The 54815-nt window shown below is 54.3% G+C and overlaps 1 protein-coding gene across 1 annotated transcript; it reads left to right on the top strand.

The window, feature by feature from the left end:
- The first annotated feature begins 337 nt into the window (after nt 1–337).
- Nucleotides 338–31115, top strand: UBE2G2 (ubiquitin conjugating enzyme E2 G2). Its single transcript, XM_045852484.1, has 6 exons — nt 338–465; nt 14093–14128; nt 14221–14266; nt 22955–23073; nt 26620–26760; nt 29356–31115. Exons 1-6 carry the CDS (start codon nt 423–425, stop codon nt 29466–29468), a joined length of 498 nt encoding a protein of 165 aa, XP_045708440.1. The 5' UTR covers nt 338–422; the 3' UTR covers nt 29469–31115.
- The last annotated feature ends 23700 nt before the right edge of the window (nt 31116–54815 follow it).

Below are 54815 nucleotides of genomic sequence, written 5' to 3' on the forward strand. Positions count from 1 at the left end.
TTCATCTGACCATCGTGCGGCCGCTATGACGGAACAAGGGGTTACCACGCACTCAACCCGGGAACCTGCTACGCAGAATCTTCGGGAAGATCGGGTCCTACAGGAACTGGGGTTGCTGGAAGCGACTTTAACCCCACAAAGCGGCGGAAGGGCCTAGCTACTCGCGGACTAGGAACCAGAGCCGTTCCAACCCCATCCCAGCCGTGCTCAGGTCCCCCGCCCCTTCCCCGCCCCTTCCCCGCCCCGGCCCGGTCCACGCTCCGCCCCATTCTCAACATTCTCCCTCCGGTCTTGCCACTGCGCACGCGCGCCTCGCACAGCCCGGATGGGCTTCTGCTCCCCAGCGGCGACCCGGAAGCAACCGCGACGTCGGGCGGGAGGATACGAGCTCTTAGGCCCGACGGCACTGCTTAGCCGAGACGATGGCAGGGACGGCGCTCAAAAGGCTTATGGCAGAGTACAAACGTGAGTCCCGGGCCCATCCGCCGCCAACTCTCACACCCTCCTCCCTCCTCCCGCCCGGGTCCCCGCGCCCTCGGCCCCGCCCTGGGCCCCCGTTGGGCCGCTGCTCCTTGAGGCCTGGGTGGAGTGGGGGCTAGGAAAGCCGCCTGCGGAGCCCAGACTCCTCTCACCCACGGTGCCTCCCGGTTTGTTCGCAATTAGCAGCGAGTGAGCCGCAGTGGTCTCCAGTCGCCCTGCTCCGCTGTGCCTCCTCCTCCTCCTCGATGTGTCCGTAAGCTTGTACGGAGGATGCATTAAAGGGCAAAAGTGAACGTTACTGCTGCGCTGGTTCAGAAATATTTACAGTTACATTCAGCCATCAGCTTGCTGTTGGTGTTCGTCTTTGGCCCTTTTAGTCACTTGGACAATTCCCTAGTTCCAGCTTCGTCCACGTGCAGTGAGAGGAGGGGAGGAAAGCCTCAATTGCCTACCGAGAAGTTAAAAAAACTATTTTAAGAGAAAAAACGCACTGCGATGAGTCTGAGGTGACAGTTTAACTTTCGGTTTTCTCTTTAATAAGGGCATGGCGGTCTTCAACAGTGCCACCACCTGTTACTCTTCCTAGGTGGTGTTCACAAAACCTCGGTGCTTTCTTAGCCAGTAGATTTTTCTAATATTTGTGGGGAGCAAAGGAAGGAACGGGAACCTAGGAACGTTCCATATTCTACGATTTCATAGCAGTGTGCTCCCTTGGGAGGATCGCCTGTGATAAGTCCTGGCATGCCGTCGCATCGCACAGCTGGTGAGGCAAGGTGGCAGCCCCCTCGTGGTTAGGGACAGAAGGGCCTCTGGAGCTTCCACTTGTTAGCACTCTGACCTTGGCCTCGGCCCTTAACCCCTGCATTTTCCTTCCTTGGGAAGACGTGCTTCGCAGGGTACCTGATACGTAGCTCTCGATAATGTTAGCAGTTGTTGTTATAATTAGATGGACAGTGCCTTCAGAAGAGAGTTGACAGTAAACTGACATAATGAAGTCATACAAATAATGGGTAGATATGTGTGCAGCTCCACTTCCTGAGCCGTATCAGTGGCACTGTGCAGGGAGGGTCCCGTTTGGCGGGAGCAAATCAGAGTGTTACAGGTGCAGGGTCATTAACATAAACGCGTAAACAGTGCTCACCACCTAGTGTCCCCCATAGTAGGAACATGTATTTAAGAGAGAAATGGGAGCGGACCACACGGAGAGATGGTTCACTCTGAACAGAGGTTGGGGGAGAGGCTGGTGCCCTTGTCTCCATATGGGAAAGGTGCTGGCTTGTGGGGGGGTGTCAATGTGTAGGAACATTTAGCATTTCCTGTCACCCTGGTCTCTGTTTCTGGGTCTGTATTAGTTTGTTTTGCCCAGTCTCTAGACTTCAAGCAGGAATTACTTTCTCATTTCTGTAGAGAAGGAAGTATCTTAAGTTTAGGCTGCTGCTTCAATCCAGTCTTTGCATTATTCGGCTTTGCTGGAGAATAGCCCTAGAACTACAGAAAGTTAGTGGTGGTAGGACCTCAAATATGATTCTGTTTAGGCTTCTGATTTTACAGGAAATTGAATGAACAGAAGCAACATGATTTGCCTAAGTTCTTAAAAGCAGAAAAAAGAGAGAGCTGGGAAAAACCCCCAGATGTTTTCAGCTGGTATCTTTTCTTGAGGTTTTGTCTTCGTACATCAGTCTAGCTTTTCCTAGGGATAGCAGAGGTAGACTTGGGTATGAGTTTCTTGGGGTGGCCGAAATAAAGGAGCACAAGGTGGCTGGGTGGCTTAATGCCACAGAAATTTATTCTTTCACAGTTTTGATGGCCAGAAAGCCCAGATCAAGGTGTCAGAAAGGCCACGCTCCCTTCCAGGGCTCTGGGGAAGAGTCCCTTCTTGCCTGTTCCAGCTTCTGGTGGCCGCTGCAATCCTTCGTGCTCCTTGGCCTTTTCGTAGTGTAACTGCAGTCTCTGCTTCTGTCTTCACGTGGATGGCTGTCTCCCCCTCCTCTATACTTTGCTGGTCATCAGTTTAGGCCCCACCCCAGACTAGTATGACCTCATTCTACTGAGTGCATCTGCAAGGCCCCCATTTCCAGATAAGGTCATTTTCACGTATTTTGAGGGACATTATTCTACCCAGCACAGTATCTAATGGGAACCCCAGACTCACAGGTGTAAAACTGAGTCCCTGTTCTTGCATCATTGTTGCACCCCAACCCCATCTCAAGTGTTGGCAGCTTCTTTCTTCCTGTTTTGGAGGCTCAAAACATTGTGTCCATCCCGACTCTCACTTTCTTTTATATCCATCCGCAAGTAAATTGATGCCCTACTTCAGACTTCATCCGGAGTCCCGTGCGGGACCAAGCCAGTCCCCAGGCCTGGATGACCTCAGTCTTTACGGGTTTTCTACTTCTGCTCTTGCCTCACTTGGTTCTAGTTTTAAAACAGCAGAAAGTCAGATCATGTCACTGCCTAGCACCCTCGGCTGTAGTAAGAACCCAAGTCCTTGTCGTGACCTTTCAGGCTCGACATGCCCAGGCCCTCCTCTTGCCTCTCTGACCTCATCTACTCCTCTGCCCTGGCACCTTGCTCTCCAGCCCCGTCGGCCTGGCTGTCGGCACAGTCCTGTCTGGGCGCCAGCACTTGCTTTTCCTGGGTATCTTCATTGCTTGTGCCTGCTGCCCTGGAGAAGCTGTCCCTGAACCCCCAGCCTCAGCCCGTCCTTCCTGAACTGTCGTCTCTTCCTGTCATTAACCCTTCTTAGCTTTTCACAACATTTCGTGTTGTGAAATGTATTGTATGTGCAGAAGTATGTAAAATGTGTATGTTCATATGAAGAGTAAAATGAACGCTTGTAGCCAAGACAGCGAGCTTAAGAAATAGAAGGCTAGAGTGACTTAGGAATCTTTGTGCACCTTCTACCACCATGAGAAGTTACTGCCACTGAATTTTGTGTAAATTATTCTTTTTCTTCAGTTTTACCACTCAATGTACCTATAAACAACATATCACCTACCTTAGTCTGTTTGTGCTTAATAGAAACATAATTTTACCGTACATGTTCTACAGATCGAATATTTTGAAGCACGTAGCTGGAGTTCATTTTCACTGCCAAGTAGTGTTTTGTTTGACAGTGAGCCAAAGTTCATTACATCATTGCTGGGCATTTAGGTTATTTCCAGCATTTCATGATTACGTAGGTGGTGCTTCCAGGAACGTTTTGGTGCGGGCTGCAGGGCATGACGTGTTCCTGGAGCGCTCGTGTGAGCAGCTCGACGGGTTCTCGGCGTGTTGTTCCCATGTGCGGCGCATCACACGCTCGCTAACAGCTCGAAGCTGTGCAGCTGGCCTCTGTTTTCGTCGGCCGATGGGTGTGCTGGGATTTGTTGATCGTGATCATGAGCGAAGGTGAACATCCTGTCGGGTTTGGAGGCCGTTGTGTTTTTCTTCTGTGAAATGTTCATCCTGTCTTTTACCAGATTTCCGTAGGCTGGTTTGCCTTTTTCTTACGGATTTGTGGGAGTTCTTTATACGTTTCCTGTCCTTGGGTATATCTCCAGTCCTTTCTTGTTTATCTGTGTTACAGTCGTCTTATCCCTGTTTGTGATTCGTCCTTTCAGCCTTTGTGGTGGTGTTTCTTACAGCCACACTTGTTTCTAAAGCCCTTCATTGAAGTGTAATGGGCTTACATTAGGCTGGTGCATTTGGAGTGTACGTGCAGTGGATTCGGAGGTACGCACACCTGTGGAGCTGTCGCCACAATCAGGATGAGGAGCGTGACGACTGCCCTCTGAAGTCCCTCCCGCCTCTTCATAACCCAGCTCTCCCTTCCCCTCCTGGCCTCCAGGTCCCAGGCAGCATCTGGTCTGTTCTCCGTCACTGTAGATTGTTTTTGCCAGGCTCCTTTCGTTCCGCGTAATTATGTCGTGATCCATCCAAGTTGTCAGGCTGTAGTTGTTCATAGTGTGGTGTCTTATGTTCCTTTGTATTTCTGTGGTAGCAATTGTGACATCTTTTATTTCCAATTTTACTTACTGAAGTCCTCTTTTTTTTTTCTTGGTGAGTGTGGCTAAACGTTTGTCAATTTTACGTTTTCAAAGACCCAGTTCTTAGTTTTACTGATATTTTCTATTGTCTTTTTAGTTTCTTTCATTTATTTCTCCTCTAATCTTTGTTATTTCCTTCCTTCTGCTAATTTTGGGCTTCGTTTGGTTCTTTTTCTAATTCCTTGAGATGTTGATAAATGCTAGTTGTTTAGCTGAGGTTTTTCTTGTTTCTTAAAGTAGGCATTTTATTGCTACAAAATTTCCTCTTAGAACTGTTTATGTTGCATCCCACAAATTTTGGTATGTTCATTTCCATTTTCATTTGTCTCAGGGTATGTTTTGATCTCTCTTTTTATTTCTTCTTTGACCGATTGGTTGTTCACATGTTGTTTAATCTCCACATATTTGTGAATTTTCCGGTTTTCTTCATGTAATCAATATTTAGTTTTATACCCTGTGGGTGGAAAAGATGCCTGCTAAGATTTAAATTCTCTTGTTTTGTGGCCTAACACCTGATCTGTCTTAGGAAATACTCTATGGCACTTAAGAAGAATGTGTATCCTTTTGCTTTTGGGTGGGATGTTACGTAGATACTGGCTAAGTTCATCTATTTAATGCTGATGTTTCCTTATTTTCTTTCTGGATAATCTATCCATTGATGTAAGTGGGGTATTGAAGTCCTCTACTGTTACTGTATTGTGATGTCTCCCTTTAGGTCTGTGGATACTCCTTTTATGTATTTAGGTTTTCCTCTGTTGGATGCGTATGATTTCCACATGTGTCTTCTTGTTGGCTTGAACTCTATCATCATCTAACGCCCCCCTTTGTCTCTTATTACAGCCTTTTTTCCTATTTTTAAAAAGTCTGTTTTGTCTGATACAAGCAGAGCTTCTCCAGCTTTCTTTTGCTGACTGTTTGCAGGGAACATCTTTTCCTAGCCCTTCACGTCCAACCCGTGTGTGTCCTCACGTTAAGTCGAGTCTGTTGTAGGCAGCAGGTCCACCTGGACCTGGGTTTTCTTATCCATTTGGCCTCTCCCTGTCTTTTGATTAGATAATTTAGTCCATACACATTTAAAGTAATTACTGAGAGCCACATGCTTATTGACACTTTATTCATTGTTCTCTGGCTGTTTTTGTGCTGTAGTCTTCTCTGTTCCTTCTCTTGTTCTCTCTCTTTGTGGTCTGATGACTGTCTTCAGTGGTATGCTTAGATTCCTTTCTCTTTGCTTTTGGCAGGTCTCTCACAGGTTTGCTTTATGGTTGCCACAAGGCTTATATATAACAGCCTATATTTATAACAGTATGTTTTATGTTGATAATTAAGTTTTATCACATTTTAAAGCTCAACATTAGTTCTCTCCTCACTGCCACATTTTGTTTTTGATGTCACATTTTACATCTTTTATCTTGTGTATCATTTAACTAGTTATTCTTATAGTTTTTTCACTGCTTTTGTTGTTTAACCTTTATACTAGCTTTGTAAGTGATTATTACGATACCTTTATTATGTATTTACTTTTCCAATGAGTTATTCTTTTATATGTGTTATTGTTGCTAACACCTTTTCTTTTTCAGTTTGAAGAAGTTCTTTTATTTCTTAGAACATCTGATTTGGTGGTGATGAATTTCTTCAGCTTTTGCTTGTCTCAGTACTGTTTCTCCTTTACTGATGAATGGTAACTTTGCTGGGTAGATTATTCTTGGTTTTCAGGTTTTTTCCCTTTCAGCCTTTTGAATATATCATGCCACTCCCTTCTGGTGGGCAAAGTTTCTGCTGAAAAGTCTGCTGTTAGTCTCATGGGGGGGGGCCCTGTATGCAAACAGTTTTCTCTTGCTACTTTTAATAGTCTTCTTGATTTAACTTATAACACTTTAATTATAATGTGTCTTGGTGCGTTTCTTTGGGTTTCTCTTATTTGGAACTATCTGGGCTTCCAGGATCGGGGTGTCTATTTTCTTTTCAGGGTTAGAGGAGTTTTTACTTCTTTTTATTTTCTTCTTCTTTATTTTTATTTTCGACACTATTACAGATGTCCCCATTACTCCCCCCTCCCCTGTTTGCCCGCCTCCATGTCCCCCACCACCGTTATCTCTTCAAATAAGGTTTCTTCCCCTTTCTCTCTTCTTCTGGGAGCCCAAGGATGCGAATGTTAATCCATTTGATCTTGTCTCATAATTCCCTTAAACTTCACTTCTTTCCTGCTTTTCGCTGTTCTGATTGGGTGTTTCACTACCTTGTCTTGGAGCTGACTTATCTTTTCTTCTGCTCCATCTAGTCTGCTGTTGAGCCCTTCCAGCGTATTTTTTGAGGGCAGTTATTGTGTGTGCGTGCGTGCGTGCATGCATGTGCGCGTTTAGCTCTGTGACTTCTGTTTGGTATTTTCTGTTTCTCTTCTCTTTGTTGAAGTTCGTTCTTTGTTCATCCATTTTCCTCCCCAGTTTGGCGAGATCTTTATGACTGTTACTTTGAACTCATTATCAGGTAGATTACTTACCTCTGTTTAATTAAGGCTTTTTCTGAAGTTTATCTTGTTCTTTCATTTGCAGAATATTTCTCTGTTTTTCATTTTGCTTGACTCTGTGTTTGGTTTCAATACAGTAGATGAAACAGTCACCTCTCCCATCCTGAAGGGGAGTGGCCTCACGGAGAAGATGAACGTTGGCATTCAGCCCTGCCTCGGCTCTTGGTTGTCTCTCAGATCTTTGTGCTTGTGCAAGCCGCAGTAGGGGGTGTGCCAAGACCTGTCGGCGTCCCAGAGGGGAAGATCTCACCCCTGGATCTGGGTTGATTGTAAGCCAGACCCTCAGGCAGCAGCTTTTAGAAGTATGCAGATGTATAAAGTCCTGTGGGACGGCACGGATCAGCCTCGCCGGCCACCAGAGCCAGGCAGTCTGGAGGTGTCCCTTGGCTGGAAGTCTTAGAGACTGTGGCTCCGGGCGAGTGTATCTGGGTGTAACTGGAGCTGGAGCAAGGCAGAGGGAGAGTGCCAAGATGGCATCCACAGCCCAGGTTCCTTGAGAGCAGCTACCGTATTTTGCCATGTATAATGCGCACCCGTGTTTTAGTATTAATTCCCATGTATAATTGGAATTAGTACTACCCATGTATAATGCACATCCTTATTTTTCCCTCAAAAATTTGGGCAAGACATGTACATTATACACGGGAAAGTATAGTAAGGAGGCCACTAACTGTGTGCAGACCTGAAGGCTGCCCCTCAGGCCGCAGCTCCAGGACAAGCAGAGAAGCCCCCTTCATGGCTGGGGTGTGCCTCAGTCCAGGTCTCTGCAATGCCCTGGGGCACCTGGGGGTTATACGAATCATAAAGGAGTAGGGTAGCCTGCCTAGGATCATCTCTTTGATTGCCAGTCTTGTGGGACCCAAGAATGCAACTCCTGCCACCACAGCAAAGTGACCAAGGGGCAGGCCTTTGCAGCCACAAGAACCAGAGCATGCTTAAAGCTCCCCTCCAAGCGACGCTGGCACTCTGGAGCTCAGCGGAGGGTGAGTGTGATGCTAGCACCTGCCTTCTGTGGTCTCCCGTCTGGGTCTCCGGAGAGGAGTGCAGTTCAGTTAGAAGCCTGCCTCACAGGCTGCAGCCGTGATGACTTGCTAATAGTCCTTCACAGGAACACCAAGTTCTTGGGTCTGTTGCCTCTTGCTGTGATCGGGGGTGGCAGCTGTTCGAGAGCTCTTTCCCTGTTGTTACACTCTGAGGGACCCAGGAGTGTAAGCCCCACTGGCCACCAGAGCTAGGTGATACAGAGGTATTGCCTGGCAGCATTTGCAAAAATTGGGGTGCCAGATTAGGGTATGACCTCTTTTCTGGGTGACTCCGATTATTATAGTCCCATGTGACCAGGAACACAAGGTCCCCTGGCTTCCAGAGCCAGACAGGCAAGAGGCACCCCCTGTGCGGCAGCTGCAAAAACTGGGGCACCAGGCATGTGGTGAGGCTCCCTTCCAGGAGATGCTGGTGTTCCGGAGCAGGGCCGTTTTTCTCTGTGTGCCTGGTGTGTAGTCACCACTCAGCCAGCCTTTAGGGTTTTTTTTTTTCCTAAAGAGGAAATTGTTTCATATGTGTTAAGTGTGTGTCTGTTCAGGGTAGTGAGCTGAAGATCTTTCTAAGTCACCATCCTCTTATTGTGGTTTTAATTTGCTTTTTCGTAGTGACCAGTGACACTGAGTATCATTTCATGTGTTTATATGCCATCCATAACATCTTTTTGAAGATGTGTCCTGAGTGTTTTGCTCATGTTTCAGTTTGTTTTATTAAGTTGTAAGAACTCTTTGTATAATCTCCTGGGGCCTGATCTTCTCTTAAGGACACCCGTCGGGTCGCATTAGAGTCCCTCCAGTCACCTCAGTTGTTGACCTGAGTCCGCGTTACACGCTTCCCCCCGCTTCGCTTTTTCATTGGACACGTCCTGTGCTGGTGCACAGAGGGTTCGTCCTTCCGTTTTACCGCTGCTGCAGGTGTCCTCTCGGCGGGCAGAACATAATTTGACAGGTCCCCTATGGATGGTCTTTGGGTTGTTTCCAGTTTTTGCTGTTACACGTGGTCCTGAAATGAACAGCCTTATGCGTGTTTCTTTCCTTACGTTTACCAGTGTTTCTGTGGGATAGATTCTGAGACATGGGATTGCTGGGTCAGGGGGTAGATTTGTATTTCACTTCTTGTGGCAGCTATTTTTCAAGGTACTTTTAAAAAATGCTGTTAACAACCGAACATTGTCAAGGGACCAGTGGCATGGTGTTTTCAAATTCCTCTGACATTGTTAAGATTTGTTTCTCTTTTTGAAGTTGTTTTTAATCTGTAAACATGACCCTGTATAGTTGTGTGCAGTCTAGCGCACGCCCTCCACTGGAGCATTGGGTGGCTGCAGTCCTGCACCCACCAGCAGATGCCACTGTTGAATAAGAGTGCCGGTGGGAAGGCTGCTGGACGCGGGATGCAGTTTAGACAGCCCTGTGCCTCTCCCCAAAGGGAGGGCAGCACGGAGGGAAGTTCCAAGGGGAAACTCCACAAATGAAGAAGAAAGCCAGCTCCTTTTGGTGTGCGATCCCATTAAAATCATTGGTGTAATTATTCCTCTGTGTTGCTCTCAGGCACTCGACTCCCACTCCCATCCACATTGCCCCCGCCTGCCTCTCTGGCTCCCCTACGCCCGCTGCTCTTAGCAAGTTATAACCATCTGCCTTAGCCTGTTGTTTGCTTTTTGTTCTTCCAGAAAGGCTATTTGACTTAGAGAAATCAGGTGAGATTTGGGATGACTAGGGCTATAAAGCCTGGTGAGTTGGGTCCTGGGGTTACTTCCCCCATTCTGCTTCTGTGAAGAGATACAGACAGTGGCTGGCAGAGTCTGTCTTGCCAAATCCAAGGGTCTTGGCCCTGCTGGTAATTGACCTCATTTGCCCTTGGTTTTTCCCTCCTTGAAATACTTAATGCACTTGGCATTTGGGAGCAGCACTTGCTAGTGTTACTCCACTGGCCTCCCCTAACATCGGCTGTCTCTTCCTCTTCCCCTTCTTGGTGCTGGCGCACTCTGGGTAACAGACCTGTCTCTCTTCTGTCCCTTTACCTGTCTACTGGATCCACGTTTTCCCACAGGTGTTACTAGTATTTTGAGTATAATTTTTCCTTGTATGGGACTTGTTTGTGGCAGAATGTTAAGTATTCCTGGCCCTTTTCCTACCAAGTGGCAGCAGTGTCCCCGAGTCACTGTGCAGCCCAGAAGCGGCCCCCTGTGGAAACACTGCGCTGGAGAGCCCCTTCAGGCCCCGGTCTCCGCACGCCGTAGCTCCTCACTTTCCTTCTCCGACTTCCACCCTCCCTGGAGCTTCAGAACCACCTCTGCTTGTCTGCTTACTGTTGTCTCAGCGCGAGAACTTCCCTGTTCCAGCCCAGTGCGGGCGCCACGACTCACTCAGTCCAGTGAGGGTGGCACCACTCACTCAGTGGTGTGGACCCCTCGTTTATCCTCACGTGGCACATCGGCTTCATCAGCAAGCCCTGTCACCTCTGCCTGTGGACGAGACCCCAGCCTTCTCATTCATTACCACTTTCACAGTTGACCTGTGGCGTCATCTTCCCTGCTGGGACTGTTGCGGGAACAGCTTTTAAACTATTTAGTAGCTTGAAATATAACCAACAAAGAAAAGTACAAGGAACGACACATTCCGCTCAGGGATTCTCAGAGTGAGCACCAGCAGCCGGGGGACAGCCCTCTAGAGCCCCACGGTGTGGGCCCCCGCCCCCAGGCAGCTCTTCTTTGTAAGAGGGTCTCCTCGTTGTTTGGCTTTGCGTTTCCACCAAAGCGTGCATCCTTAATCGCTGTAGATCAGCTTTGCCTGCTTATTAACACATGTAATCTATCTGTAAACGTACTTGTGTATTCTGTGTTGTGTGTATATTCTATGTTGTGTATGTGTATACATACACAGTGTTCTATATAGTATTTAGGTCTGTGTACTTGTGCACAAAGTAATGTGTGTAGCTGTGTGTCATTTTTGTTTGTTTTTTTTTTCCGATGCTTTTAGAGAGAGAGGGAGGGAGAGAGAAACATCAATGTGAGAGAGAAGCGTCAATTGGTTGCCTTCTGTACTTGCTTGGACCAAGGCTTGAACCCACAATTTGGGTATGTGTCCTGGTCAGGAATTGAACCTGCAACCATTTGGTTATAGGATGCTGCTCCAACCAACTGAGCCACACTGGCTAAGGCCCTTCTACGATTGAGAAGATATTTGGGTTTGTTTTTCGGCCATTATAAATAATGCTGCTGTAAATATGCAGTATATATTCAATGGAATATTATTGAGCCATAAAAAGAAGGAAATCTTACTCTTTGCTCCAACATGAATGGAGCTTGAGGAGCATTCTGCTAAGTGAAATAAATCAGAGAAAGACAAATACTATATAATCTCATTTATATGTGGAACCTTAAGAAAACCCAAAAGTGAACTCCTAGATACAGAGAACAGATTGGTGGTTGTATAGGTGGGGGGTGTAGGGTGGGTGAAATGGGTGAAGGAGGGTCAAAAGGTACAAATTTGCAGTTATAAAATAAGTTCTCGGGTTAATGTACTGCATTACATGTAATGACCTTAGTTAATAATACTGTACTGCATCTTTGAAAGTTGCTGAGGGAGTAGATTTAAAAAAAAAAATTGTAACTATGTGTGTTGATGGATGTTTACTGGAGTTATTTCATTTATCACTTTCCAATATATATATATGTAAATATTGACTCACTCTTGTACACCTGACACTAATGACCCTGTTACATCTTTTGCATCTCAGTTTAAAAAAAAGAACAAGAGAGACAACTCATCTCCAGTATCATTTCCCCAGCAAGGCCTGCCTTGGCTACCTCGGTGTATCTGTCACTTACTCTGCCACATTCTTCACTACACTCACTAATATCTGAAACTCGTCTGATTTATGTTTCCTTGTTCATTACCTGTCTTTGTTCACTAGAACAAAAGCTCATTTAAGGGGGGGGGGACCTTGTCTGTATCTTTCACCACTACATCTCCACTGCCTAGGATACTGCTTGGCAGAGAAAAAGTGTACTGGTAATCGATAATATGTTGATTGATATTTGATAAGTGGTTGGCCAGTTCTAGTCATACTGGCCAAGGAGCTCTTCATGGCTTGTGTAGCTCCTCAGAGCTTCAGCTGTGACCAAAATGCAAATGTAAAGAGAAGAAATGTCACCTGGAGTTGAGTGCTTTTGTGATTAGAATGGTTAATTGTGTACTTTCCAGTACATAAAATTATATAGCAAGATAGAGGCATACGCAATCTTCTAAACCAGTTAGAGCACTATTTCCAGGGCAGCAGAGGAATATTTAAATTGTTCTTTTTCTGTAAGATTTAGGGCCATTGAATGCTCACTTGCTTAAACTAGTAAGTATCCCGGTCCACATATACTCTGCTCTTCAAGGAGTATGCCAAAATGTTACATCTCAAACCCTGTAATTATTCCAGGGACACTTTACCTGTTATTTCCTCATATTTTTCAGAGGTGTATTCATAGGAGGTTGTTACAATTTGCTGTAAGTTGCTCTGCACAGAAGCATGTTGTTTGCTACTGAGAATCTGAAGCTCTTCTGAGTGATGACATCAGCAAGCGAAGGAAAAGGTTATTAGACATGTCTCTTGGTGCACATATGCTTACATATGTGTTTGTGCTCCTGAGAGGAGTTGCTGGGTCATAGTAGGTGACAGCACCCTCATTTCCAAACTAGCAATCTGCCGTCCTCCCAGCAGGAGTCCGGGTAGTAAGTGTCCATGGCTCTCTGTCCGCATGGACACTTCTTACTGTCGGTTTTCTAAACAGTGGTGGCTGGGTCATTCTGGTGGGACGGCACTGCCTCGCCGTGATTCCGTGATTTTAGTTTGCGTTTCCCTGTAGTTAATGAGGTGGACGCCTTCTCAGGTTTATTGACTGTGTGTGTGTGTGTGTGTGTGTGTGTGTGTGTGAGAGAGAGAGAGAGAGAGAAGTGCTCGTTCAGTTCTTGTGCGTGACTCTTCTCGTGGATTGTTTTGTATTTTTATTGATTTGTAAGGTGTTCTTTAAAAGTTCAGGTGTTTGCCCTTTGTTGCTTATATCTGTTGCAAATATCATCTTCCTCTGGGGCTTACCTTTTTGCTCTCTTAAATATGCCTTACAAGTTAAAATGACATATCTTAGTGGCAGTTCCTACGTGACAGAGCTGGGCCTCAGGTTTTTCATCGACTGCTAATCTCAAGTCGCTGAGCGGCGCCGCTGCTGTGGACTTGTTTCGCCCTGGGTCTGCTGTCAGTGCTGAAGCCGGATGTTCTGCGGAGCCTCGTCTCCATGGGGCTCGTAGATGCGCAGTGATGACCGCGCCTGGCAGGTGGGCCGTACGGTGCTCGATGCCCTTGCTTCGGAGTCAGGCTTTTGAAGCCTCAGCCCTGGTCACATCTCTAGTTTGTCTCCGAGTGACAGGAGATACCTTTCAGTTGGAAAATAATATACTGTGTTTGAGTTATGGGCTTTAATCAGAATAACCAGCAACCCTGACTGGCATGGCTCCGTCGGCTGCACGTTGTCCTACAAAACAAAAGGTTGCTGGTTCAGTTCCTGGTCAGGGCGCATGCCTGGGTTGCAGGCCAGTCCTTAGTTGGGGCGCGTGCAAGAGGCAGTTGATTGATACATCTCTCACACACTGATGTTTCTCTCCCTCTCTTTCCCCCACTCTTCCCTCTCTCTGAAAAGAAATAAATAAAATCTTTAAAAAATATATCTGGAAAAAAAAATAACCAGCAGGAGTACTTTGGGAAGACGGTTAAATCTTTTTGTGTGTTTCTTCATTTCTCAAATGAAGGGGTGTCTAGCACTAAAATCCTGCTTTTTTGCTGGTATAAAGAACTGGTCACATAGTCTTTATCAGAAATGTAACTGGAGCAGGAATCCACTTTGTACAAAGAATTTTGATCTGCTAATATGTATACTATATAATTTACAATTTGTATACTTTTTACAGTTGTTTTGTTAAAATGCCAATATAATATTCATTCTGTTTCATAATGGTTTTACTTTTTAATTTTATAGAATTAACACTGAATCCTCCGGAAGGAATTGTGGCAGGTGAGGTACTAAAGTTAATCTTTTTCTAATTTACTTCTAATAGCTAAAGTTGCCTTCAGAGTAACAATGTGGATATTTTTCTTTTCCTGCAGGCCCCATGAATGAAGAAAACTTTTTTGAATGGGAGGCATTGATCATGTAAGTTAATCATACATGTTGTTAGTCGTAAGACTCTACTGGAAATCCGATCTGTCCATCATATTTGGCAGAGCGGCTGTGCTCAGAGGTATTGACTAGAAAAAGGGCTAGGCGTGTCTCTGAAATGTAGCTCTTCCCTGGTCCACTATTCTAAGGGCCACAGATAACACAAATGTTTATCCAGAAGAAATGAAAGTGTTTCCTTAGCACCAGTAAAAGGTTTAGTGAGCATAATGTGTTTGCACAGCTTTGAAATAGCAAATGTGCAATGTTCTGTGCTGTGCTGAGTTAGCTTTGACTAGCATGCGTGGCCTCTGCTCCAAGAAGTCCTGAGAGCTGCAGCTTTGAGGTGGGACAGGCTCCTTCCTGGGGGGTCACCACCCTGCCTATGCACCAGGACTGGAACCCCTCTGGCCCCTACCCCCTACCCCTCATCGCCTCTCCTTCCTCTGTGTGTCTGGTCTGGCCTTCCATTGTCCCTGACCAGGAAACATGCTCTGTTCCTCTGGGCTGACTAGCGCTGCTCCTCCTACCCCGTTCTAGAAAGATTGTGACCGGATTGCATGGTGTTTCCCGTCCAGTGATGTTGCTTAAAAAACGACAGATAGGCCTCTGATTCTAGAGTCTTCTATGGTGCTGTGACCCAGGCTCACTGCTTGTCTTCTTTTTACCTGCGATGTGCAATTTTCAGCTATTCTTGGACTTAGTGTATTTCAAGAAAATGTGGTCAGGTAACATTTAGGGAGTTGAGATTTATAATCAGCCCCTCAGTTTTCTCATTAGTGAGATGAGGTCCCATTGGATGCAGTGCCCCATGGGGAGGGACCGGCAGAGGCGTGAAGTTACTGCCACAAGTGTGAACCCTGGTTTCGGGATATAGTTCTCACCATCATCAGACTTGCTGGATTTGCCCGGTGCTTGTACGCCACTAATTCCTAGTACTTACCTGTCAGTCTGAGAGAAGTTGCTGCCAGCTGCTGCCTGTGAGGTGAGATTAATGTGTGAAAGTTGATGTGAAGGTGAGTTTGAAAAGCAAAGTACTGCCCTGGCTGGCGTAGCTCAGTGGCTTGAGCACAGGCTGCGAACCAAAGCATCGCAGGTTCGATTCCCAGTCAGGGCACATCCCTGGGTTGCAGGCCACGGCCCCAAGCAACCGCACATTGATGTTTCTCTCTCTCCCCCTCCCTTCCCTGTCTAAAAATAAATAAATAAAATTTAAAACAAAGAAAAGCAAAATACTTTAAAAGTCAGTAAACAGTCTCCAGAGACAGCATAGCATGCTGATGTTTTCCTGATCGTTCGTGATGCCGTCATGGCTTGGGTCCGTGATACCCACAGTTTCCTGGGTCTCGGTGTTTCTGGCATGCGGGTGTCTTCCAGCCTGTGTCTGCGTCCACGCGGCACTGAGTCTTTCCCTCCCGCCGCAGCGAGGAGTGGGTCAAGGGCTTCCGGTCAGAGGTGACCTGCGTGCAGTGGGCCGCAGCGCTGTGCACTCCTGTTAGCCTAGCTTTTTAAGTTTTTAAAAATATTTTATTTATTTATCTTTAGAGAGAGGGGAAGGAAAGGAGAGAGAGAAACATCAGTGTGTGGTTGCCTCTCATGCGTGACCCCCACTGGGGGCCTGGCCTGCAACCCAGGCATGAGCCCTGACTGGGAATCGAACCAGTGACCCTTTGGTTTGCAGGCCGGCACACAATCCACTGAGCTACGCCAGCCGGGGCTGTGTTTTCGAAGAAACAGGAGATCACGCTGTAGGAACTTGCTGTGTACCCTGCTTTTCTCATTCACTCTTCCACCCGCTCTCCTCGGTGCTCACACGGACACACACGCCTGCCACCAAGCAGCAGGCTGGGTTGCGGGGGCAGGTTTTTGGGAGGCCTCTCTGAGTGCGGAGGTCCCCGGGCACCTGATCGGCCCTTTGTCTCTACAAGACAATGGCTACGCACAGGCACGAGACTATTTAAAAGCCCTTAAAGGGACACATGAGCCTTTCACTTTGGTTTTTTTCATAGTATTTATTGTTAAAAATCTGTTAGGGTAACTATTACTAATTTTAGATAAACAATATAAAATTAAATCAATATTTTGAGAACCTGTCTTAAAAAGTAATTAGAACTATTTTTTAGGTAGAGCACTTTTGTGTTTGAATAAGGCTTTTGCTTTAGTGTGGAATTCCCCGGCTGCAGGATCTGGTGAGTTTGTGGGTTTTGGTCCCGTTCCAGACCCTTTCACAAACAAGAGGCCGTTCACCAGTGTGCTGAAAACATCTATTAAGGAATTAACTGTCCTCTCGCTGGTTCGGCTCGCCCTCTTGTCTTGGCAGACAGCTGGCTGAGTTTCCCTCCTTAGCGATGGGCTCTCTTTTCTTCCTTTTTATTCTTTGACCATTCCCAGGGTTTCTTCCATCCTCTCGTGTTCATAAAAGCCACACTTGTCTCATTTTCTAGAGTCCGCAGCTTCCCTAGGGGGCCTCCACTTAGCTGTGCCAGGAAGAAAACATCATTTCACACGTTCCAGACACAAATACCGAGCGCCTGTCACTCGGGCCCTTGTCGCTGATACAGGCCTGTCAGGGGCGACCCCAGGTCTCCACCCTGAAAGGACAAGAGTGAGGGCCTGGGGTGGGAGCGCAACACACTGACAAACAGGGAAGAGTTGAATAACAGACGCGCCACAGCCTTTCCTCTAAATCACTCTCAGGGCTCTCTGTTGAGCCCGTGTTGGTGTTGGGGCCTACCACTCAGTGGGAAGGGCGGGGCTTCCTGGTGGCCCCAGGGAGGTGGGCAGCAAGGCCGTGTGGCTGCCATGGCTTTACGGTCTTGAGCCAGTCACTGCCTCTCTGACCGCCACTTACCTGGGTCAAAACAAAGAGGTCCGGCATCCTTGGAGACCTGCAGCCTGATGTTTCAGTCTCTGGCTTCATGAGCTCGCTGGCCCCGGCCGTGGTGTGGGGCGCTGTCTGAGCCCTCTACTGTGGGGGGCGAACATGCTCTTTCAGAACCCTTTGGCGGGACAGAGAGCTCTGTGGTGCAGGCCAGCCATTTGTCCTCAGTGGCTGGAAAAAGCATGAAGTACCTTGGAATTTTGCCACCCTGTTTCTGTCTAGCCCCAGCATTCTCAGAGCAGCTGGTGACCTCCTTGCCCGGTCTGTGGCCTAGCTGCTGTTCCCTGTCCAGACCAGGGGGATCTGTCCACTGTGGTAGAATGACAAGGTCTTCCCCTTCGAGAATGGTTGGCCACCTCAGCTGACTCGCCCCCGTGTTACTGTGGCAGGTTCAGGGCTGAGCTGCGTTACAATCGTGGGTGTGAGGATTCCAGGCTGTCGTTTCCCTAGGGCCATGCCTGGCTCACACCAGGTGTGAGCATCATGGTCACAGCTGCCGCCCTCAGGCTTTCTCGTGTCCAGAGCACTGTCACAGAGCGTCTCTCGTGGGTGTTGTGCCCACTGAAATAAACCCAAGACGCTAAAGTAGATGCTTACAGTGTGTATTGTGTGCTCTCTGACCCAGCAGTCCCGACCCCGGGCACTTCTTCCTCAGAAGTGCTGTGCGGGTCTCGTGTGAGGACGTTCCCTGCAGCATGGCCGCAGTGATGCGGGCGCGTCATGGTTCGGTGCGATTCACGGTCACCCGTGTACCGGGATGCCACGTGGCTCGGCAGAGGTTCAGGCAGAGTCACATAGTGGCCTAGAGAGGGGTCCCGGTGGTTATGGAGCAGAAGCAGCAAACTAGGGAACAACAGGCCTAGGCCAGTGTTGTTCCCCGGGTTGTTTTTCCCCGTGGGACATGTGGCAGTGTCCGGGGACACTGTTGGTTTTCACAGCTGAGGGTAGGGGCCTCCACTGCTGGCATCTGGTGGGACACTGCTGGGCGCCCCGCAGCGTGCACGGTGGCTCCTACACTCGGCGTGGGGTGTCTGGCCCAAGACGCTGCTGTGCCGAGGTCGAGGTGCCCTGGTATGGCATGTGGCCTTGTCCCCCAGGGTCAGGTTTTCCACAGCTTTGTTGATATGTAATTTACACGCTGTAAATTGCCCTGTATTAAGTGTGCAAGTCAGTGAATTCAGTGAGTACATGAGCTCTGTGACCACCCCCACAGTCCAGTTGTAGAGCACTTCCAAGAAGGCCCTCACGCCCACGTGCAGGCAGCCCCCACCGAAGCCACAGCCGCAGGCAGCTCTGCTCTGCTTTCGGACTTAATAGACCTGCCTTTTCTGGACTTCTGCTGCTGCACTGCAAAGGGAATCACAAACTATCTAGCCCTCTGTGTCTGACTTCTGGGACTCAGAGTACTGCGTGGATTGAGTTCTTCCTCCGTGCTGCAGAGTGTTAGTGGTTCTTCTCTTTTTGTTGCCGAGTGTGTCCCGCTTTGTGACGGGCCACATCTGGCATGTCCACTCACCAGCTGACGGACACTTGGGTGTCACTGTGTTTGGGCTGCAGTGCTGCCGTGAACTGTCTGTGTGGACACGCATTTCTATTTCTCTTGGCCAGGTACGCAGGAGTGGAGTTGCTGGAGGGTAGAGTACATCTGTGTTGGATGTTTTAAGATAAAACAGTGAAACTGTTTTCCACGGTAGCTTACCCCATTTTACGTTTCCACCAGCAGCACGAGGGTTTTCTTTTCTCTGCTTTCCCTGGACTTGGTGTCGTCTGGTTCCAGCTGCCCCGCTGGCTGTGACGTGGGGCCTCACTGTGGATTTGATCTGCTGTTCCTTGGGGGATGAATGTGTTGACTCTGCTGTGACGCTGGCATCCTCACGGCCTGCCAGGCTCTGTTGGGGACCCTTCTGGAAGCGGAGAGAGTTTATGAAGCGGAGTGCTTTTCTTTGTTGTGCCCGAGGTGGTTGTAGAGCATAACTCCCTTAGCGATCCAGTTCAAGTTTAAGTATTAATGAATGGGTTTGCAATCTCTGTTATTTAAACCCTTGTCATGTGTATGAGGCATTTTGTTCGTGCACTGTGACAGACCTGAAAAGGGGAATCGAAAAGACAGTTTTTTCACCACCTGCCGCAGCTGGAGAGTCATGTGGGCCGCGGTGCTGGGACACGCCTGAGCGCAGGTGGCTCACACCAGGTGTGCCGAGCTCCGACGGTGATCAGTTGTCACGGATGGCGCGGAATTGGGGTGCCGGGGCTCTGGGCAGTGGCAGCAGGCAGCTGTCCCCCACACGGAGCGGGCACTGTGAACGGTGGTTAGGGTTAGACCTTGGTGTTGCTCTTAGTTTCTGCTCCTTGGCATCCGACTCGCCTGAGCAGTCCTCAGTGGGGGCGATTTGGAACAGGTTCCTTTACAGAGTGGAGCGCAGGGATTGTTTTAATACCTGTCTCAACAAATAGATACGTACTTGTCTCAGAGCTCTGACATGATTCAGACCATTATTTTAATCAGGAAGATGGAAAATAATTTTCAGGCTTTGAAGAGTATATATTTGTCTCAGATAAATGTTTTGTTACCTTTTTCTTGTACATTTTTTTTCCCTGAAGATTTTGACATGAGGTCTTCAGTGAAGGAGAAGTGAGGCTATTGCCTCTTTGTTACTTGGAGGATGGCACTAACACTTGTCCAAAAATAACACTAATTATGTCTCCCTCTCTCGGTTCAGGAATGCACTCGCTAGTGCTTCCGTCAGTCAGCTGGCATGCCGCTGCCCACATGGGCCCAGCTGCAGGCTCGTCCCAGGCACCAGGGCCTCTGGAGGAGACAGGAAGCCTGGTTTTAAACCAGTAGCGAACCAGAGCATTGGAAAATGGCTTTGATATTTAAGATGTGGGAGCACTTTAGGAAATGTTTGATCATGTTTATGAGGCTGCAGACGACCCAGGGGATTTTTTTTTTTTTAATTTTAAAGAAAGCACTATTATGAGAAACAAAGAACTGTTATCAAAGTATTGAGCAAGTACCATTTGGCTCATTCCAGAAACATTACCCAGACATACTTTTCTCTACGGAATCAGAGGTGCCAGAAAGATTGAAGCACTGGCACACATTCCTGACATAGTAACACTGTTGCTTTTAAAGATAGCATCTCTGCTCAGCCTCTGGGTTAGCAGTGTGGACTGTGTTCTCCTAACTCCCGGACTGAACTGATTTCGGACCCGGGCCAGTCACTGTATCCCAGCTTTGCTTAAGTGAAAGCAGCGCTTCCTTACACCTTTCATCCGAAGGACATGTGGAGTAAGGATGGAAAGGCACTTACCATCTGCTTTGGGTTCTCCTGCTGGAGAAGAAGCGTGGGCTGTTTGGAAATCGCACGCATGTGCGTGGGCCATGCTGACCCTGTGTGCAGAAAGAAGGGCTTCCAGGGCATTGTTGGGGAAGAGCACCGCAGGGCTGGAGCTGCCCGGCGGTGGCCTGCACCCTGTCCCAGGCTGGACGCCCTTCCCTGCGGTGCAGCTGGGCCACCTCTCTTCCAAGAGCCCCACCCCCCACACCCGCCTCTTCATGTGGCTTTCCTGTCCTGGTTTCAGGCCAAGGCTCTGGGCGCTGTTGTGCTGCGACACCTTCTGAAACAAAGTAGCTATTCACTGTGGCTTCTCCCAAAGTAGCAAAGACACAGTTTTCAGAACCAAGATTTGTCTCTTAAATTGAAAATACTTAGCGCCACTGAGCATTTCTTGCCTCATTCCCATTTTACTACAGCCCAGCCTCCCGGGCTGGTGACTCGGCCTGGCTCTGCTGTGGCTCATCGAGAGCGCAAGTGTCAACACCAAATGAACATAGAGCTCTGTTTAGTTTCTTTTTGAAATTGTTCTCATTTTCCTTTAATTGTGGAAATAAATATTGTTTCTACTATTTGCAAATTTATATAAATTTTTAAAATTTCACTGAATCAAAATAATTTTACAAAGACAAAATAAACTTGTACTTTTAAAAAACAATTTTAAAAATGTAGGTAGATTGTTTTAGAATTAATATATTTTAATTCGTTCCTGTGCCATGTCTTGTCTTTATTTATTTATTGCATGAGCCAAAAAGTCCGTTTAGTTTTTTTTCCTTAAAATGAAAGATACATTTTTCATTTTCACCAGTAACTCTATTGACTTGGATATTTCGAGCATATCCGCCGTCTCCCACATGGTATGTGATGTTGATTGTTCTCAGTTACCGTCTCAGTGTGGTGGCTGCCAGCCTCAGCTGGCCTTCCTGACAGTGGAGCATCGTCGTCCGGCGAGACGTCTCCAGCGTGAAACCTCACAAACCACTCGACTCGTTCGGTCAGTCACAGCACCTTCTCCGTACACTGCACAGATCTTTCTTGTGTGTTTCAGTTGCATTTTTATCTTTCTTGAAACAATAAAGCATAATATGCCGACAGTGTTGTGTATTGTCTTCCATCTTCAATATTAATTTGGCTACACAAAAGTTCACCAGTTTTGGTGTTGCTTTCTTATAAATGCATGCTGGTATGACAGCTGTCACAATACTAACAACACTGTTTTGAATGAAGTTAAAGACAACTAAACCATCCTGCAGAAAAAACCGAACCACCTCTTTGGCCAGCCGAGTGTTTTGAGAGGCAGCAGGCCTGGGCGGCCGAGGCCGTGGGCCCTGCGGCAGGCCTCACCGTGTGCGGAGTTGGTGTGCTGGGCCGTGGCGTGGACAGAGACGGGCAGTCCTGAGGCGCTTCCTCTCGGTTCACAGGAGCGGTGTGGGATTTCTTCTCTTACTGAATTGAGGGGCCACAGCCAGCGTAGTTGCTGCTCTTGTAGGGTCTGTAGCTGTCGTTCCTCGGCTCTGTTTTCTGTCCAAGTTTACGCGGGAAAGATGGTCTGAGATGGGTTCATGACCTCAGGGCGGATTTTGTAGACGTCCTTCGTGTGGGGTGGAGGAGCTCATCTCTGTCAGGGTGTGAGCTGGTGGCTCTCACTCCCCCTCTCCTGCGGGCCAGTGTGCTGTGCATGGAGCAAGAGGGTGCTCATTTGTGCAGGTCGAGTTCTGAAATGTGGCGGGACTTTGAGACGTGGCTTAGTCCGTTTCTGCCACTTTCCCCACGAGGAGGTAGTAAGCCCAGGCAGACGAGGTGTGCACGTGCCGAGCGACAGTGAGTGCTCCGGCGGCCGGGCAGGTGCCGGGTGTGGCCCCGAGCCCAGGCCCGCAGGGCGGGGCCTGCTTGCCGCACTGCTGCACGCGTGCACATCCCGGCTTCTGCGGGGAACCCGGCAGGGACCACGCGTGTGCTCCTTACCTGCTTCTGGAAGCTGACAGAAATTCTGCCGAGGCGCATTTAAAAATAAGAAATAGCTTTTGGACAACAACTCTCAACCCTTTGTTTATTTGCGACAATAGAATCTTGCTGTAATGTGCGCCATAATTTATACCCTTCTCCGAAAATGTAATTGTACCGCATACACAGAAAGGCAGAGTCCTTGGGGGCCCTGCAGCGCTGGCCTTAGCCTTTCCTCTGATCCCGTGAGGGTGGAGGTTCTGCTGCTCCCCTGCGACCTCTGTCGATGTAAAACCACCTGTGACTAACTGTGTCTCGTGCTCGTACCTGAGATGTAAACCAGATTGGAACAGGACAGGGACACATTATTTTCCATTCAGAAAAAAGTAGCTATTCGTCATTGGTATTTAGATATAATCTTTTCATGTGCAACAATGCAGTAAAAATTCCCGAACTCATTTCTAAGCGTGGTGGACATGGGGAAAGCCTGCCTTCAAGTCCTGCGTATTTTACATCTTCCAGGGGCCCCGAAGACACTTGCTTTGAGTTTGGAGTGTTTCCTGCCATCCTGAGTTTCCCGCTCGATTACCCGCTGAGTCCCCCGAAGATGAGATTCACCTGCGAGATGTTCCACCCCAACAGTAAGTGCTTTCGGGAGTCGTCCTGAGGGTGCCAGTAGGGGCCCAGAGATAGCGTGACCACGTGAGAGGTGGTGTCCGTGGGTGACCCAGACCGCAGGAAATGGTTTTGTGTTCTGGATTGTAGCCAATGAATCATGGTGGTGTTGGTCGGTGGTTTCAGTTTAGGGGGACAGTTCAACGTGGATGAAAGAGAATGTGGCCCTCCAGCGAGATGCCGTTCGCGCCGGGCGCCCTGCTGGCCGTGCGGCCGTGGGGAGTGTGCGCAGAGAGGGCTCCCCGTCCTCGCCACAGCGTTGTGCTTAACGTGGGGAAGTTGGCAGCAGCCTAGGTTTTCAGCAACAGAGCATGAGCTAGGTTGTACTGATTCATATGCTAGAGTACTACATAGGTACTTAAATGATTTGGGAAATGTTTAATGATATGGGGTGGTATTTGTGCTAATTGAATGAGAATAGCAGGTTATCATGTTAGTTTGTTATCATTTACCTAGAAATGTAGCCCAAGAATGTAAAAAATGATTGTTTTTTAGTGGTAGGATGAGTTGTTCTTTTTGTAAATTCTTTTCCTAAAATATGTATTTTAAAAAGAGGAAAAAATAAGGTCATTTACATAAACTTACTGTACTTTAGTTGAAAAAGTGTCTAGTAGCAGGGATCAGAATTCCTGAATGGCTGCAGTTTTTATGTCTTCCTTGTACAGGTAGGGATTATAGTTAAGAGAGTTAATAAGGAAATACGTTGTTTTCAGTGATCATGTTTAAAATAACGTTCCTTTTTATAAATGATTATTATTGCCATTAATCATGTTCTTAATAGTTGTGGCAACAACAAAATGTTTCTTTTTGTAGCAATGAAATATTTACCTATTTGAAACCAGTTTCTTTTCCTGTACTTTTTTACATATCATGAGAGAATTTAGAGGATGGTCTCAGCTTTTGACTTCCCTCTCGGTTTGCAAATGAACTCCTGTGACACACCACCTACGCCCCACCCCCACCCCCACCCCACTCGGAAGCCCTGCCCGGACTCTCCGCTCTCCCGATGGGCCCGGGATGGCCCACCTGGTGGGCACGCTCTCTCCTGTGGGACTTGCTGCTCACACCCCCGTTAGGGATTTGTTGTTCACCGCCGATGCCAGTGGCCAGTCTGGACCTTTCCTTAGCTCGGCGTCAGTTCGGGACACTGTGTGGGGGGAGCTCAGAAGCCTTCAGTCTGCGGGGAAGGCCGGCCGCAGGCTGCTGGTCGCGGCAGTTGAATGAGGTGTGCCCACACATTCATCATGCCGCCGCCACCTTGGTGTTTGAGTAACACAGAGCGGTGGGGTTTTTCAGTTTCCAGATAATTGTACCAGTAGTGAGTCACATTTTGCTTAGAGATCTAACAGGCATTTTTCAAAGATCCAGCCGTAAGGAAGGGGGGAGACGTAGGTGAAGGGAGACCTCCAGGAGGCTCAGAGATAACTTGCCCAACAGTTTAAAAATATATTATGGTTGATGGAATGGATTGAAGGATCAACAATTTCAAGTTGATTAATGGCAAAATGCAACTATAAAGAGGACTGTGGGTAATTAAAAATTAAGATTTTACAGAAGATAAGTGGTCTTTAGAACACTGCTTATAACATAGTGTTAGAAACAAATGTGGCCGATAAACTGATTAAAGTGTTAAACTGTGTGAATGTATGGTAGGAATAGTCTGATAATACTGTTTTAATGTTCAGATAATTAATAAAAATAGCTTTTTTAAAAGATTTTATTTACTTTTAGAGAAAGGGTAAGTGAGGGAGAAAGAGGGAAACATCTCTGTGATATTTCACATGTTTCATGGGATCACATGAAACATCTATGTGATCAGTTAGTTGCCTCTCACACACCCCCAACTGGGGACCTGGCCTGCAATCCAGGCAGGTGCCCTGACTGGGAATCGAGCTGGTGACCTTTCAGTTTGCAGGCCAGCACTCAGTCCACAGAGCCACACCAGCCAGGGCACAAATAGCTTTTAAATTTGGCCTTATTGTAAGTGGATGTGTGCTGTTTTTATTTTATAAAAATTATTTTTGAGAAGAGCTATTAGATAGGTCTCACTATAATGAAAACTGATCAGTCCATAAATGCTTTAAAAAATAGTTGAGCACATTTACTGAGTTGCTAGGATACAGTGGTGAACACGATAATAAAAAGTGGGGGGCTGGACCGTCAGTGAGGTGGGGGCGTGTCCTGCAGAGGTGGTGGCCAAGCTCAGCCTGCAGGGGAAGAGCAGTGGGAGTTCCTGGGCATCCATCAGGCAGGGCGGGGGGGGTGGACCGAGCAGAGGAAGGAGTGAGGGGACAGGGGAGTAGGGGCCAAAGCAGTTGAGGCCTTTGAGCAATGATTCCGATCTGGGTGTTTATTTAAGGAGCGTGGCTGACTGCTGGGGGATGCGTATGCGGGCTGGCGTGATCAGTGTGGCCTTAGAGGAGCCACCCTGGTGTGGGGTCGAGTCCAGTTGGACGGCCTGGCCGGGATGCAGCTGTGGTGGGCCAGGGGAGAGGACTGTGGACGTGGAGGTTCAGGGGAGGTTTAGGAGATGAAACTGATGAAACCCCGTGAGGAGGCGGCGGCAAGGGACACAGTTGCTTCTGGGTGTACTGGGTCACTGTGTAATGCTGTCACCTTGAAGAAGTGACTCTTGAGTTGAAAACTCCTTGACACCTACTCTGCTTTTATGGCAGAGAGAGTTGTTCAAAGCGTTCTGGGTGCTCAGGTCCTGTGGGCGGGGCCTGTGGGGGGATGTCCTGGTGCACACAACCACAGTTGTGCAGTTTCCTGAGCCTGGTCCTTCGGCGGGAGTTGGTGGTGCGGTGCTTGGGTAGCCGGAGAGCTGGAAGCACTGGAACACCCGTTGGGTGGGAAAAGTGAGGGGCTAGTGTGAAAGGAAGGCTATTTAGAACTACTCTCAATTCTGAATTCTCATGAAGGTGATTTAGATGCATTTTCATTTTAAATTAAACTTAACAGTCTTGCAAGTTTACAATTGAGTCTCTCCAGATGGATTCTTGGGTAATTTGAGCGTATGCCAAAGCCTCTGAAAATCTCTCCAAGTATGTATAACGGGAAAAAAAAACCAGATGGCTTTAACTTTGTTAGTAGGATGATTACATACTGTGAGGTGGGAGGTGGCAGGGGGGAAATGGAGACAACTTTACTTGAACAACAATTTTAAAAAGTCAAATACACTGGCCCCAGGAAGGGGGCGGGGGCTATTTAAATGTAATCAATGGATGAAGAGAAATTGATACTCTTAATATTTAAAAAAAAACATATGAAGGTGAGTTTTCCCATGATGACTAGAACTGGACAGGTCAGCCCAGAGCCCCGTCAGGGTGAGCAGTGCCCTGAGGGGCCTGCATGGGCTCCCCAGGACCCTGTGGGCGGGGCCTCAGGCTGTGCCCCAGCTGTGTGGACGGTTTGCTGTGTTGGCACCTCCTGCTCCCTTCCTCCCTGGGCCCTGACCACCTGCCGTGTCACTGGCCCAGTATTGCTCACCTGATGTGTTCTGGCCCCTGCAGTCTACCCCGATGGCAGAGTCTGCATTTCCATCCTCCACGCGCCAGGCGACGACCCCATGGGCTATGAGAGCAGCGCCGAGAGGTGGAGCCCCGTGCAGAGCGTGGAGAAGATCCTCCTGTCGGTGGTGAGCATGCTGGCGGGTGAGTAGGGCCTTGGTTGTCTCGGTTGGCTTGCCACTAGTTGTAGGAGCCAGACAGCTCATTTCATCCTTGCCTGCGTAACTCACTTTCACCATTTGTGATGCTTTCCATAATTTTGAACTTCAAGGACGGCCTCGCGTCATGCATGCCGTGTTGTGTAGACCAGCAGTGTGTGTGCGTCACGGTGCAGACCGGGGTAGCCTTGCTGTGACTGTGGGCATCTCCTTTATTTCAGTCATCCATCAGGGGGCCTGCTGTGTTGGGGCAGACACTGTACCAGGGGTGTGGAGCCCAGTGTGACATGTAGACCCCAGCTTTAAGGCCCCACTTTCTCAGGAAATGTTCCAAATTCAGCAGCAGTTGCAGGCCACCCTGATAAATCCTGTGGGCATGACACACCCGGGGCTCCCAGGTCAGGTCCCAAGCTGGGACCGTGTGGCATCAGTTTAGGACACTTGGGAGTTATGAGGTAAGGGAGAGGGAGAGGCCACTGACTCTGGCAGGGCACTGCCAGGACTCCTTATGGCCAGAGCCCAGCTGGGGCAGGGAGCCCTGCGGCGGTGTGCTCCCTCGGAGCCGGGCCCCCATGGGTGTCCGGTCATGCGTGCTGAGCCTTAGGAAGATGCTCCTGTGACCATGGCGCCGACTTGGAGGCGAGGCGGTCAAGTGTGGCCATGGTTACGGCAGGGCAGGACTTTCTGGGGCCTAGGGCCAGGGCATGGGAGACACCGGCTGTGGAACTCGAGTAACTAGGGGGCGGGTAACCCAAGTGCCTGGGCAAAAGGGCGCTGGTTTGGGGACAGGTATCCAAAGGGAGCGGGGTTTGGGGAAGGGAACACTTTGGGGTGTGACTGTCCACCACCCTCCAGGGCCTGCCTGGAAGCCACTCAGCTGAAGGGGGGGTGGTGGAAGTGAGGGTGTGGGGTCATCTGTGGGTAAGACAGTGGGTGACCGGTAGTACAGAGGGGATGATAGGGAAAGGGCATGTGGACGGAGAGGGGTCCTCAGAGGAGTGTGGGTGGAGTGGCCTGGAAAATCCAGAGGAGATGGAGGGTTGCCACAAGGAGAACGTGGACAGTGCTGCGGAATGGAAGGCCCCCCTGGGCGGGGCAGGGGGCGCCCAGCTGGAGGCCAGCCCGAGCGACCCTGGGTTTGGGCCATGGATGTCCTCAGCTGGCTGCTTGGGATGCGGTGAGGTCCGGGATTTCGGTGCGTGCATGGTTTGAGCTGGAAGCACTCCCCATTCGTCCACTGAGCGGTTGGAAGCAGGAGAAAGGGTCTGAAGATGGGGGGGAGGCAGTGGTTTGGCTGTCTTCCTATGTCAGCTATACATTCTTCTTTTAAAGGTTTTAATGTAGTCCTTACACACTCCTCTCGGAATACCAGTCCCCTACGCTGAGCAGCTTTTCCAGCGCCGTCCGCATGCTCAGGCCGGCCGGGCCCCTCCCCCGTGCGTTCGTGTGTGCCCTCCGTCCCGGGGCTGCCCTAGGGCCGCTGCGTGCCCTTGGGCCCTGGGGTTCCCTCAGTCAGAGGCTCTGCCCGTGCTTGGGTGTTCCCGCAGCCCGGCCCGGTCAGGAGTCCTTTGAGTGCCGCACCCTCCAGGAGGCCAGCAGTCATTCTGCCTGCTGCTGTCCCGTCCTCCCCTCTGTAGCACTTAGTTTGAAATGCGGCCTTTGTGGGCCCGCTAGGTGGTGCCTCTCTGAGGGCCCAGGTAGTGAGGTTGGCTGCATAGCCGGTGCCCAGAATGAGGCCTTGCACTTGTGACCTGGTGAGGAGGGGGTTGTGAGTGCGTGGAAGGAGGGGAGACACTCTTTGTCAGTCGGGTTGACGCAGCTTAGGGAAGGAGGGCTGGAGTGGGAGGGAGCGGGCCTGGCTGGACCCGGGGCTGATCTCAGGGCTGTGCTCGCCGCCCTCTTGGCCTCCAGGCAGCCTTCTCTGTTCTGATCTAGCCACTTCTCAGTTCTGGCCACCAGCACTGGGCTCACTGCCTGTATGTATGTGACTGCCTGTTCTCCTGTCCTGTTCCCCCAGGCCCCGGCTGCCTCTCGGTGTGTCTCCGGATTCCACCCTGGAGCCACTGCTGGCCCTGTCTGGCCAGTTCAGGGACTAGCTACCCTGGGGTCAGGTGTCCACGTGGGCCCAGCACCCACGTGCGGCCACATCAGCGTGGCCGTGCACTCCTGTAGGAGCGAGGAGGCAGCTGCACTGACGGGCTCTGAGACAGACGCAGTCTGCACAGGGCGCTCCGGGGGCAGGCCCGTGGCTCGTCTGGCCTGCTCTCTGGGGTGCCCAGAGTGAGGTAGATGACTTCCGCGGGCACATTTAGACCCTCAGAAGGAAGGAGTCATGAGAGTGGATTTCACCCCAAGATGCGTCTCTCCACTGAGCTCACACTGCTGCTCCGGAGCGGGGCTCTCGTTTGCTTCTTCAAGAGCAGACTCCCCCCAGCATTTCAGTGGTCAGCATCTCTTGCTTATTTCTGGGACGCATCTCTGGGGAGACCCAGCAGTGTTTCTGAGTGAAGTGGAGATCTTGCCAGTCGAGACCTCCCTTTGACAGCCCCTTTCAAGTGGCAATGTCTGCCTTCTCTTTCAGAGCCCAATGACGAAAGTGGAGCGAACGTGGATGCCTCCAAAATGTGGCGGGATGACCGGGAGCAGTTCTACAAGATCGCCAAGCAGATCGTGCAGAAGTCTCTGGGGCTCTGAGCCCCGCCCGTGTGTGTGTGTGCACCTGCCACCAAGCGGTCTCCAGTGTTTCTCCTCCAGGACACTTAGTGACAGTGACACTCTGTGCTGGCACCAAAAAGGCAAGCTTGCAGAATTGCAGCTCTGGTCTTCTTTGCCACCTCTCCCACCCTAAACAGGCTTCTATTCTGAAATTACAACTTACGTAGAATAATGACCATTGAATGCAGCTTTAGAGTGTTCCGGCAAGGTGGTCCAGGTAGATTGGCAAGCCGTCTCCACTACCTCTCCCAGCTGAACGGCTTCCCACCCCTCCCGGGGTTGGGGAGGGTGTGCGCTGGCCTTCCCGGGACTGGAACCGGTGATGCTCTCTCCAAAGGGCGGGGGCCTGACGCTGAGGCAGAGGCCAGGCGGACGCCTCTGCGGGTCCCTCCGGCTCCCTGCGTGCCCCAGGAGCGGTGTGCCGCTGCTGCAGTGTGTTCTCTCTCACCAGCAGGTGTTTTCTTTCTGCCCCGGTCCCACCTTCTCCACTTGTTCCGCACCACAGCCTCCCACACTTAGAAAAACTTCCAGGAAATAAATGCTGTTCAGATGCGGACCGATGAACAGTGGGCGCGTGCAGAAGCTCGCTGCCGACCGCACAGACCAGCGGTCGTTCCGGGTCCCGCTGATCAGAGAATACGGCCCTGTCTCAGTTACCAGCGCGGGAAAAAGGGGAGACTGGAAGGTTCAGTCACAGTTTCTTCTGGAACTGCGGGAGTTTGTCTTTTCCGTTCTCGAAGCCGGGGAGTTCTAGGCTTTTGGGCATGCTTGGTCGCAGCAGGAACTTGTAGCAGCTGCTAGGGCAAAATTGTGATTTGTGACTCGGGGTTGGAAGGGATCCACTGTTAGTGCAGCGCAGAGGCGTGCCTTACCTGCGAACTTGACCGGCGCTCGTGGAAATGTGGCACGCGGGGCCCGGGCCCTGTGGGCGCAGATCACGTGCTGTGGCTTGTGGTTTTGACGCGGCCGGGCTCCGATGCGGGCGGCTCCACAGCACGCTGCCGGGGTCCACTGTGAGCAATAACAACAGACTTGCTGCATGCAGAACCACACATCCGGCCTGTTTCGGACAGGTTACACTTAAATAGGAATTTCTATTTTTGAAATAAGGGACGGCCTCCAAGACACAGAATAGGTTTTACTGTAATTTCTCCTTCCCTTCCCTTTCACCATGCGTCTGGCGGACAGGCGTGGCTTCTGCTGTGCTGCCGCCTCGTGTAGTTTCTTGGGTCAGTGAGTTCTGACTGAAGGGCTCCGTGTTGGGCCCCATGGAAACCAGGGTCTCTCCTTCGCAGAGGGCATGTTTTAAGATCGGGAATTCAGTACGGGGCTTGCATTTGGAAGGGGAGGAAAGGAGACATACTCACCTGAGTTGTGTGTGCAGGCCCATTCGTAGGAGGCAGAGCCCTCTCCGCGGAGAGGAGAGGCACGTGGGGGTGTGGTGTGTGGACACGGCTGGAGCGTGGGCATTGCGGCCACATCAACAGTGGCCACGGGGGCTTCCGTGAAATCTGGAGGAAGAAGAGAGGCAGTCTCTTTGCAAAACAAAGTATTTTTATTAGTTTGTATTTATTAAATGGAAAAGAGAATCCCCTGGTTAAAAATAAAGTTATATATTTTTCCCCACTCTGCATTGTGTTTCTCTTTGTCGCGCTATTCTATAAGCACACGGAGACCCACGTGGAGTGCGCCAGCGGCCCCTCCGTGGGGCTGCCCTCCTGCGCGCAGTGCGCATGGGCACCGGGACCCCGCTCCCAGCACTGTCCGGGGTCACTTTATCCTGAAGGCCTGTGTGAGTGTTGCAGGGTTCATTCTCTTTAGTTCCTCTTCTCCACTCTCCATGTCTTCCTTCTGGAATTCTCGGGTTTCCAAGCTGGGGTCTGCGACAGCACTCAGGGCAGTGAACCCGGGCGGAGGGGATGTCCGTGTTTCCCAGCCTCTCACTGTGGACGCGGGCAGCAAAGAGCAGTCGCTCGAGTGGGAAGCAGCGGGAAGCCAAGGCCACACCTGGATTCTCCCCTGGGCTCGGAGTCACGGTCCCAGACCCGCCCCCGGAGCTGCTTCCTTAGTGTGTGGAGACGCAAAGAGGCGCGGGCGCCGGCCCCGCTGGCCCGCAGAGCTGTCGTTGATGGTCGTCACGGTTGGCCTTTCCCTGTCGTCCCCAGGCCTCCCTGGAGCCACAGCTGGCCCTCCGTTCCCGCCCCGGGCCCCGCGCCACCTTCTCTTGAGGGGCGTTCTCTCGTTCGTCCGTGTAATGGCTGAGGTCTCTGACAGGATTTGAATTGGGGTGCCCAAAACCACCACCCCAGGTTTGGTGATTTGCTGAGCTCAGCTGTGATCCAGGGCGGTGAAAGGGTTCGGTGCACAGTCAGCGCGGGGAAAAGCCACGTGGGCAGGAGTCGGGGACACCAGGCGTGGCCAGCGCTCAGAGCCCGTCCTTGCGGATCGTGCAGGACGCGCTTACCTGCTCAGGCAGGAGCGTGAGATGTCCACCAGGGAGCTCGTCAGAGCCCAGAGTCCAGGGCTCTTATCGGGGCTGGTCATGTGGCACCCCTGCCCAGCACGTGCCCCAGACTCCAGACCCCCAGAGGGAGAGCAGGTGTCAGCACAGCCACTGTGTCTGCGCAGATGGTTTGGGCCCAGTGCGGCACTCGCATCAGGCGTGCTGAGAGCCCCCCCGGAGTCCCCGTTCCCGGCGCCGGCCCAGGGCCAGCCTTGGGCGGGCAGAAGAGGCTGGCTGGCAGATCCTGCCAAGCACTCAGCCAGGGGTCAGGTGCCTTGGGCACGTCCCGGGAGGTCTGATTGCAGAGGAGGCACCCACATGGACCCTACACCACACACCCCCTTCAACTCAGGGAATGGTGCTATGGGCTGAGCTGCGGTCAGGGGCCTGGTGTTTATTACAGCCCCCCAAATATGTTCAGGCCAAGCTCCCCCACTTCCATTTCTGGGAACAGCACTCCCTCAGAGGCCAGTCTCGCCATGGACGCAGGACCCCGGCCCAGCAGCACCTTCCAGATCCCCTGCCACCCAGGCCCCTATGGCAGCGGGCCCCAGGTCCTACGTGAGAACTGCCCCGCGCCCACCGCCTCCCCACTCAACCGAACCCCAGCTCTGGCGGATGCTGGCCTCAGCCCAGTCACATGGAAGCTGCTTCTCTGTACTTCACATCGTGGGGTGTGCCACCCGCCCCTTGAGGCCGTCTGCCTCGACTACCCACACCTGTTACCTGAGCCTCAGGGACCTCGGTTTTAGGGGTGGCTTGGACATTTGCCCAGGCTTCCACTCCACTTGGCACCTGCGCAGGCTGCTCTGGGTGCACAGATGCCTGCAGGTGCTCACAGGTGTCCTGACCAGGAAAGCTGGGCATGGCGCTGCAGGTGCGCCCGTGGCAGCGTGGGGCTGGCAGCCACTCAGCCGTGTGGGGTTCCTGGCCCTGCCTGGCCCTGCCTGGCCGGAGTGCTGTTCGCTGTTGAGTGGCTCGGGTGCTGGTCAGGGGGTCGTGCTCTGGGTCCAGAAGCCCCCTGACGGCCCCACAGGCAAGAACCAAGGCTCTGGTCTCGGGGGTGAGAGATGTGGGCTCTGGCCTTCACATGCCTGCCTGTGCACCGACCGCCTCATCATGGGGGGGGCCTCTGCCCGGCTGCCCAAGGCCTGTCCTGTACAGCTGGGGCCCAGGTTCCTTTCTGCCCAGGGACCTGCCTGGCAGCTTTTGGCCTCTTCACCTCCTGTTTCTGCCACTGGCCCTCAGTGACACCCTCACCCTTCCACCAGTCACCAGCTACCGTGAGACTTGCCAGCACCCCCTACTGCTGGCAAAGCTGGGGACAGGGGCAGGGGTGGGCCCTGCGGAAGCAGGACCAGAGCTCAGATCCTGTGGGGTGCCGGTGGCGGGTGCTCAGAGCCCGCCTCTGTGGCCCCCGAGGCACAGACCCAGCTAGCCTGTGTGACTACCAAGGGCACTGACCTCATGTATCTGCCACAGTCCTCCCGACTCCAGGGAAACGGTGGTGACAAGGTTCCTTTCAAGTTGTGTGTGCACACGTGTGTGCGTGTACCTGCGCGTGCGGGTTTACCTATCTGGCAGAGGACCTGACGTTGGCTCAGATGCAGGGGAAACCAGGGACTGAGGGATTGTCTCGCTAATGGCTCTTTGAAATCCTGGATAATACACTAAATGAGTTGGAACCACATGAAACAGTTGCAGCTTCAGGGCAGAGCAGGCTGGGGGTTCTCACGGGTTTCTCCCTCTTGGACCAGTTCCCACCCACTGGAGCGGCGAGGCTGGGACGAGGCAGCAGCGAGGTCCCACCCACCAGACCTCCAGGCGCCACCTCGCCCAGCATGGCCCCGCCTTCCTGAAGACCTGTGCCCTCATTCACACGTGTACACGTGCACTCCTGCGCACAGAGCTCATACATGCATACGTGCATTACACACACACCACCACACAGGGCAAGAAGCCCCGTGGCTTTGGAGCTGGCCCGGGCCTGGCCACCTGATTGCTGCTTGACCCCCATTTTCCCAGCAGTGCAGTCCCAGGAGGCTGTGGGCACCTGCCCTGTGGTGGGGATGGGGCTTGGCTTCCCACCGCTCACGGCTGCAAATCCCTGGGCACCGCCAGGGGCTCTGCTAGGCTAGCAAGTCCTGGAAGGGACAGATGGATGTTCAACGGGGTGCTTGGAGTTTGTGGGCAGAGGGTGGGCAGGTTTTGGGGGACCTGGGCTGCAGGGACGAGGGTGGCAGAGTGCCCCAGACCTGCTGACCTGGAGCTGAGAGGGGGGCTCCTGTCGGGTAACAGGCAATGGCTGCAGGGAGGGACCAGCCCCCGACAACTAGAGCCCAGCCATCGGGGGTTGTGGGGGTGAGCTCAGTGTCCACCCTCCTCTCCGGACCCAGGAGGGCAGGGCCTGGTGCAGCCGGCGGCGTGAGCCCGTGGGGCCCGCAGGGACGCAGCAGGGCGGCCTTCAGGGCTCAGGCCCGTGGACAGCGGAGGGGGAGGCCCCAGGGTCCCTGGGCTCTCTTCAAACAACCTCCAGCAAGTGCAGACTTCTCTGTCCTTCTCTGTAGACCCCCCTCCTCCTCCCCACAACGCTTCATCTGTCTGGCCCTCGGTCCTGAGTGCTGCGGAGGTGGTTGGGGGGGATGGGCCGAATGGCTCCCCTGGCCTGTCCGGTGAGCTCCCGGCTCAGTTACTGGTTACCGTTTGTGGATGTAGAGACAGTTGGTCCAGGCGCCCCACCAGTTGACCTCTCTCCGAGGACCCCAGACCAGCACAGCCCGGTGGCCTGCCGCTGGAACTTGTTCCTGTCTTCTGCAGCAGGCTGCCAGGCTGTGAGTGGGGAGAGAGAACTTGACCACTGGAGCCAGTGGGGGCAGGGGGCCGCAGCACCGGTGTCTCAGCAGGTCCCTGTGGGCCTACAGAGTTATGTTCTGGGCCTTGCAGTGCATGTGGGCATGGGAGTAATGGCTCTGCCTCCTGTGCAGCCCAAGCCTCGCTCTGCCCTCCTGAGAGCCCGGCCCCTGTGGGGCCCTGCAGGTCTTCCCTGGAGCCTGCGGAGCTCTGCTGCGGGAGGCCCTCTGAAGGCCTGCGCTGCCCGCCCCCACGCCCCGCCTGCCTGCGGCCGGGACGCCCCTCCCCTGTCATCTGTCAAAGTGAGTTATGATTCTGGATTTCCTGCCTTTAAACCCTCCCTGTGTTTGCGGGTCATCTGGTTTGACTGTGGTGTATTCTTCCTGAAGTCACTCAGCTCGGTTCGACTTGCTGGTGTCCGGTGAGGGTTTGTGTCCATGTTCAGGAGTGACTGGGGCGCTGGCTTGCCCTCTGCTCATGTCTGTTGGGACTGCACATCAGTTATCCGGGCCGCAGGGAAGGGCTTGGAGTCTTTTTTCTTTTTCTTATAGGATGGCCTGTTCTTGAAAGTCTGGTACAACTTACCTGTTACACTGCCTGGGCCTGCTGGTCTCTTTAGGGGAGAACTTTCTGTTTGTTAACATTTAGCCCATCTACATTAAGATTTTATTTACTTATTTTTAGAAAGGGGGAAGGAAAGGAGAAAGAAAGGGAAGCGCCAGTGTGTGGTTGCCTCTTGCACGCCCCCTACTGGGGACCTGGCCTGCAACCCAGGCACTTGCCCTGACTGGGAATTGAGCCGGCGACTCTTTGGTTCGCAGGCGGGCACTCAGTCCACTGAGCCACACCAGCCAGGGCTACAGCGTTGTCTTTACAGCGGGTTTCGTCACTGAGACCTTTGGATCGGGGTCCGAGGTTCCACTGCTGGCTTTCTATTGTCCCTCCGGTTCTCATTACTTCGTTCCCATTCTCGTGCCTTCTTTTGGGTTATTTGAATATGGTTTAGTATTCCATTTACTTTATTAGCCTTTAAAATACATTTCTTTGTATTGATTCTTTAGGGACCGCTCTAGGGGTTTTAGTAAGTAGGCCTAACGTCCACATTCTACGTACAGTTAGCATTTTATTTCCTCTGTGGTGTCTTTGTAGTTCTGAAGTTAGGTCTTGCTAAGGCTTTCTGTGTCTCTGCTGAGAGCGGTTTCCACTCAGTTCAGATGCGACCACCTCCCCTCGTGGAGGGCGCTGGCAGAAACCACGTGTGATTTCATCTGTTGGTTGTCTTTTTCCCCTGGGAATTCTTCTTCTTCTTCTTTCTTTAATGTATGTTGGGTAATTTTTTAAAATTTTATTCTTTGGGGCATTTCGATGTTCCAGCAGGCCACTGAGTCTGTTTATTTCTCTTTAAGCTTCTCTTTTCCTCCAGTTCGTTAATTTCTGTGAATGTTTCCTTCTAGTTAGTCCTATTTGGTGGATTATTCCCTTTGGATATTCCAGACCCGAGAAGTATGATTTGCATGTGTTACAGTGTCTGTCTGTCTGCTGAGACTCCTGCCCCTTCGGTCCTCCGCTTTCCCTCACTCTGTTCCCTTGAGCCCGATAGCCACACCTGCCCTGCGGTCTCTGCCGAGTCCCCGGTCCCACACGTGTCCCCAGTCCCACGTGTGCGCCGTCCCAGGGCTGTTCTGTTGACATCCTTGTTCCCGAGGGCCCTTTCCCCTCCTCCCCTGATCTCCTGTCTCTGCTGAACTTGGCTGCTGAGGTGTCAGAGACCCTGGGTCCCTATCTCCCTCTGAAGAGTGTTGAGTTTTGATCTAATTGGCCCTGAATTTGTGTGAGTTTGGTTTTATGCTTTGTTGCGCTGGCTCTGGGGCGTGTCCCAGGTGCTTCCCAAGCTCCTGCAGCTTGGCCGACTCCACAGGCAGCGCCGCGCCCCTGCTGCTGTCGGGGCTTTACGCTGGGCTTTGCGGGGGCGGGCGTCTTGCATGGACCTTACTTACGGATGTTGTCCCCACTATGAGGCAGGACCTTCCTGGCATCCCAGGCATGGCCTTCCCGGTGTCTCAGCCGGAGGCCTGGAGGCTGAGCGAGGGCCGAGGTGCGCTCTCCACACTCCTGGGCTGGCACGGCTCCGCTTCTCAGTGTCTGTGCCCTCTGGCAATGCCACACGCTCACTCTGGTAGGTGCCAGACAGTCCTCAGCCAAGGGCTTGGGGGCCGTGGACCTGGGGGCCGTCTCTGTGCGGCTTCTCTCCGGTGCCCTCCCTGCACACTCCCCTGTGAGCTCTGCCTGCCGTGCTTTGCCTGGAGCCCCGCTCCCCGCTGCAGGGAGAACCGTGCCCAGGGAGGGACCCGTGGCTCTCGCAGCCTGCTGCTCCCTCCTCTGGGGTTGCAGTCTCGCACGAGTCCCCACCCGCCGCCCAGAGGCAGGTCTCTGTGGTCTGTCCACTGTGGCGGTGCTTCAGGGCAGAAGCGCTGCTCAGGGCTGCAGTGGGGCTGAGGCGGGCAATCGCCACCTGTGCTTCGTACTGGTCCCCTCGTTACAGCCAACATGTGCTGCTTTTACAATTCGAGTAACATGAAGATTGAAACGCTGGTGAAGGTGGCACCTGCCCTGTGCAGGTGGTCTCTGACCGGTTCCTGGCTGTCCGCGGGCCCTGCGAGGAGGTAAAGAGGTGAAGCAGAGGTGTTTGGTCCTTGGTCCTCCAGACCACTGCAGTGACAAGCCCCGACCGGGGAGGGACCTGGAGACAGTTTGTTCGATGCCGGTGGGTTGGCCTCTGCAGACAGCCTTTGCGGGGACTCCCCGCTGCCTTTGGCTTCAGACCCGCCTCTCGATGAATCACCCTCCATTTGGGCCTCACACGGGCCTCACCGGCCCGTCCAAAGCCACGTGAACTTGAACCCTGACACGTGAGGCTGCTGGGCAGGGGTGCCTGGCTTCGCTGGACCAGGGGTTACGTCAGTGGACTTTGGGCAGGAGGGTGTCCTGCTGGGAGGCACAGTCCCTCGGGGGCAGGGCTGGGTTTCCGCCTCCCACACCTCCGGCATGGTGTTCGAGGGGGAGAGCGGAGTCCACAGGGGCAGCTGCAGGGCAGCCGGGTCCCCCCGCCCCCTGCTTCTAGAGCATTCCGAGTTGATGCATGGGATGGGTTTGGAGGGAGTGCTGGCATGGCCAGCGCTCTCTGCCTGTGGCTGTGCTGGCCATGTGCCCCTTGGAGCTCCTTTGTAGGGGGGCAGACCTCTCATTTCTGTGGTTGGCTGGGGAGCCAGGCAGTTCTGCCGGCAACTGTGAGCCGAGTGGCGGCCGAGCCTCAGGTGGCCCAGAGGGCTCCAGCTGAGGTCAGGGTCAGAGCGGCCCGAATCTCAGCGGAGGGAGCCAGGGGAGGGTGCCGGGGTGGCCTAGGGAGCAGTGGCTGTTCTAGAAGGAGGGTGCAGCTCAGGGAAAGGCAGGGGCTCCAGAGCCCAGACTGCTGGGGCTGGGGCTTGGGGGTTGGGCGACGTGGTGGGAGGCGCTGGCAGCACAGCTGGGCAGGCTTTACAGTCCCAGGTTTCCAGAGTGACTTTTTGGATGGTTCCGCTGTGCTGTCAAGCGGGTGTGGACGAGAAGACCAGGCAGAAGGGTCCGGGGTGAGAACCCAACTGCAGTGACAGTGCACGGGGGCCGCTGGGGACATGTGAGGAGGGTCCCCAGGTCTCAGTGTGCAGACCTGTAAGGGGCAGAAAAGTCACATGGCCACGGGAAGGGATGGGCTGCAGGGCTGGGCAAGCTGACAAACTGCCCTGTGTACACAGTTGAGTCTCGGTGTCCAAAACTCCCCGGGGGCCACCAGTTTGCATACTGGACGGTGACGCACGAGGCTCTCTCCAGCTGGCTGCCCCCATCCCCGCCCCAGCAAGGCAGAGCCCCACCCCGCCAGGCTGGCACGCGGCCCATCAGATAACAGCGGCGGAGCCTGTGGACCAGCTTCAAGTACCTTCATGTACCCTTGGGAGAATGGTTAAAAAGTAATTAACTAAATTTAGACCGATTGTCATAGAGAAGTTAGTCCCATGAGTCATCTGTGACTGCCGGCCTGCACTTGCTGGCTTCCAGGGGAGTGTCCCCTGGGGCAGACAGCTGCCCGCCACCGCCGGGCGCTCGGGCCTGCCGCTCCAGGCAGGGGGCTGCGGACCCTCTCACACACCTGCTGGTTTCTTGTCAAGCCCTAGCTGCTACAGCAGGTCACCAGGCTGCCACCACACCCAGGCTGCCTTGGTGGACGGGACCGTGGCTCTGGCCCAGAGCCCCTGCATGCCCACAGCGAGCAGAGCCCCATGGGTTTGCCTGGGCGCTGGCCACCCCTCCGTCCAGCTGAGACCAAGGAGAGCCCTCTCCAGGGGGGTGTCCTCTGGCACAGGACCCAAGGGTCTCAGGATCCCGCCCGGGTGGCTGCTGGGGCTGCCGCAGACTTCTTGGACATGCATGTGGCCCTGTGGGGATCCAGGAGTGGACGCTTCTCCTAGCCCGGATGGGCCTGGCTCGCACTGCAGATGCCACCAGGACTCAGGGCTGAGGGAGGCTGGCTCCCTGCTCTCCTACTGCCCAGGTGGTCTGCAAGGGTCTGCCCCTCGCTGAGCTGCTCGTCCCGCCGTGTGCTTCCCCTGCTGCCACCCTTCTGCCACCCTTCTGCCACCGCCTGGCCACAGAGGCCCAGAGCGATTGTAGAAGGGAGGACGCAGCCCGGTCTGCACGTGGAAATGGCAAGACCCAAGCTACCAAACTGTGACGCAAAACAGGTCCTGCCCCCTGTTTGCTTGAAGATGCATAAAGCTGGTGCTCCTCCCAACAGCAAAGCACAGACACACTGCGAGCTCAGGCGTTGCTGCGCGGGTCGGCGGCTGTGGGGAGGCTGCGGCACTGGGCGTGGGGCCGCTTGCGCGCATCATCCGCACGTCGTGACGTACATGCCGCGCGTCATCCGCACGTCGTCATGACGTACAGCCGCGCGTCATCCGCACGTCGTGACGTACATGCCCCACTAAATTTATATTCTTTTGTTTTAACGAAATCCCTGATTGTGACGGTCAGGATTTTCAATAAATTAATACTTATAACAGTGTTGGTCTAAAATATTTTTTAAGACCAGCTTTATTTAAAGTGTGCAAAATTTGAATGCATTTCCATAAAATATATAAAGTGAAATATAAAAATATTAAGTTGAAAGTACTTTTCAGTGTTTTCAAAAAGTTATTTGCTGCTAAGGTATTCAAAGGTATATAATATAATACAAAGCATAATTGATAACTAATAACTTGCAAAATAAAAATAGTGAATATACGGTGTAAATCCAAAATACTAAAATTAGGCTTTTTAAAAATGAAGTCTTTTGCAAACGCAATTAAATCTTATCGAAGAGGCGCAAAAGGAATGATCTGCGATCTGAATGTTCCTGTGGAGTCATGTGGCGGGCGGCGTGCCTGCCCGGACCTCTGTCTATAGGTGATTCATAGCGAGGAGTATTCCTGGGTGACAGCAGCAACCTGCAGATCCTGCAGGAGCACCTGAGGACCCGAGGCCACCAATTAGGACAGGAAGAGAAGCGGGACAGCATCGGCTGCGCACCGCTGTGCTGCCAGGAGCTGACAAGTTAATTCACCGGTGTCTTCCCTCACCTCCTCTCTCCCTCCCGTCCAGTCAGGCTCACGTCCAGCTCTGCAGCTGAACAAGCCGCGGGCCCAGCCCTATCTCAGGGCACGGCTGGGATCCCAGCTGGGCCCCGCCAGTGCCAAGAGCCCCTGCCCGCGTGCCTCAGTAAGTGCCTAGTTCGGCGCGTGTGACGTGCAGGCACCTGAAGTGTGGCCCAGGGCGAGCAGCCTGGCCCGGGCGGAATGCACCGAGACCTCACGTCTGCCCCTCGGGGATGCGAGTCACTTCGCTCACAGAGCCTGGCGGGAGGCAGGGCGCCCTCCCCAGGCCCGGAGGGACCAGGGAACGGTGGCGTCCACACCGCTCCCCTGCACACATCTCGGGTCAGGGTCTCCCTCTCAACCCGCCCTCGCCCGGCCTGTCTCCCTACTCTTGAGACCTGTGGGCTCACCTGAGATTTGTGCTGTCCTCCAGGTAGGAACCACCAACGAAGGTTTATTCAGTCATGTTGCATGGTTTTTAAATGTATTGTTTCCTTTCAAATTTTGCAAAAGTGTGTAATAAATGTGACTGCAGACCGCCTCCACGTCCTCACCTCCTGCCCAGGAGTCGGATGTGGGTGCTGAGGAGAAGGACCCATGGAAGAGCACGCCTGTCCCTGAGGGGACCCTGCTGGTGCTCGGGGGTGGCTCCTGCGTCTGGGCCTTTCAAAAAAATAAACAATGATGTCCCACCCTGTTTTCAAGCGCAGTGAGCACAGGTGTTGACAGTGTGTGTCTGAAGTCTCTGCTGGTCTGCCCTGACGCCCGCTCTGTCTGCTGGCTCTTGTCCTCCTTCCTCCCTGGGCTCAGCTCTTTTTGACCTTGAGCCCCTCGTTGGCCGGAGGTGAGTTCCTCCAGGGGGAGTTTGCCTTTGCTTCTGCCAGGCGCAGGGACACCGCCTGTCACGCACCTCTTCAAACTACCGGCCCTGCCGAGGGTTGGGCTGGGCTGGGTTGGGTTGGTCCTGCTCGTCCAAGGACGGGATGAGGCTGCAGGCCTGCTGGGCTCGCCGCGCCTCCAGGATGGGTCTCCAGATGTGCTCAGTGCTGGGGCCACTTTCCTGGGCGCCCCTCAGGTGGAGCCCCTGGGGGGCCCCAGCTTAAGATCTGTGAGACACCCCATCTTGGGAGCCCTGGGCCCTACCTTGTGTCCCATGAGCTGGGTCCGGCCGGAAACCAAAGCCCAAGTGCACAGGGCAGCCAGCGCCCTCAGCAATAGGCGGGTTTCACCTTGGGGTTCTTGCCTCCTCTCCATCTGGGCCTTGGCTGCCCTGGGGGGTAGGCATTTGTCATACTTCACCCACCAGGGTTCTCATTTCAGTGTTCAGGATGGCTGTCACGGCACCCGGCCAGCCGGGCCCCTGTAACAAGAGTCCCCAACGATCCCTCTCCTTCCAGTCTCGGACTGACACGTCACTGTCTCATGGGCTTCTGTCTGTCGTCTTCATGCGCTGGGTATTTTACCTGACAATTTCTTTGTAAAAATGACTGCAGCCCAGGGTGATGCTATTTTCTTCTAGATAGGGTTGTCAATTGCATCTGCTGGCTGCGAACCAGCAGTAGCCTCTGGGGATCGTTGTCCCTGAGCCGCTGTGGCCCAGGGAAGGCTTGGCAGGCCTCCCTGTGTTTAAGGTCGACCCTTCTGGGGCAGGCCCAGCCCCCTGTCCTCAGAGCCTCCGGGGGCTCCCGGCTGCCTCCCCCAGGCTGGCCAGTGCCTGCAGAGCAGAGTGGCACCCGGTGTCGGCCCTCTCTCCGCTCCGTCCTCTCTGGAGTCTGGGCCTCGTTCGCACCCAATGGCTTGCTCCCCCTTGGCGGCCACTGACGGGTGCACAGAACACGTCCCCAGCCTGGTGAGCGGCCTTCAGCTTGAGGAGCTGGTCTGCACTGTCCGGGGCTGACGGGGGTCTCTTCACCTCGTTCCTCCTGGGCAAGCTGTCCTTGCCTGCTTGTTCCTGCCCTCGGGCTCCCCAAACAGCTGCCCTGCCGGTTGTGAGCTGGCCTCTGCAAAGCTGCAGTGACCAAAACTCACCCTAAGCCCACTCATTCTGAGGTCGGACCCCAGTGTCCCCATCAAGGGCCTTGCCACGGAGCTAGTTAAGAACTTGACCTCGGAACGGGGTAGACTGGGGTTTGGTCCTGGATCTGTCTCCAAAGAGCTAGAGCCCGGCGCTTAGGGGGCATGCAGTCCAACAGAGCCCGTCACTGTTCTCATTACTGTCACTGTCACGGTCGTTTCTACCCCTGCTGCCCACTGCAGCCGCCCCAGGAGTCCTCGGGGTCTCGGGTGCATTGACGATAAAAGACACTTTCTATTAAGGTGCCTTCCAAGTGCTGCTTTCCCCCAGATGACAACACGGTGACAGGCCTGTCCGGCCAGGGGCCGCGGCACCGGGGCCCGGGCTCTGAGCCGCAGCACCCACGGTGAAGGGCGCGTACTCCACGGGGAGCTCTCCTTTCCTCTCTCATGGGCACAGATACGTGTCGGGACGCGCCGTGAGCCGACTCATTAGCGGCGGTGCGGCCGGTGTCGCTCCCGGTGCTTTACCCTCCAAACCGGGAGTCACGGTCGGAACGCATCCAGCTTCCTCCCCTTCAGCCACCTGGAGATGCGATCACTCACCGTCTGCCAGATCCTATCTCCCCTTCAAACCCACGGGCCTGCCCCCGGCGCTCAGGCCCTGACTCACAGCCTCGGCTTCCGTGAGGCTGGTGTCTTTACTGGTTAAATGGCCACACACACAAACACGCACATGCGCACACATGCACACACATGCATGCGCTCACGCACATGGGTGGGGGCCTGTGAACGGGGGCTTACCCGGGTGAGGCTGGACGGGGAGCAGCCCAGCCACAGGCCTCTCGGGCAGCGGGTGGAGCTTGGCTGTCACCCCTCAGGTAGCAGGGCCACTGGAGATGTAGAGAGCCTCACGTTTGGAGTGGCCTCTTCAAACAGCCCCTCCTGCTGGTGGGAGACAAAGTGGGGAGGGAGGCGTGGAGGCGGGGGGTCATTTGGAGGTTGTGGTGGGTGGCTGATGGGCCCTGTGAAGACGGAGATAGTGGATGCCCTTGAGATCAGTCTCGGAGCAGGGTGGGCAGGGTCTGTCAGTGGACCCGAGGACAGGGGAAAGGGGTCTAAGGCTGGGTGGCTGGAGCCACCCACCGGGCCGGGGGCGCGGGGTGGCGGTCAGGAGGGCTTCAGGGTCGGGGACAGGCTGGACAGTGTGATCTGTGTGATGCCGCAAGGACTCACTTGTTTGGGTCCTGTGACCCCTCCCTGGTTTTGGCCATGCACCCTCCCCACTACATTTTGGGAATTGCCCTCCGCAGTGCGCAGTTGCATAGGGCATGGCGGGTGTAAACCGGGCCCTCCCTGCAGCTGCACCTCCGGGGAGCTGAGCTTGCAGCCAGTGTCCCGGGCACAGACACCCGGAGCACGCTGCCCGCTCGGGATGGGTGTCCTGGGGGCTCCGTACCTGGAGCCTCCCGCCCAGTGCAGTCCCCCAGGGGCCGATTTTGTTCTTTGCAACCTGAGGGGCCCAATGCTGGCGCCCCTAAAACGTTCACCCCAGTAGGTGCACGACACATGCGTCCTGAGCTCCAAGGACAACGCCAGGTGAGGGGACGCACGGAACATGTGAGGTCGCTGCAGGAAGTGGCTGGGGCGTAAATGGGGTATTCCTGTTTTGGGGCGCTCCCCTGTAAGTGGCCCTACTGTGTTCTGGTGAGTTCTGTGCGTGTGTTCTCTGCGTCGTGCATCCCTCCCTGTCCCCGAGGCCCTCCGCCATTCGGGAGAACGGCCCCAACCTGGGCCGTTTTGCCAGAGGAGAGCGTGTGGTCACCTCTGCTTGCTCCTGCACCCCCACACTCCGTGCCCTCGCCCCAATGTGTGTCACGGCCTCGTTTGTCTGGGGAGCACACACCTGGCAGCTGACTCACCTTCACACCACTCCACCCGACCACCGTGGGGTGAGGAAGCAGGCTCCTCCATAAATCACCCTAGCACTGGGACAAGAAGCCAGCCAGCCAGCCAGCACGACGTGTCTTGCCCTCTGAGCAATGGGTCTGGGCAGAGGCTCGTCATTGCACAGACCGAGCACAGCGCACCGAGGAGACGTGGCTCTGAGTCACGGCCGGTTCACGGTCAGATCCTGAGTGGGAACATAATGGGCTAAAGCTGCGTCAGGCAGTCTGGACCTCGGAGCCTCGAGGGCTCTGGCGAGGTCTCCGGATTGTGAGGTCGGGAAGCCTGAGTCCTGCCCCACTCTGCTGCCCCAGACTGGGCTGGGCTCCGGCGCCTGGGGGCTGCCAGGGTCCGGCAGGGCTGCAGCACGGCCTTGGGGGGCGCTCAGGGGGCCCCAAATCCAAAGCAGGCTGGCCGTCTTCCCCAGGTGTCACCAGCTTATCAGTAAGGCCTCGGCGGGGTGGGTGCAGATGCGGCCAGGCTGGAGCAGGTGAAGACTCAGCTGCAGGGAGGATACACCAAGGATGCCGGCAGCCCCAGGAGCTGGGAGAGGCAGGAGGATCCCCCCCAGGCCAGGGTGGGGGGTGGTGTTAGGGAGCCTGGCTTTGGCCACCCCTGGGTCTCTAGCTTCTGGCTTCCAGACCACAAGGAGGTGGATTTCTGCTCTTTTAGGCCCCTAAGTTTGTGTTCAATCTTTCCAGCCGCCCCAGGAAGCAAATACATCTGTCATCTCGGGTCTTGTCCCTGCCTACTCGGCCAGCACTCCCTCCCTGTGGTGCCCACCGTGTGGGTCGTGCCCCCAGGACCCCGTAGGGGATGAGGACGCTGCATTTCCTGAGAGCACACAAGGCCTGATACATCCGACTGCACGGCAATCAAGTCACCCCTGTGGTCGTGGCTGGCGACCCCGACTCCAGCTTTGCAGCTCTGAACCAGCGAACAGCCGCGTGGAGCTGTCCGCGTGGGAAAGTCCTCCCTCCAGGCCCCGCCGTGTGGTCACTCCTGGCGCAGCGCCAACATGCACAGCATGGTTTCCCTGCCCCCAGCGTTCGGTTGCCATCGGAGGGCAGGGCCTCCACTTGGTGAACGCGCCGGGAGCAGCGGGGCCCTGGGCTGGCTGGGCGGGAGGCGCTGGAGCCCCCGATGCCCCGAGCAGCAGGGCAGAACCCGGACTTGGAGACCATCGCCCACTCTTCCTCTGACCCAGAACACACCTTCAGACTGTACCCGAGGGTCCCATCCTTCAGATAACTCTCTCGGGGCTCCTTGCATTCTGCAGACAGTTCCTGGGCCCCGCTTCCATGAGCACTTATCTGCCATCCTGGAATGTGAGCTCTTCTTCCCTGAGAAAGGGCCACAGCTGGGACCCCTCCGGGACCAGGGAGCCCACGCCAGGCCCTGCACAGGGCAGCTGAGGTAGTGAGGCCCCTGCCTATTCCTCCCCTGTCCCTCTGCTGTCCCTGCCACCCCTGGTCTCCAAGGCAGCTGACCCCCCCACCACCACCCCAGAGCCTTTCTGCTTAGGAGGGGCCCCTTACCCTGATGGTGTCCTAGTCGGCTCCTGGAGCGGCTCCTGAACATCCGCTCCTGGGCTTGAGGTCTTGAGACCCCAGGACCCTCTCCCAGCACTGCACAGCCAGACCGGGGCCAGGCGACAGAGGCCAGGCCAGCAGGGAGTATTCCAGCCTTGGTCAGAGAGGAGGCTCAGGGGACAGGCCCCGGGGGAAGGCTGGAAGAGGGAGAGAAATTGGAGGGATGGGCCGGAGGGGGCAGGGTGAGGGGCATGAGCCTCGGGAGTCCACAGAGCTGCATGGCCGCCGTCCACACTCTGCCCACGTCCCTCCCCACGCCGCCCTGTCTGGGGAAGTCCTAGATTAGATGAGTGTCCTAGAGGCCCGGACGTGAAGTATCCCTGAAGTGTGGGTTAGAAACCATCGCATGAGACAACAAATCCAAGTGCCAGGCAGAGGGAAAAGGACGACACCCAGCTTAGGGGAGGGGCGGAAGGTGGACCACTTTCTGCTCTGGCGACTCCAGGATGAAAGGGGTGAGTTTCCGGGAGCTGCATGGCATCTGAAAGTATCTGCTACCCTTTGTACAGATGGGATCAGTCTGTTCCTTTTGGGTGATTACTGTCTCCGGGCCGCTGGAGGGGGCTGGGTAAAGCCCCTCCCCCAGGGCGCCCAGGCCACCTGATTTGTGCCAACCCAGGGAGGCAGGGAGGCGGACATCCCTGGTGTTCCCCTTGTAGGGCCAGGAAACGGAATCTCAGCCAAGCAAAGGGACGCGCCCTCCTACCCGTGGGTGGTGTTTCCCGGTCGAGAGGTCTGGCCTCACACAGAGAGCCACAGGGCACGGCAGGGAGGCCAGCCCGAGACCGAGTGGCCACTGCCCCTTTCATGAAATGCCCTGTCCCCTGCAGGGAGGTGGAGGAGGGGACCCGTGTGGCAGGGAGCATCTGCTTGACTCAGACTGAGGAGCGGGACCCACGGGGGCCCAGGGCCAGCTCAGAACTGCTGCGCCAGCTGTGCTCAGCCACACGGGAGGGGCTGGGGCTCCCGCACCCAGGTGGGCTTCCCCCTCCCCAGACCCCCGGAGGAAAGGGGCACACTCCCTCCTGCACTGGCCGGGAGCTGTTTACAAGGACAGCCTCAGGGCACGGGCTGACTCACGCCGTCGGCTCTGCTGTCAGCCGAGGAGAGAGGGCCCCGCGGAGTGTGAGCCTGTGGCCCGGTGGTGTGTACTTAGTGCGCTGTGTGTGTAATCGTTCGTGATTCTCGCTGCGATACGCCAAAACACTGAGTGACTGCCCCTGACAGTCGGATTACGGGCTATTCTCATTTCCTTCTTTTTGTCACCAGCACACGACGAGGTTTCAACAACGCACCTAATTCAACTTGTGTGATAAGAAAAATAAAGTTCCTTTCAAAAGCACGTGTATGTCTAGGTGAGGTCATCTGTTTGCAGGCTGCGATAGAGCAGGACCGCCCCAGACTCCCGCGGAGCCCGCCCCAGCGGACAGCGCCCTTCGCGTCTGTCAGCGGGGAATAAAGCTGTCAGGGCTCTGCGGCCTTTCCGTCGTTGTTATTCTAACAAATTACACACAGAAGACACGCGCGCATTCTCGTTGAACCACACAGAGGTTGTATCGCTGGCGTGGGCAGAACCTGCGCTTTGAACTCACTGCGATTCCAGGACTCCAGCTGAGACAGAAGCCGCTGTCCCCACCGCGGCACGTGTCCGACCTACCGCGTGCGCTGTGGGAGGGGCCTGCGTGCCGCGCTGGCACGCCCCCCACCGAGGACGTGCTCAGCGAAGACGGCTATGGCCTTATCGTGTTGCATTTTTGTTCCTGGCACCGCAGAAAGGACTGACACTGCGATGCACTTTTATGTGCTTACTTTTTAGTCTGAAGTTAGCAATGACTTAACCTCTCTCCGCTACGATGATGGTTTTTAAAAAAAAAAATATTTTATTTATTTATTTTTAGAGAGGGAAGGGAGGGAGACAGAGAGAGAGAGAAACATCAATGTGCGGTTACTGGGGTCATGGCCTGCAACCCAGGCATGTACTCTGACTGGGAATCGAACCTGCAACACTTTGGTTCGAAACCTGCACTCAATCCACTGAGCTATGCCAGCCAGGGCTGTGATGATGTTTTTTGTGGGCTGAGCTGTGTCCCCAGAATTCGTATGTCGACACCCTGACCCCCAGCCCCTCAGAGTGTGACTGTGTTTGGAGATGGGGCCGTTAGAGGGGTGATCAAGGTAAAATGGGGTCTTTCGGGTGGGCCCCTCTCCACCATGACTGGCGCCCTCGTAAGAAGAGGATATGAGGATACAGACCAAGGAGGGACGACCCTGGGAGGACCCGGGGAGAATGGCTGGTAGCCAAAGACACGGCTTTACGTGCCACCCCAGCCGTCCTAGCTGCAGTGGCCTCCGGTGGCACGTGGTCGCCCCCGAGGCCTCCCGTCCTGTGGACCTCGCTGCCCTCAGCTGTCCCCTGCTTCTCTCTCTGCCTCCTCTGCCGGGGGCTCGGCTCTTTCCCGGCCCCTCCAGCCCTCCCTGCGCCAAGGCTTTCCACTCTGCCTGCACAGCCTGGGCAGTGGGGGAAGCTCCCGCCCAGTCCGCAGAAAGGGCCGGCCCCCGCGAGCGAGCGGAGGGCCAACTGGCCGCTGTCTCCACATCTGATCTCTCTCCCTGCTGGGCTCCACACACGGGCGCCCCTCTCCCGGCCCCCACCATCACCAGCAAGCAGCCCGGGGCTGAGCCCCATTAAGGGTTATTGAGTTGGGGAATGACCTGGGATTTCAGAAATTAGCGGCAGTAACTTGAGTTCCCACCAAGGCATCTGCTTCTTTGGGGAAACCCACGGGGCCCCGTGACAGGAAGGCCTTAGCCATCTTTCAGCTCCTGTGGCCCAAGCACTGTGCCTTGGCCCCACTGAGCATCCAGGCACGGGCATCCTGTGTTTACTGAGCCCCTCCTGGATGCCAGGGACTGGGGAACCGCAGCTTGGGGGCAGGAACCTCACGGTCCGTTGGAATGGCTGGTGAAGCCGAGGGCGAAGGCTCAGAGAGTAAAGGGGGAGGGGAGGAGCAAGTCCTCCGCTGGCACCAGGGCGAGGTCTCCTCGGGATGGAGGAGCCCGGTGGGAACCTGCACTTCCCGCAGAGGGTGGAGCTGGAGCAGTTTTCCACGTGTGACCAGGGCGGTCCTGGTCCAAGCTGGCATCCCCAGGGGTCCTGTGCACCGGCCTTTGAGAGCCGGTCTCCCGGAACAGTCTTTGAACAGGTGGAATAACCGGTCCTCAGAGGGAAGGGGTGGCAGGGCTGAGGGGGGAGGGGCACCTAGGAATGAGGCCTTGGAGAGGAGGAAGGGATGGACCACTCAAATGGCTGCAGTGGCCGTGGGTTGGAACAGGGACATGGCCTCAGCCACGGCGCCAGGGGGTGGTGCAGAGCTGGGTGGGTCTGTGGACCCGGCAGGGAGGGAGTCAGCGTGGCTGTCAGCAGATTTCCCACTCCCCGTTGAGAGTGAGGCCCGTCCGCTGTGGGAGGAGTGAGAGCAGAAGTCACCAGGGCAGGCGCACGAGCCTCTGATCATAGGTGCCCCCCCCCCGGCCGCAGTCAGCGGGTGGGCGCGCAGCAGGCGGGGCTGTGAGGTCTGCAGGCGGGTCCAGGGAAGAGGCCGCCGGTGGGGTGCAGCTGGGGGAGCACACTCTGCCCCTCACAGCCCCCAGGTGCTGTGACCAGGTGCAGGTGCCATCGTGACCTCCTATCTCGGTGCTCAGGCCAGTCGAGTCACCCAAGCCCGCATGGACACGAAGATGTCGCCACAGGAGACCGTCATGCAGGACTGAGAAAGCCCACGAGTGTCCCCGAACTCCATCTCTGTTGAAGCTGAGAGCTCGTGCGGACTGCCTGCAGGGCCTTGCTGCCACTGTCTGCCACCTGACACTTTAGAGCGGACACACCGGTGCCTTGGTGACAGCACTTGAGCGTCCGTGTCCTTGGGAAATGTGGTTTTAAAAGCCTTAAATAACAGGGACAGACACTAACAGAGGCCAAAGCACTCTGATTTGGGGCTAGTTTGGGGGCCAGCTGGCCACTGGGCAAGTGGCCAGTGGGTGGCCACCGTGAGGCCCATGCATCCTTCTCTCCACGTGGACTCTTCAGGAGGCATTCCAAGCTGGTGTGTGTCCCCTCTCCGGCCCCCTCCAAGTCCCTGTGGCCGGGAGGGTGTGGCCCCTGCTCTTCAGGCCCCTTCCCACCCCTGCACCTGGGCTGCGCCCTGACCAGTGAGGATGCGCGTTTCTGCCTGCAACACACGGCCGGGGTGGAGCCCTGCCCTGTCCCCGCAGACCCGCCCTGGTCCCGCCTGTGCGGGAGGGCCGGCCACGTGTGTCTGCGACCTGCTTCAGGAGGCTCCTGGGAGTGTCAGCAAGCAGCAGGCTTGTCTGGTCCATCCCCGCAGAGCCCAGCATCCCCAAGTGCGCAGGGACCGGGCAGAGGGCGGGCGGCCTGCGGGGGTCCCAGGTGCAGGGCGGAGGTGCGGGCCCCACTCCCGGACTCGGGGTGATTCACATCAAACACTGGGCACCTTTGTTCCTGCCGGCTGTGCGTGCGCACGCGGGGCTTTGTTGCTTCTCAGCGGTGCAGGCCCCGTGGTGCCCGGCGGCCTCCCTAATTACAGCCCTGCCCGCGCCCGCCCCCCGTGCCTTTGAAGTGGGTGCCGCTGCCCGCCGGCCTCGCACCCCAGTAATTGCAGCTTCCCTCCAGGCCGGCTGCCGGTTGCTAAGTTTCCCTGGGTCTTTTCAGCAGGTTGTTGGGGGAAATTACAATGCAGCTCCGAGCAGAAGGTAAAACCTATGCTTTTATCGGGGTTAGATTAATGTAGGTTAAGCTGTAAAGAATTTTAAGAACATGCTTTGTGTGCTAAGGATAGGTTTTGCCTGGAGGTGGGACTGGTGCCCCACGCAAGCTGAAAATGACAGGCTTGGTAAGCCAGGGACAGGAAGCAGCCTGGTGGCCTCAGTGCGAGGCTGAGGCAGTGCCGTTTGTCCCCACAGAGCAAGAGTGGCCGACCACCCCCCGCCGTCCTGCCTTCGGAGCCCGGGAGCCAGGCGGGCAGCGCCGGGCGGGAAGCCTCTCTGCTCGTCCACTTGCGCGTGGGCGCCCTTCTACGGCCAGCGAACAAGACCAGCCCGAGTGATGACTCGGATGTGGTTCTGGTGTTTGAAATGCGCTAAAAGCCAGTTACGGAGAAAACGCGGGCAGTATTTCCTTCTCATGCCCTGCCCCCTCCCTTGCCGTTTGGTTCTCTCGGAGGGAACACTGTGGGTGAGCCCTCAGAGACGATGCCTTTGGCAGTAGGTACGTGCACTTGTGGATGAGACTGACTGCGGTTGGGACGGAGGGTTTTGGGGTTCGGACAGCTTCCTTCAGCCCTTTCCACTCGGGGTCCCCGGGTGCACCCTGGAGGCCCAGCGCGAGCAAACCCGGTTGAGCTTCTGGAGGAAAACTCCAGGGGCCTCCCTGAACCGCAAATGTGCACAAATTAGGAGCCCTTGGACATGGCTTGCCCGGGTGGGTCCGCTCTCAAGGTCTCCTGGCCGCGCGCGGGAGGCCACTGCAGGGCAGAAGGGTGCAGGGAACAGCAAACCCACGCCTCACGCCTGTCATCGCCTCCTCAGGGTGTAAAAGATCCCCCAGTGCCAGAACCCACAGAAAGGAGCCACGTTCAAATTCCCAGAACGGTGGTTTCCAGACTTCGATTTTTAATCTAGGGGAAGCTTTCCCCTCTTAAAGCGACATGATGCGGGACTCCAATTTGCAGGACTCAGAGAACTGCTCCGTGGGCGGAGAGGCCAGCGTCACCTTGAGAAGAGCTTCCCCTTCCGCCCAGCCGCCTCTGCCTCCCCCTCCCTCACGCTTGCCTCCCCACCCCGGGTGTGCCTGGGAGACACTGCCTTTGCTGCGGTAGCCAGGGTTCTGCGGAGAAACAGCACCGACAGGAGACATAGCTACAAATAGATAAATCTATTTATCTATCTACCTACCTACCTACCTACCATCTGTCTGTCTCTGCAACAGGAGACTCAGTGGAAAGAATGGCCCACACCATCGTGGGGACTAGCAAGTCCATCGAGTCCCAAGTCTGCAGGGCGGGCCAGCAGGCTGGGCGCCCAGGGACAGCGGGCATGGCCGCTGAGTCTGAGCGCAGCCTCCCTCCCTCTTGGAAGCGCCTCCTTTCCCCGAGGGCCTTCACCTGCTGGGATGGATGAAGTGCACTCACATTCCTTACGGGCAAAGAAGAGGAGACCCTGGCATTGACCCCACTCCCCCCATGAACACTTGCATTCTGGGTCACCACTGGGATCTCCACTCCGTTCCTACCAGTTCTTCTGTGAAGTTCCTCTTCCCAAGCCGGAGGACACAGAAAGGATTCCGGTTGTTTTCATGGTTTCCTCAACCCCACATTATTTCCCTAGTTTTGCCGCTCCTGAGGCTGTCTCTGGGCCCTGACGACACCTCCCCCCCCCAGACCTCTGTGCGGACCCCTCTGCCTCTCTTCCTGCAGCACGGGGGAGGCTCAAGGCTGTCCGTCTTCATCTCCCACCGCCAGGTTTTCCCCAGGGGGCGAGTCAGTTTCTGCAACTTCGCGTGCTTGGCCCCGATCAGAGATAGCGCCGACACCGAGCAGCCAACAGAGATGCACATCCCGCAACGACACAAAGGAAAAGGGCGCCACAGCCAAAGTAGCAACGCAAACTCAACACCCTTCCAGAAATAGAAGAGCTTCGGGATGAAGAGGAGCGTTCGGCACCAGCCAGAAAAACAGAGACTCAGGAGCGTGGACGCAGGCGTGTGCGCTAAACGCACGGCGTCGGAGTCTCGGGTGCGGCGCCGGGCAGAGCAACAAGGAGACACGGGCAGAGGGAGCTCGGAAACACACACATTCACACTCTCTGAGAGTGTAACCTATCCGTCAATATGTAGGCTATTTACAGGAATAACTTGGCAGAAAAAGAGGAGGACCTCCACGGTCAAAACTACAAAAGAACTTTTGATGAACTTAATTCAGGATTGGAATGAACAGAGAGGTGTTTGTGTCCTGCGAGGGGAGGTGTCGTGCCATAAAAATGTCCGTTATTCTGAACTTACCCTACACATTTATGCTATTCCAATCAGGATTCCTATGCCATTTCTTAGTGTTTGTTTTATTTTGGTTTTGGACTTGAAGATGAGAACCAGCAAGGTTTAAAGCGCATGCAGAACAGAAAATACGTGAGCACTGCTAACACCTTGGTGACGCTTGTGAAAAGGGAAACCGGATGCACGAGCACATGTACCATCGCAGCGTTGTCGAGATGACCTGCTGGCCGAGGAACGAGACCCAGGCACTTTGAAACAGAGGTGCACGGACGAGACCCCAGTGCACGCAGGCACCCAGTCCATCGTGAACGTGACGTCCGGAGGTGGCGGGGAAGGAGAGGCATCTACTCAGCGGTGCCCACCCACTCCTGCCGACTGCAGTCCCGCCGACTGCGTTGCCATGGGCCCGCTCACATGCCAGACAGAGCGGAGAGCTACACGTAAACACACAATGTGGCAGCGGAGGAATTCAAAAGTGGTGTTTCCAGATGCATAAGTCTTACGGAAAATGTTACTGACCAAATAAAAGGTTAAAATACCTGGCAAAAGACAAAGACACCTAAAAGCATTCTTTAAAAAAAAACAACAACAATGACACCAAAGCATCAAAAAAGAGGAAATAGGGAGGCACTATTTGCAGGAACCATTCAGCAGACAAAGGGTTAACAGCCTGGCGATCCAAACACAAGTCTCCTGGTGACAAGAAAAACAAACTCTTACTCTCCTATTTAATAACCTCAGCAGACCTCTCCTATTGGATCACAACCCGTGTCTGCGGGAGACTCCGGGCCTCACACGCCCACCAGGTGTCAGTGACTGATGAACCCACCAGGTGTCAGTGACTGGCGGGCCGACGCTGGGTGCCAGGCGAGAGGGAGCCCGCCCAGGAGCGGGCCTGAGAGCTGAGCGCCCAGGGAGGTGGCCACTGTGCACTGTGAAAGCCTGCCCACTATTCCTGTCCATCTAGACCCGTGGTCACATGTCAGGTACCCTCTTTATTCCCCAGCATTCCACATAAGTGACAGATTAGCTTCATAGCACCCAAAACGGGGAGTCACATGATAGTCACATCTTATTTCTGTAACACGGAGCTATCGTTTGAAATTTCTCCTTTACCTGCCCACCTCCTTTTCCGGGGGAAAGCTTCCTTCTGTGGCTGGGATGTACTGAGCAGCCCCTGCAGAGATGGGGACACACAGAGGGCCCCCTTTGGCTGCACAGTGATGCTCTCGGGGTTATCGTTGCAATGCAAGAAAGCCCCAGGGCAGCTGCACGTGGCGCATGGCCGTCTCACCTGCGTGATACCCACGTCCGGGCAGAGTAGCTGCAGCCCCCTCTCTCTCAGTGCTCGGACAGCGGTGGGTGACAAAGGTCTGCAGCAGAGGCAAACAGGCTGTGCTGAGGGGACACACTTGGGAGAGTCTCTGTTTTCTCATTTGGAGGCGGTCGGCAGACCAGGATGGGCTGGTCCTCACTGGGACGGGCTGGTGTCGGGGCTGCTTGGGGCTGTGTCTGGCTCCCAACAGGGCACCAAGCCAGCCTGCTTCCTGGAGATGACACCCGGTGACGGAAGGTCTGGGCAGGCTCTGAACAGCCATGGAAGCAGCTCTGGTCTGTGACTCAGTGGCAGGGTCACCCTCTGCCCTTTACACTCGTGCTGGTCCAGCGGGTCTCCGGGACACGTGTCCA

This window comes from Phyllostomus hastatus, unplaced genomic scaffold, assembly GCF_019186645.2.
Source record: "Phyllostomus hastatus isolate PE091 unplaced genomic scaffold, TTU_PhHast_1.1 phas_contig_948, whole genome shotgun sequence".
Classification (NCBI taxonomy): domain Eukaryota; kingdom Metazoa; phylum Chordata; class Mammalia; order Chiroptera; family Phyllostomidae; genus Phyllostomus; species Phyllostomus hastatus.

What these genes read in the sequence shown, in the direction of transcription:
- UBE2G2 (XM_045852484.1), top strand. Translation starts at nt 423, where the DNA reads ATGGCAGGGACGGCGCTCAAAAGGCTTATGGCAGAGTACAAAC. An exon ending in TCCGGAAGGAATTGTGGCAG is followed by an intron (nt 14,129 to 14,220) that starts GTGAGGTACTAA and finishes CTTTTCCTGCAG; the next exon opens with GCCCCATGAATGAAGAAAAC. An exon ending in CGAGATGTTCCACCCCAACA is followed by an intron (nt 23,074 to 26,619) that starts GTAAGTGCTTTC and finishes TGGCCCCTGCAG; the next exon opens with TCTACCCCGATGGCAGAGTC.